The following is a 72,089-nucleotide window of genomic DNA, read 5'->3' as shown; positions in this document are numbered from 1 at the left end:
ATTACAGGTCTAAGGGCACGCATAGCTGCCAATGGCTCTTAAAGAGTTAAGGTTGTGTTTAAAAATAGTGACTTTTGGGGATTCCTTTAAGTCGAAGCACACTATCTGATTAATTGATATTGAAGTATCAAATATAAAGAAACCATACACGTTCTACCAGAAACAGAATGAAATCTTCATAATAGGTATACAGTACTTTCAGATACCGTGCTATGTCAATATGGAATCCTCTGGCCATAAATGTAATGTCATAACATTTTGAATCGGTTTTAACAAATTTAAAACGTGTAATCAGCGATGTGTTATAGTTTTATGTCTACGATTCTAACAACGTTCACATTGTTTGGTTTGTTTTATCAATAATTATAATGAATAAGATTCCTACTTAACCAGTCTCATCTTCTTATGACTTTTCTAGGCCCTATATGCAATCATGTTTGCTGACCGAATTACTAATGCTTTCACACAGCAACAATTGCCATCCCATTTCGCGTACTTTGTCATTATTATAATAAGTAATTTTTTTTATAAATCATACGCATTCATGTTGATTTTACTACTATGGAAAAAAATGTATTTGAAACTTGGAAATGAATAAATGAACAAATTGACGTATATGAAAAGATTACCGGTACCTCATGCGCTCGTAATCAGTATATTCTATGGGACACGCCGTATATCTCCCCGCTCTCTTAGGCATAATGCTTATTCCTTGTTTGGTTTATTTTTACGCCATTAATCATTATCCCTGGCCCATAACATCATCACCTCTTCAACCACAATTGATCTATATAAATAACACCCCATTACCATGTATAACTACAGTGAAAATCAATTCAAATGATGAAAAAAAGCAACAGAAAATTATATATACTAAAAAGATTGAAAGCTTACAATGAATCGTGTCTACCAGAATGTGATTTGTCAACAGTGTATACAAGGTATGTAACACCAGTCCGAGAGTATCGTGTACTAGTATATCTTTTCGCTGCTTCTCTTACTTTGAAACAGATAAACGTTATTGAAACTGTCCAGAAAAGGGCATGCAAGATAGTATTAGGAACCAAGCATGTATCATATGACATGGCTCTAAATACCTTAAATTTGACATCACTTTAAAGTCGAAGAGAAGAAATTTCGCTTTAGAATTAGAAAAAATTGTTACCTCCACTGAAAACAAACGCTTTCAATTTATGACATATCAGTAAACATAAGGTGAGTTCATGTACCCCCCCCCCCAAAAAAAAAAAATCAGACCTGCCTTCTTCCAAGTCTGACAAGATTATTAAACAAATAACATAGTAAATAAATCTGCAATTTGTTTGATAATTGTGCAATATTGTGTTATTTATAGTTTTTTTGTCTCACCTGCATAGCAGAGTGAGACTATAGGCGCCGCTTTTCCGACGGCGGCGGCGGCGGCGTCAACACCAAATCTTAACCTGAGGTTAAGTTTTTGAAATGACAGCATAACTTAGAAAGTATATGGACCTAGTTCATGAAACTTGGCCATAAGGTTAATCAAGTATTACTGAACATCCTGCCTTAGTTTCATGTCACATGACCAAGGTCAAAGGTCATTTAGGGTCACTGAACTTAGACCATGTTGGGGGAATCAACATCAAAATCTTAACCTAAGGTTAAGTTTTTGAAATGTCATCATCACTTAGAAAATATATGGACCTAGTTCATGAAGCTTATACATAAGGTTAATCAAGTATCACTGAACATCCTGCATGAGTTTCACGTCACATGACCAAGGTCAAAGGTCATTTAGGGTCAATGAACTTTGGCCGAATTGGGGGTATTTGTTGAATTACCATCATAACTTTGAATGTTTATGAATCTGATTCATGAAACTTGGACATAATAGTAATCAAGTATTACTGAACATCCTGTGCAAGTTTCAGGTCACATGGTCAAGGTCAAAGGTAATTTAGGGTCAGTGAACTTTGGCCGAATTGGGGTATTTGTTGAATTACAGCCATAACTTTGAAAGTGTGTTGGTCTAGTTCATAAAACTTGGACATAAGAGTAATCAAGTATCACTGAACATCCTGTGCACATTTGAGGTCACATGACCAAGGTCAAAGGTCAATGAACTTTGGCCATAATGGGGGTATCTGTTGAATTACCATCATAACTTTGATAGTTGATGGATCTGACTCTTGAAACTTGGACATAAGCCTAATCAAGTATCATTGAATATCCTGTACGAGTTTCAGGTCACATGATCATGGTCAAAGGTCATGTAAGGTCAAAGAACTTTGGCCACGTTGGGGGTATTTGTTGAATTGCCATCATATGTCTATAAGTGTATTGGTCTAGTTCATAAATAAGAGTAACCAAGTATCACTGAACATCTTGTGCGAGTTAAAGTAGTTTTCAAAATCAGCACTGCTGCTATATTGAATCGCGTGATGCAGGTGAGACGGCCAGAGGCATTCCACTTGTTTAAATCCATATGTGATTTCAATTGTATATATTTATTTACGTCTTGACTAAATTTATATATTAGCATTGTGTAAACATGTACAATTCAGTCTGTGACTGCCAGTTACACACTAAAAAATTCGGGTTCAATTTTACACCCATAGGGTGCACAGGCTTGTCCCTATACGAGTGCCCCTAGGGGTGCACACATATACCCCAAAAAGGGGTGTACAGTGTGCACCCTTATTTGGGGTGTCCAACTGCACCTTAGATGGCGTACACGTCTACCCCTTAGGGTGCATGATGTACCCTCACCTAAAATAACCAACAAGATTGTATGGATTTCCCGTCCTTTCACTTTCTGTATCAATTTCTTTTTAGTTATCTTAGTTGGGACTCGAACTCACCTCGTTTTATCTGCAGTCAAGTTTCTTCCTGCTATGCCAGCGAGAATGCTGCATCTGAGCAATTCCATCAATTCTCCATGTATAATCTGGAAATGCGAAATTACTAGCCGTAGAAATAGTTGAAAACGTGATAGATATCCGACGAACGGGGCTATCAGATCACTTGTGATCAGATAGATAATTCATCTATCGTAATGCACATACTATTGACAATCAAATTCACATTTATAAAGCTTTGTACATGAAATAGGAGACCGTCTTCAAATTAATATAATGATTCATTAACAACAATTTGAACTTTTTCAACAAATATCAAAAGGATGTCCAGGATATATATAGAATTAAGGCGATTGAAATGAAAAAAAAAATCATACACTGCAGTTCTATTTCCATCTTTCATGCAGATCACTAATTGCATAGCACAGATGATCGATAATGTAACTGTGGATCCTATGTTACCAAAATTTCTGAAAAAAATTATAAGATATAATAATAATGATAATACAATGACGTGTATAAATTCATGTGCTTTATTTCAAAGAAAGCAAATTTTCAGTTAAGGATACATAGCGTCAAATAATATCAATTATGAACCGTATGGAGTAATCGAATTTGGGGGTTATAGATTTGGCTTCATTAAAGACGTATATCTATTTTGGTGTCCCCGCAATGTTTGTGGGAGGTGACTGTTAACAAAACTTTGTGAGCAGATGTTTAGCGCTTGTAGAAGTCACTGAAGAGAAGATTTTATTGAATCCTCCTGGCTGTAATGTTGGCGTGTGGTGTGGACAAGATAGGTCTTAATTTCTTATATCGATTTTCAGTTGGAAGAGGTAAAGATATTCGACGAGCCATTGACGGAAACGGCCGGTCCATCAAAGGTATGTGTAAATATCATGTCAACTATACATTGGGTAAAATTTCCACCAGCATGAGAGTAATAATGTGTGCAACTAGTTTTGGGCAGTAATGCGGGAAGCATATTGTCAAGCAAGGTTAAAAACAAAAGTGGCAATTATTTTATAATGGTCAAAATTGTCATCACACTTGGTAAATAGAAATGCCCAATGTCGGTTGGACCGGGGGGGGGGGGGCACTCAGTATATAATGTATAGTGGGTATGTGCCGCGGAGGGGACCCCCATTTGTACACTCAAATTTCCGTTCCAAGGCATAGCATTTTTGTCTTATTGAGATAAAGAACAAAGAAAGCCGCTCCAAAGCATAGCATTTTCTTCTTATCGAGGAAAAAAAAGGAAATCCCCTCCAAAGCTTTGCATATTTTCCGTTACACCGTTTCGGCCGTATTGATCTGCTACAATGAGCCGCAATATTATTTTGGTGAAAATCGGCCGCAAAGCGCTGTCCGACCTTCGCCCCTACGCTAGCGCACCCGGCGCCCGTGCCGCCGGGCTAGCTGCATGCACGTATGCCCGTTCCATTTGGATGAATACGCACTCACGCGCAGGCGACCCGTTCCAAAGACACCCGTTTTCACAAACATTTGTAGTTCCGACGTCCGTTCCGAGGACCCTCCTTTCTACAATTTGCCCGCTCCAAGCCCCCGTTTATTGTCTCGCTCGCGGCACAGACCTACTACTTTTTTTTTTTTTTTTTTTTTTTTTTTGGGGGGGGGGGGGGTTGGACACATAATTACCGTCACGGAGCACTTTTACCCAATAATTTTTTTTTTAGAATGTACATTCTTTGCAATCCAGGATGAATGTGGATAGGACGAATCTATGGAAAGTTTGATTTCCGGTTTGTTGATGGAATCTCAATTATGCTGGTGCGGGTTATCTTGAGAAGCAAAGAGTGCATGATTATGAACCAAAAATAAGATCTATTAATACATCGTGTTATACATACTATTCGATTGGATTTGTTGTCTATTATGGCAACAATCATTTATCATTTCATAGGTCGTGCTTGAATTAAAAGTTTACATGATAAAATGGTTTTCGTAAATGCCAATTTAGTTAGATCATGGCCATAGTGAACTAAAGAGTTTGAAATATTCAATTCAACTTTATTTCATTCATAAAAACACATAAATATACATAGTAATAAACAAAATATCAATATAAGAATGTGGAGACAGCTTAGAAGAACCAAGTCTTATACAGTGCTGCCACCAAAATGTAAGCACAAATATCTAAAAATGAACATTTTAACATAATAACTAGAAAATAAGGATGATAAATACAAGTACAAGCTATTAATATTCCAAGACAAACCCTGCACGATACTTGAACAAACAAAGCCTGATAATGTTATAAGTAATATTTTTTTATATAATTGTTTGAAAGAATTGAGTGATACTCTTAATTTAATGTCATCAGGTAATGCATTCCAAATTTTAGGACCCTTAAAGAATATAGAATTGATACCAATATTGTTCTCTCAAATGGCAAGTGAAAATCTAATTGCTTTCGCATATTATACAAGTAAAAATCAGAATTCAATTTGAAAAATGTTGAAAGACTAGATGGTATAATTTTATTAAAAACTAAAAACGTGAAAATTGCAATATTAAAATCATTCATATCAAAAATATTCAATAACTTCAATTCTTTAAAAATTTGTTTAGAATGGGCAAGATAATTGGCATGAAAAACTCTACTTATGGCTTTCTTTTGTAAGAAAAATAATCTCATCATTGAATAATTTCTAGAGTTGGCCCATACAATATTGCAATAGTTTAAATAAGTTGAAATTATAGCATTGTAAATCATCAATAAAATTTTGCGTGGAAAATGCCTCAACCTATAAAGTACGCCAATGCATTTTGAAACTTTGTTACAAACTTGATTGATGTGCTCATGCCATAACAGTTTATTATCCACAATCACCCCAAAAAAATTGATAGATGTAGCAACATTTATTTTAGTACCATTCATTTCAATAATAATGTTATTGTAATTAATTTTCTTATTGGTGAATATCGTACAATGAGTTTTATTTACATTTAAAATCAATTTATTTACAACAACAATAAACAAGTCGAGATGTTCTGCATATACATTTGATAATTCTAAGAGAGATAGGAGACAATCACGTTTATGTTCAGACTGATTAATGGCAGTAATATATAGGCCACACATAGACACCGAAATAAATTACATATGAACTAGCGTAGGGTTCCATTCAACGGTAACTACCATGGCAACTAGCAGCATACATTATCCAATCAATATCGAGCATTCCATTGAAGTTACCATTTGATGGTATATTTATAGTAATCGTAAATTTTTATGCAACAGTCTAACGTATTGTCAGTATTTTCCTCACATCACTGATACATAAATTTTATTTTTTTTCAGGTTAAAAAGCGGAAAAGAATAAAGGCATCAGTCCATTCACAAAAAGAAATGTCTGATTCATCCCAGGTTTGTGTTCGTAAATTTGTTGATATCATTTCAATCATATATATATTATGTGTGTATTCTTTGATATCAATATAGACCTATGATGATATGACACAATACGGGTTGGGTTAGAATTTATACATGTAAACCAGGCTATACATGGTATCACCAATAGGGAGAATATGTGATCACAGTATAAGCACAATATTCGATTAATTGATATTGAGATGTTATTAAAAGAAACCATACACGTTATACCAGAAACAGAATTAAATCTCCACAATGAGGTATACATTACTTTCTATCAGATACCATACTATGTCTATATGGAGTCTTCAGACAAAAAAAATAAAATGTAATAATATTTATAAATCTATCTAAAAGAACGTTTAACACATGTTATCAACAATGTGCTATTGTTTTATGTCTATGAATCTAACAACGTTCAACCTGTTTGCTTTGTTTTATCAATAGTTATAATAAATAAGATTCCTTCTTAATCAGTCTCATTCTAGGCCTTATATGCAATTATGGTTGCTGACTAAATTACTAATGCTTTCAAACAGCAACGATTGCCATTCCATTTCCCGTACCTTGTCATTTTTGGATTAAGTGATATTTTTATTGATCATTCGCAATCACGTTGATTTTACTACTATGGAAAGAATGAAATGTATTTGAACTTGGAATTGAATAAAATGAATAAATTGACGTTTATGGAAGATTCACGGTACTTCATGCGCTCATAATTACTATATTCTATGGCCCGTATTCTGAAGTCAGGTTTAACATATGAACCCAAAATTGGATCTATAAACCCATTATGTTATACATACTGTTCATTTGTATCTGTATAGTCTATTATGGCACCAATCATTTATCATTTCATTGGTCGTGCTTGAATCAAAAGTTTACATGATAAAATGGTTTTCGTAAATGCCAATTTAGTTTGATCATGTCCATAGTGAACTAAAGAGTTTGAAATATTTAATTATATTTATAAAAGAATAAACAAGTCGAGATGTTCTGTATATACATTTGACAATTCTAAGAGAGATAGGAGACAATCATGTTTATGTTCAGACTGATTAATGGTAGTGATACTTAGGCCACACATAGACACCAAAATCAATTACATAGAAACTAGTGTATATGGTTCAATCCCACGGTAACTACCATGGCAACTAGCAGCATAAATCATCCAATTAATATCGAGCATTCCAGTGAAGTTACCATTTGATGGTACATTTATAGTAATCGTAAATTTTTATGCAATGGTCCTACGTATTGTCAGTATTTTCTTCACATCACTGATATATAATTTTTTTTTTTCAGGTTAAAAAGCGGAAAAGACTAAATGCATCAGTCCATTCACAAAAAGAAATGTCTGGTTCATCCCAGGTTTGTGTTTGTTAAATATTTCATGTAAGTTTAATCATAGATATTTTAAGTGTGTATTCTTTGACATCAATATAGACCTATGATGATATGACATACACTTATACGGGTTGGGTTAGAACTTATACATGTGGTTGGATCACCAGCACCATTCATGCAGGAGCTGTAAACCAGACTATACATTTGAATTAGGAGAATATGATCACAGTATAAGTACAATATTTGATTAATTGATATTGAAATACTAAATATAAAGAAACCATACACGTTATACCAGAAACAGAATGAAATCTTCGCAATGAGGTAAACAGTAGGGGAAGGCGGGGTAAGTTGAGCCACCACCTCCAGGCTAATAATGAATGAGTCAGACATTGTGGTGGTGTCATGTATTGATGACCCATTACGTAACCATTTACCCCACCACATAGTTTTCGACTTTGAAACTAAAAGTACTTTTTTTAGAGGGAAAAATACAAATTTCAGCCAAAAAAAGTAAAAAAGGGTGTAAAATAGATCAGTTTTTCATTATCCACACACGTCTTTAAATATAATAAAGAAATAAGAACAATATTGTTAGTCCGGGTATGGATCTTCATTCTTGTCATAGTCTTTTACATGATGGATGCATAAGAAATGTGTGAATGTGAAAATATCGCATTAAGTTCGGACTGGGGTACTTTGAGCCAGCCAACATGGGGCAAGTTGTGCCATGGTAATTTGTATGGTAATGTACAGTGCGTATAGAAAAAACCGGACAGATTTGAAAAGTCTATAATATTTTTGTTTCAAATTATGATGTCTATATTTTGGTGTCAAAAGGTGCTATGAAGTCTTATCTTTCAAATGCCATTAAAATAATTTAGTTTCGTTCATGCTTGAGCGAACACGGAATGTTTTTGTCTGGGGATAAAAAGGAGGCTTGCGCCAAAATGGCATAAAATTATAATATGACTGTTAGACTTCTTGCTAATCAGCAGACTTCCTCTTAACCTTTTCATTATCTTTGCCATAATTTTTGAATTATGCGGACAAATTCCAAATATTTCCAAATATACTCATCTGCTTGAATAGTTCTGTTGTAGTTCCTTTTTAACATGTTCTCTTTTATCTTTGAATAATCCTTCTTTAGGCAAGAACAATTTTTTTTTTAAACCGAAGTATGGGAGAGCGTGTTTTTTTTTCTTCTTCAAATCCCTTGATTGTGTGCTAGAAATGTTATGGTTCCTCTGAACAGTGGCATACTGATGGGTGGGGGCTTGGGGTGCTCCCCCTCCCCGAAAAATAAACTTTCAAAAAATCACGACCAAGAAAAAAAAGTGAGAAGGAAAATAACAAAACATAGAAAGCAAAATATGATATCATTTTCTGAATATTATGTCAAAATCACAAAATGTTATATGTTAATAAAAAAGTGGAAATTTTTGCTTGATGGCTTCACAACAATTTAATACATTTTACCCCATCTGCCCTATCTTGCTTCTTCAAAATTGACTCAATACACCATTGCCGTTGAAAGACATGAATCCTTTCCTGTTTGTCCTGTCAAGCACATAAACTTGGTGAAGGATTCCATAACCCCTGGAAAATAGGATTCATGTCTTTTATAGGTACCATAACATAATTTGCTTCACATAACAAAAGGATTTGAATAATTACAAATTCTCCCAGTTAATAATGCAAATCTTCTTACTTGGGTTGACAAAAAAGTCTTTTTTTCTTACTTATGAAGGAAAATTCAAAGGTCAAAGAAGTTTAAATGAAAAACAAAATAATTCAGGTAAATAATTTAATTTGTAAATGAAATTTGACAGCATAATTCGAAAATCATGGCAAAGGCAACGAAAAGATTAAGAGGAAGTCTGCTGATTAGCCAAAAGTCTAATCTTCAAATTTCTCATTTCTGCCATTTTGGCGCAAGCCTCTTTTTAAACCCCCAACAAAAACGTTCCATGTTCGCTCAAGCATGAACAAAATTTATTTTTTTTAAATGGCATTTCAAAGATAACATCTCAGAGCATCTATTAACATCAAAATATAGATATACTAATTTGAAACAAATTTTTGTATAGACTTTTCAAAACTGTCCCGTTTTTTTTATACACACTGTATAATATAAAAAGAAACAAACCTTGAAAAGCCATTGATATGCAGGCAGAAAGGTGCAAATTCACATGACAGTTCTTTTACTTTTAGAGGATGTTAGTATTTATAGAGAATTAGCAAGTGAAAAGACTTGAAATAAGAAATTGACATGCTGGTTCTTCCCGCATACATTTTGTACATAGTTTCTGTGGCTCAACTTACCCCAAAACGGTGGAACAACTTTAATACCCCACAGATGGGGCAAGTTGAGCCATTTGACATCAGTTTTTTTTTCAAAAGTGACAGTGACTTTCAGTGTGGGGGTAAAAAGTTATACATGTATATAGGTGAAAATATTTCAGAAGAATTAAATTTTAAGGCAAGGTACTTATTTCTTCAAGATCATTAATCATATCAATTTTAACATGATAAATAAAAAAAAAAGTGTCACAACTTACCCTACCTCCACCTACTTTCTTACTGATGCCATACTATGTAAATGTTGAATTCCCTGGCAATATATAAAATGTAATAATATTAATGAATCTATTTAAAGGAAAGTTGACACATGTAATCAACTATGTGTTATGGTTTCATTTCTAAGATTCTAACAACATTCACACTGTTTTCTTTGTTTTATCTATGATCATGATGAATAAGATTATTTTTTAACCAGTCTCATTTTTTCATGACTTTTATATGCCTTATATGGAATCATGGTTGCTGACTTAATTACTAATATTTTCACACAGGAACGATTATCATTCCATTTTCCGTACTTTGTAATTAAGGGAATAAGTGATATATATTTTTTTTTTAATCATACGCATTCACGTTGATTTTAGTACTATGGAAAGAATGAAATGTATTTGAACTTGGAATTGAATAAAATGAACAAATGTACGTTTATGGAAGATTCACGGTTCGTCATGCGCTCATAATTACTATATTCTAACGCCCGTATTCTGAAGTCAGGTTTAACTTAGACCGCGGTATAATTATGTGCTAAAATTTTGGAGGGCTAACAAATCATAAATTATGTTTATGTTGTCTTTTTCTTGTGTTATTTTAGCGCAACGTTGCGTAAAATTTACAATTTTGTTACCCAACCAACATGCATTTTTCCATTTTCCCCAAAACCATGAATACTGGTTGAACCTTTTTTTAGAATGTAATTATTAAATGTATTGTATGTAGCTTAAAACAAAATGTTCATGTCAAGTGAATTAATTTTATTACTGAAATCAAATTCACATTTATACAGCTTTGTACATGAAATAGGAGACCGTCTTCAAATTAATATAATGATTCATTAACAACAATTTGAACTTTTTCAACAAATATCAAAAGGATGTCCAGGATATATATAGAATTAAGGCGATTGAAATAAAAAAAATCATACACTGCAATTCTATTTCCATCTTTCATGCAGATCACTAATTGCATAGCACAGATGATCGATGATGTAACTGTGGATCCTATGTTACCAAAATTACTGAAAAAATTATAAGATATAATAATAATAATAATACAATGACGTGTATAAATTCATGTGCTTTAGTTCAAAGAAAGCAAATTTTCAGTTAAGGATACATAGCGTCAAATAATATTAATTATGAACCATATGGAGTAATCGAATTTGGGGGTTATAGATTTGGCTTCAGTAAAGACGTATATCTATTTTGGTGTCCCCGCAATGCTTGTGGGTGGTGACTGTTAACAAAACTTTGTGAGCAGATGTTTAGCGCTTCTAGAAGTCACTGAGGAGAAGATTTTATTTAATCCTCCTGGCTGTAATGTTGGCGTGTGGTGTGGACAAGATAGGTCTTAATTTCTTATCTATTTTCAGTTGGAAGAGGTAAAGATATCCGATGAGCCATTGACGGAAATGGCCGGTCCATCAAAGGTATGTGTAAATATCATGTCAACTATACATTGGGTAAAATTTCCACCAGCATAAGAGTAATAATGTGTGCAACTAGTTTTGGGCAGGAATGCCGGAAGCATATTGTCAAGCAAGGTTAAAAACAAAAGTGGCAATTATTTTAGAATGGTCAAAATTGTCATCACACTGGGTAAATAGAAATACCCAATGTCAGTTGGACCCGGGGGGGGGGGGGCACTCAGTATAAAATGCATAGTGGGTATGTGCCGCGGAGGGGACCCCCATTTTTACACTCAAATTTCCGTTCCAAGGCATAGCATTTTTGTCTTATAGAGAAAAAGAACAAAGAAAGCCGCTCCAAAGCATAGCATTTTCTTCTTATCGAGGAAAAAAAGGAAATCCGCTCCAAAGCTTTGCATATTTTCCGTTACGCCGTTTCGGCCGTATTGATCTGCTACAATGAGCCGCAATATTATTTTGGTGAAAAGCGGCCGCAAAGCGCTGTCCGACCATCGCCTCTGCGCTAGCGCACCCGGCGCCCGTGCCGCCGGGCTAGCTGCATGCACGTATGCCCGTTCCATTTGGATGCACTCACGCGCAGGCGACCCGTTCCAAGGACACCTGTTTTCACAAACATTTGTAGTTCCGACGCCCGTTCCAAGGACCCTCCTTTCTACAATTTGCCCGCTCCAAGGCCCACGTTTATTGTCTCGCCCGCGGCACAGACCTACTCCTTTTTTTTTTTTTTTTTTTTTTTTTGGGGGGGGGGGGGTTGGACACATAATTACCGTCACGGGGCATTTTTACCCAATATTTTTTTTTAGAACGTACATTCTTTGCAATCCAGGATGAATGTGGATAGGACGAATCTATGGAAAGTTTGATTTCCGGTTTGTTGATGGAATCTCAATTATGCTGGTGCGGGTTATCTTGAGAAGCAAAGAGTGCATGATTATGAACCCAAAATAAGATCTATTAATACATCGTGTTATACATACTATGCGATTGGATTTGTTGTCTATTATGGCAACAATCATTTATCATTTCATAGGTCGTGCTTGAATTGAAAGTTTACATGATAAAATGGTTTTCGTAAATGCCAATTTAGTTAGATCATGGCCATATTGAACTAAAGAGTTTGAAATATTCAATTATATTTATAAAAGAATAGACAAGTCAAGATGTTCTGCATACACATTTGACAATTCTAAGAGAGATATATAGACAATCATGATTATGTTCAGACTGATTAATGGTAGTGATACATAGGCCACTCATAGACACCAAAATCAATTATATAGGAACTAGCGTAGGGTTCCATTCAACGGTAACTACCATGGCAACTAGCAGCATACATTATCCAATCAATATCGAGCATTCCATTGAAGTTACCATTTGATGGTATATTTATAGTAATCGTAAATTTTTATGCAATGGTCCTACGTATTGTCAGTATTTTCTTCACATCACTGATATATAATTTTTTTTTCAGGTTAAAAAGCGGAAAAGACTAAAGGCATCAGTCCATTCACACAAAAAAATGTCTGGTTCATCCCAGGTTTGTGTTCGTAAATTTGTTGATATCATTTCAATCATGTATATATATTATGTGTGTATTCTTTGATATCAATATAGACCTATGATGATATGACACAATACGGGTTGGGTTAGAATTTATACATGTTGTTGGACCACCAGCACCATTCATGCAGTAGCTGTAAACCAGGCTATAAATGCTATCACCAATAGGGGGAATATGTGATCACAGTATAAGCACAATATTTGATTAATTGATATTGAAATGTTATTAAAAGAAACCATACACGTTATACCAGAAACAGAATGAAATCTCCACAATGAGGTATACAGTACTTTCTATCAGATACCATACTATGTCAATATGGAGTCTTCATGCAAAACAAAAAAAAATGTAATAATATTTATAAATCTATTTTAAAAGAAAGTTTAACACATGCCATTGTTATCAACAATGTGCTATGGTTTTATGTCTATGAATCTAACAAAGTTCACATTGTTTGCTTTCTTTTATCAATAGTTATAATAAATAAGATTCCTTAATCAGTCTGCAATTATGGTTGCTGACTAAATTACTAATGCTTTCAAACAGCAACGATTGCCATTCCATTTTCCGTACCTTGTCATTTTTGGAATAAGTGATATTTTTTATTGATCATTCGCAATCACGTTGATTTTACTACTATGGAAAGAATGAAATGTATTTGAACTTGGAATTGAATAAAATGAACAAATTGACGTTTATGGAAGATTCACGGTACTTCATGCGCTCATAATTACTATATTCTATGGCCCGTATTCTGAAGTCAGGTTTAACTTATGAACCCAAAATTAGATCTATAAACCCATTTTGTTATACATACTATTCATTTGTATCTGTATAGTCTATTTAATATGGCACCAATCATTTATCATTTCATAGGTCGTGCTTGAATTAAAATTTTACATGATAAAATGGTTTTCGTAAATGCCAATTTAGTTTGATCATGTCCATATGAACTAGAAATTTTGAAATATTTAATTATGTAACAAAATAAACAACACAAGGTTCTGCATCTACATTTGACAATTCTAAGAGAGATAGACAATCATGTTTATGATCAGACTGATTAATGGCAGTAATATATAGGCCACGCATAGACACCAACATAAATTACATAGGAACTAGTGTACACAGCAAAAACTGTGTTGTTAACCGGTGTACATAGAGGACCACACCAGTTATTTTACACTGGTGTTAAATTGGTGGTGTTATTTTTACACCTATAGGTGTTATTACAACACCTATGATTGTTACATATACACTCTTTGGTGTTATGTTCAATCTCTAGGGTGTTATTTTAACACCTCAGGGTGTGGTCCTCTATTAACACAAATTGGTGTCAGTTTTAACACCACAGTTTTTACAGTGCAGGGTTCCATCCAACGGTAACTACCATGGCAACTAACAGTATACATTATCCAATCAAAATCCAGTATCACATTCAAGTTATTGGATGTAACATATCGTAGTAGTAACTTTTTATGCAGGGGCCAAAGGTATTGTTAGTACTTCATTCACATCAATGATATGTAAAATATTTTATTTTCAGGTTAAAGAGACGATGGGACAAAGGACATCAGTTCACCAACAGAAAGAAATGTCTGGTTCATCCCAGGTTTGTGTTTGTTAATTTGTTTATATAGTTTCAGTCACAGATGTATTATGCCGTCGGCGGTCATCCGAACCGTCGTATCAGTCAATTTTGTTTTAAAAAAAAATTGATTTTGAGATTTTTGCAGAAAACTAAAATACAAGTCCTCTTCAATTCATAACTAAATTTATAGGCAGAAATTTATTTTATTTCCTGAGATATGAGAGGATTTTCACGGCGTTGCCATACAATTTTTAATCCCACTGGAAACGTGTACTGAGACAGAGCGATACATTGTTTTGACTGACCGCGATTTCAATGCGCGCGGTCAACTAAACTGTCGTATCGGCCATCTGCACTGCATTGACTTTGCACGTGAAAAGCGATACGACGTTTTGACTGACCGCGCGCATTGAAATCGTGGTCAGGGTTGTTGAATACCCTATGGCGTTTTTGTACAGGGGAAATCTAAACCGCTCAAACCGAAATTACAATCATGTAGCTCTTTTGCGATATTTTCTCTGGTCCTTGCTTTTGTGTAAAAATAATGCTACCATTGTCAAGCAATTGTCTTGGTCTTTCAAACCATGTATTTTTCTAGCGATGAATATGCTGTAAGGCTAGGGAACTAAGTTGTAAAATTATAGTAAACTTTGAAGTCGATTTTCTCTGAAATGGGTTTGCACCGTCGTATGTGGGATACGACGGTTCGGAAGACCGCCGACGATGTGTGTATTATTTGATATCAATATAGGCCTGTGATGACATGACATACACAGGTTGTGTTAGAACTTGCAGATGGTTGAATCACCAGAACCATTCATGCAGGAGCTGTAAACCAGACTATACATTTAAATAAGGAGAATATATGATTTTATGATTTTATTCATTTTCCGTTCACAAAGAACAACAAAATCAAACTAACAATACATAGTCATATTTAAAGTACAATATGAATCGGAATAAAGCATTAGAATTAGAAGGTATAAACAATGAGAACTAATGCGAACGAAAGTAACTTTGACTAATAACTATACAAAACAGACAGAACGGAGGGGCTTGCCAAGAAAAACAAAGCTTGTATGGGAGGCAAGCCCCTAAAAGTTAGTTTCATCACGTAAAGGCAACATTACAAAACTATAGTATAAAATAGTGACGGAAGATAGTTTTAAAGGAGGCTATACAAAATATCGAAGGTAACAACGAAATAGTGACCCAAATTAGAATAAATGATCATAGTAATAATAAAAAAAATTATAATATGGTTACAATAATTGTGATAATGAGGGAGGAACAGAGAGGCAAATGAAGGGAGAGAGGAGGGGTGCAGGTACAATTAGAGGTGCGAAGAGGAGCATGACAGGATGCGGTAATAGGTCGGTAGGCAAGTTGTATCATGGGAGTTTTAGTTATATGGTAGATTGACTTGTTTATGTAAAGCAATGGCAAATTAGCATCATTTTAAGGAATTGTTTAGAAATAGTGATGTTTGGGGATTCCTTTAAGTCGAAGCACACTATTTGATTAATTGATATTGAAGTATCACTATAAAGAAACCATACACGTTCTACCAGAAACAGAATGAAATCTTCATAATAGGTATACAGTACTTTCAGATACCGTGCTATGTCAATATGGAATCCTCTGGCCATAAATGTAATGTAATAACATTTTGAATCGGTTTTAACAAAGTTTAACACGTGTAATCAGCGATGTGTTATAGTTTTATGTCTACGATTCTAACAACGCTCACATTGTTTGGTTTGTTTTATCAATAATTATAATGAATAAGATTCCTACTTAACCAGTCTCATCTTCTTATGACTTTTCTAGGCCATATATGCAATCATGTTTGCTGACCGAATTACTAATGCTTTCACACAGCAACAATCGCCATCCCATTTCCCGTACTTTGCCATTATTATAATAAGTGATTTTTTTTATAAATCATACGCATTCATGTTGATTTTACTACTATGGAAAAAAATGTATTTGAAACTTGGAAATGAATAAATGAACAAATTGACGTATATGAAAAGATTACCGGTACCTCATGCGCTCGTAATCAGTATATTCTATGGGACACGCCGTATATCTCCCCGCTCTCTTAGGCATAATGCTTATTCCTTGTTTGGTTTATTTTTACGCCATTAATCATTATCCCTGGCCCATAACATCATCACCTCTTCAACCACAATTGATCTATATAAATAACACCCCATTACCATGTATAACTACAGTGAAAATCAATTCAAATGATGAAAAAAAGCAACAGAAAATTATATATACTAAAAAGATTGAAAGCTTACAATGAATCGTGTCTACCAGAATGTGATTTGTCAACAGTGTATACAAGGTATGTAACACCAGTCCGAGAGTATCGTGTACTAGTATATCTTTTCGCTGCTTCTCTTACTTTGAAACAGATAAACGTTATTGAAACTGTCCAGAAAAGGGCATGCAAGATAGTATTAGGAACCAAGCATGTATCATATGACATGGCTCTAAATACCTTAAATTTGACATCACTTTAAAGTCGAAGAGAAGAAATTTCGCTTTAGAATTAGAAAAAATTGTTACCTCCACTGAAAACAAACGCTTTCAATTTATGACATATCAGTAAACATAAGGTGAGTTCATGTACCCCCCCCCCCAAAAAAAAAAAATCAGACCTGCCTTCTTCCAAGTCTGACAAGATTATTAAACAAATAACATGGTAAATAAGTCTGCAATTTGTTTGATAAGTGTGCAATATTGTGTTATTTATATTTTTTAAAACCCATATGTGATTTGAATTGTATATATTTATTTACGTCTTGACTAAATTTATATATTAGCATTGTGTAAACATGTACAATTCAGTCTGTGACTGCCAGTTACACACTAAGAAATTCGGGTTCAATTTTACATCCATAGGGTGCACAGGCTTATCCCTATACGAGTGCACCTAGGGGTGCACACATACACCCCAAAAAGGGGTGTACAGTGTGCACCCTTATTTGGGGTGTCCAACTGCACCTTAGATGGCGTACACGTCTACCCCTTAGGGTGCATGATGTACCCTCACCTAAAATAACGAACAATATTGTATAGATTTCCCGTCCTTTCACTTTCTGTATCAATTTCTTTTTAGTTACCTTAGTTGGGACTCGAACTCACCTCGTTATATCTGCAGTCAAGTTACTTCCTGCTATGCCAGCGAGAATGCTGCATCTGAGCAATTCCATCAATTCTCAATGTATAATCTGGAAATGCGAAATTAAAAGCCGTAGAAATAGTTGAAAACGTGATAGATATCCGACGAACGGGGCTATCAGATCACTTGTGATCAAATAGATAATTCCTCTATCGTGATGCACATACTCTTGACAATCGCACATGAATCCATACACCAAGCATATAAAAACCATAATATTAGAATAAATAAAAATAAACTCAATAAAGACTTAGGTTTAAAATATAACTGACTTGTTTTTCCCTTTGTGTAAAATTATCATAAAAAATCAATTCTAAATCCATATTTTTCCATTCCGGCTCCAACACCCCACTCCTCAGGGCTCGGTGCGCCATAAGTGGATCGCGCGCCGCTATTTGAGAATCCCTGATCTATACCATACGTCTATCATCGAGACTGATGGGGTGCGCGTATAACGTACATGGGTGTCCAACAGACACGGAATCTCGCATAAGACCTAACTTGTACCTCAATGGTATTAAAGGGTGTACCCACGTATCGTACACCCCATTTGAACCGGGATTTCTTAGTGTGTATATATTAAATGTATTGATTACTATGATTTTGTACCAAATTAGGAATTCTCAATAATTTTCACATAAAGCATATTTGCAATTTGATTTTCAGGTCAAAGAGCTGACAGAAGGAAACCTAAGAGGACAGTCACCTATACAATTCAAATTGGTACGTTAAATATTTGTGATACTTAATTGCATTTCTCTTTATTCAAACCATGAAAAAACAATTAACGTCTTCGGGGTAAAAAATATATTGGGTGAATTATCAAATGATAAATGTGTAGATTTTATCATTGTTGACAGCGATTTTTATAAATCTCATATTTAACACACAAGACTATGGGGAAAGTACACAGCAAAAACTGTGGTGTTAACCGGTGTACATAGAGGACCACACCAGTTGTTTTACACCGGGGTTAAATTGGTGGTGTTAGTTTTACACCCATAGGTGTTATTACAATACCTTTAGTTGTTACATTTACACTCTTTGGTGTTATGTTCAATCTCTATGGTGTAATTTTAACACCTCAGGGTGTGGTCCTCTATTAACACCAACTGGTGTCAGTTTTAACACCACAGTTTTTACAGTGTAGTCTGCGACATGAACAGGGCACAGTGGGCATCAGGACACATTGCTGGAGCGCCCACTTCACCGACAAAACAAAATGCTTACTCACTTGTGATCATAGAGATAATGCATCTATCGTGATGCACATACTATTGACAATCGCACATGAATCCATACACCAAGCATATAAAAACCATAACGTTAGAGTAAATAAATATAAAATCAATAAAGACTTAAGTTTAAAATATAACTGACTTGTTTTTCCCTTTGTGTAAAATTATCATCAAACATCAATTCTACATACATATTTTTTACATTCCGGCTCCCACACGCCACTCCTCAAGGCTCGGTGAGCCACAAGTGGATCGCGCGCCGCTTTTTGAGAATCCCTGATCTATGCCATACGTCCATCATCGAGACTGATGGGGTGCGCGTAAATAGTACATGGGTGTACAACAGACACGGAATCTCGCATATAAGAGCTAACTTGCACATCTATGGTATTAAAGGGTGTACCCACGTATCTTACATCCCATTTGAACCGGGATTTCTTAGAGTGTACATATTGAACGTATTGATTACTATGATTTTGTACCAAATCAGGAATTACCACTAATTTTCACATAAAGCATATTTGCAATTTTTGATTTTCAGGTCAAAGAGCTGACAGAAGTAAACATACGAGACGAGGCACCGATAGAATTAAAGTTTGTACGTTAGATATTACTGATACTATAATTACATTTCTCTTAATTCAAACCATGAAAACGCATTAACGCCTTCGGGGTAAAAACATCTAAAGGATATTGGGTGAGTTATCAAATGCTGTTTAGATTTTGTCATTGTTGACAGCGTTTTTTTTTAAATCTCATATTTATCACACAAGACTATGGGGAAAGTACACAGCAAAAACTGTGGTGTTAACCGGTGTACATAGAGGACCACACCAGTTGTTTTACACCGGTGTTAAATTGGTGGTGTTAGTTTTACACCCATAGGTGTTATTACAATACCTTTAGTTGTTACATTTACACTCTTTGGTGTTATGTTCAATCTCTAGGGTGTAATTTTAACACCTCAGGGTGTGGTCCTCTATTAACACCAACTGGTGTCAGTTTTAACACCACAGTTTTTAAAGTGTAGTCTGTGACCTGAACAGGGCACAGTAGGCATCAGGACACATTGCTGGAGCGCCCACTTCACCGACAAAAAAAATGCTTACTATTTGCAAAATATCCATATAAAATCACGATGCACATCTGCATGAAAACATCACTACTGGATCTGTCCATTCCCACGGAAGACCAGTAATTTGTCCCTGGTGGATTTTATGCGAACTTTGCGAATTAGTGGCCCAGGAAACCCAGTGAGCACTGTGAATGCAACGTAACCAAGTTTGCTCGTAGTCTGAGTTTCAGCCCTTGTAGCGCGAAAAATGCAGAAAAACATCATGTCACATTTTTTGAAGCATATTGGGTGAGGTACCAAAAGATAAAGGTTCGGATGGTTTCATTATTAAAGTTATTATTTTTTTTTTCTCCAAATCTTCTTTTAATACGCAAGTCAATGGGAAAATAGTTAGTAGTTTGTACGTGGCCTGAACCGGACGCGAAATTATTTTTCCCACCGAGTTCTGGACCAACATATGAATATTCATGACTTGCGTCTTCGGATTAAGAGTACGCATGCGCGTGGACTTCGCCTCGACGCGAGCCGGTCGTAAGCATTCACATTGCTAAGAATGAATTAGCATCGTCAAATTACCGGTACCCTTACATAGTTACATAGGCCTTATAGGCTTAGATCTATATATATATATATATATATATATCCATTTCTTAAACACTTATCAAACTAGCTGCCATAAATGGCAAGACATGTGCTAGGCTAGGGCTAGCTTAGGCTAGCGCATTAACTTTACCTCAAATCTGGACCTGTCTAATGCCTAATACTAATAGTAATAGCCGACTAATGCCATGGTTAACTTCGAACCGGTAAATTCCGAACTTTACGTTTGATTTTATTTACCATGGTTTAATATGTCTTGTCCGTATACAGAACCAGTCCTAGATCTAAAAAAAGATATCTTAGTTCTAGTCTAGTCTCTAGATCTAGACTCTGATCTACGCTGTATCAGCATGGAACAACTAGTGTACCAAGGGGGGGGGGGGGCAAACTGCCCCCTGACGATTTACAACTTATCCAGGGGACGTGCCCCCCCCCCCCTTTGAGAAGCCAAATTAATAATCTGCAGTGGCGTAGCTAGGATTTTTTTCCTGGGGGGGGGGGGGCACTCGGGAGTCCTTGCATTTTCAGGAGGGGGGCACCGGCCATTTTTTCCGGTGTGTGTGTATGTGTCACAAGGGCGGATCGGACTTTCGCAAATAGGGGACGGGGCCCGAAATTATCTTCACCTATATTTTCCCCGAGCAGTCATTTCTTAGTTTTATTTTTATAAAACAACATAAACATGAAATAATCTCGTAAGCCTTATAAAAAGTGTGAGCGCGAAGCGTAAGCGATTTTTTTAAAATAAATATTATGGGCAATGGTATGTGTGGTCGTGAACAAGATTCGTATGTAATTAGATGGTTACTGCAAACGCCAAGTACGAACAGAAATTTGTATTAACTGTTCTAGCATTATCGAAAAGGGACCTGTTAAGGACTACTTTCAGTTACCCACGAAGACGGTATATATTTCAAGTAATGCGAGCGCGAAGCGCGAGCAATTTTTGACATTCTGACCTAACAAATTTTGTATTAATAAATGGGATAGGTATGAAACTAAACAATTGGTGCGAGCGCGAAGCGCAATAGGAAGAAAATTTAGATTTTAGACCTAAAAGCAGGACACTCTATTCATTTTTGTAATCATAAATAGGATATAGTTAATTGGGTATCATTAATAATGCGATCGTGAAGCGTGAGCAGACAATTATTGATATTCTGATGTGAAACTGGATAATTTAAGTACATTTTAAATAAAGAACATGCAGGCTATCGCGCATGTTTTAGATTTAGACCTAGAATCTGGGCATTCTGAATACATTTGTCTAATGGAACATTATGGAATACACGTAGACATTATGAACTTGGCAAATCAAACAATGTGACCACGCAGCGTGAGCTTAAAATGCTGATATGTAGACCATAAAACGGACATTTAACAGAGCACTTAAATTTGTAATTAAATGAAAAAAAAAATATGAAAGCTCGAACGAAGTGCGAGCTAAAATATGTTTTGTATATTGACTTCAAAACTTGCTCCATATCAGCCTATTGAGCAAGATATGAATCTCATCGAACAGGCAATTCTGGCGCGAAGTGCAAGCAAAATTTTTTATATAGTAACATGAAAGATTCTTTTTTCAAGTCTTCCCCTCACATTATTTCATTCCCTCGCCTTCCAACCCTTATTTTCCTTTCTTTTTTTTTTTTCTTCTGTCTTTATTCTCCATTTCCTTTTTCTTTTCTTCTTTCTCCCCCCCTTTTTTTTTTTTTTGCTCTGCAAATTTTTTTTCGGGGGGGGGGGCACGTGCCTCCCCCCCGTAGCTACGCCACTGCTGCACTGGCGTACCTAGGATTTTCCAAAAGGGGGGCACATTTTTGGAGGATATTTCGTCCGTGAAAAAATGTGACAAGCCCCCCCCCAAAAAAAAAAAAAAATAAATAAAAAAAAAAATATTCACGTTCAAAAGAGGGGGCATACGTCTTTTTCATTGCATTTTTACATTACAAATTATTCATTTGGCTTCTCAAAGGGGGGGGGGCACGTCTCCTGAATCAGTTGTAACTCGTCAGAGGGGCAGTCTGTCTCCCCCCCCCCCCCCCCGTTTGGTACACTAGTGGTTCCATGCTGATACATCGACTAGACTCGAACTAAGATAAAAAATAATTTTAGATCTAGGACTGGTTTTGTATACGGACTAGACAAACCATGGCAAATAAGCTAACATCTGTTAAACGTAAAGTTTATTAAACGTAAACCTTATTAAACGTAAAGTTCGGTATTAACCAGTTCGAAGTTAACCATGGCATTACTCGGCTATTCAGTGTTGTAGTCAAGGCTCAAACCTCCAAGGCCAAGGCCAAGGCTTCAATACCAAAGGCCAAGGCCAAGGCATGGAAACCCAAGGCCAATGAAGGCCTGACAACCGCAAGGCCAAGGCATTTCAAACTACTGCGCTAGCCTAAGCGAGCCCTAGCCTAGCACATGTCTTGCCATTAATGGCAGCTAGTTTGATAAATTGGATATATATATATATAGATCTAAGCCTATAAGGCCTATGTAACTATGTAAGGGTACCGGTAATTTGACGATGCCAATTCATTCTGAGCAACGTGAATGCTTACGACCGGCACTGGTCGCGTCGAGGCGAAGTCCACGCGCATGCGTACTCTTAATCCGAAGACGCAAGTCATGAATATTCATATGTTGGTCCAGAACTCGGTGGGAAAAATAATTTCGCGAACCGGACGCGCGTTTCCGTTTTACACCCTGGCGAAGGCATTTTCCGTAAAAATAGCTAAAAAGCGACTAGTGAAGAGTCTATACACGTCGCTGGTTAGATATGCACATAACACTGCACCGCATGCAGTCTACACAGCCACTGATAATAGCACAGGGTTCAGTGGCTACACGGCCACGGCACTTAATGTACCGTACAGAGAGCAGTCATATGAATTAAATCCGAACATATTTTGCAGTTTGTATCCCGATACACAAGGAGGTGAAAAACCTACAATTCGGGCAATAGCCAAAATTAATTTAGTAAGCAGTAATAATAATGATAAGACAAGAATAATAACAATAGTACAAAACGAAGGAGGATATACAGCACCATACAAGTCCAGTTGTTTTAAATTGTTTCAAAATGATTCTAAGCGATGAATTAAAATATACTTCTTCTGATACGACTATACTTTACTACTACTTCTACTACTACGACTAATTATAACAATGATGATAATAGACTACTACTACTACTACTACTACTACTACTACTAATACTACTACTACTACTACTCCTACTACTACTACTACTACTATAAACTACTACTACTATACTATTTCTATACTACTAATTCTGTTCATAAAAACAATGGCGATAACAATAATAATAATAATAATAGTGATAATAATAATAGTAATCATGATAATATTGACAAACTATGTAATTAATAATTAATAACAGTTTAAAATGATGCTAATGATAATAAAGTATACTACTACTACTACTATACTACTAATCATGATAAAAATATGATAACAATAATAATAATAATAATAATTATGATAATAATAATAATAATAATAATAACAATATTAAATAATAATAATAATATCGATAATATATAACTACATTAACTACTATATTGTACTATTACTACTACTACTACCACCACGACGACTACTAATAATACTAATTAAATAATACTACTAAAATAACTAATTATAATTATAATATGAAAACCAAGTAAAAACTACTTGTAGCAATTTATAATCAACAAAATCATAAAAAGTGTTGTCCAGTTAGTTTCCCCTTAAAGATATCGTCCAGGCTGAAAATATTTCTATTTTAATAAGTAGAGTAAAATTCACAGAGCAATATGCTGAAAATTTTATCAAAATCGGATAACAAATAATGAAGATCCAGTTTCATCAATATCTGATAGCTGTTCTATGTTGTCGCGATAATGAGAACTGGTAACAAATGGACAGACAAACGGTGCACAAACAGATGGAAAACATGATGCTTCCAGCAACTTCACTGTGGTAAAAAATCCAATCACTGTTATTGCAGTAACATTTACGGTAAGACAGACCCTGGACCTATTACAGACAGACATTATTATGGAACACCTGATACCATGTTTATCAGGTGTTCCTGATAAAAAGCACTGCTTTTTAGTGGATCCCTTCTTTTTCTCAGAATTTTGATTTATAATGGTTATGATATTTTGCTTATATATAATACTCTGTTTTGTTTTACTTTTACTTATAGATAAATATCATATATTGTACATGCCTCAATTTATTTTGCCTGTATGGTAAGTTCATTGTTACTATTTTGACCACATGCATTACTTTATTCTGTTGAAAATTAAATAAAATAAATTGAATTAAATTAATGGTGTAGACTGGAGGCATAAAAAGAAAATAGATTCTTAAATTTATATATTTTTCATATTCACTGTTTTGATAAGTTTTGTCATTTTTTTAGGACTATCACTATACCTGCATGCCCCCGAATCTTCAAACTACAGTACTTTACATCAAACAAAGATTAAAAAAAAAAATGAATTCATAAGAATTTCTTGCCAACAACTGAAAACGTAAATTTTATTCGAACACATATTCATCAAACTTGTAAGAATCTTAATCTTACATTACTAATGCATCAACAAACATTGTCTTACTTATACCCTATAATAATGATTGCTTTTCTTTCATCTAAACATAAACAAAGGTCTATTTTACACCCTACTCATATAATAATGCAGTGTCATACCAACAATGGTGACGTAATATGTTATTCTTCTTCCATGACAGTGAGAGGGCAAATTACCAGCAATTCGGCAAAGGCAAATGATCAAGGCAAACGTTCGTGTTGAACATGCATTTGTACATGTTCTGCATATTTCTTCGGTGCGGACTTTTACATCGCGCGCCCAGCTGATAATGTACACAAACGTAGACTCTTCACTAGTCGCTTTTTAGCTATTTTTGCGGAGATTGCCTTCGCCAGGGTGTAAAACGGAAACGCGCGTACCGGGCACCATCGGCATGAGGGCACAATACAATGCTAGAGCGCCTATTTCATCGATAAAGCAAGAACACGAGGCAGTGGGTTTAATCTTTAACTGAATTATACCAAAATGGAATGATACCTTGACTTTTTAAGCTTGGCGCTCAGAATCTTAAGTTCAATGGTAGAACAGTGTTGTCAATTAGGTGGCTACCAATGCAAAACATAATGTCCTTATTAAGTTAAAATTAATTTCCGAAGTCAGATAACTTGGTGGATGGGCTTCATGTCTGTGAGCTTTGCCCATCAAGGGCGTTCTGTTCAATATTGCCTTTTGTGTTAGATAGAAACATGGAGGGAGGGTTTTGTTCCTTTTTTAAGAATCCTGTAGGGCCTATATTTCATAAAGTTTGGGTAGGATATTATTTAAAGAGTAAGATTTTGTGTGAGTGATTTAAACTTTATATTATCTATTTCAACAGCCAAGCGAGTTGAATGACGCCCTTTCCGACACACAGAGACTACTTGTTTTTGATCATTATAGATGGTATAGGTATAATCGACATAGAAACATCGATCGTTACCAAAAGCTGGAACCTTATACTAGTAAGTGGATTAACATCGGACTGGATTCAAAGTAAACACACACAAAAAGTTATTATAAAGTATCATAATAATACAGCCTAACCATGTATGTTGTGCAAATTAATCCTTCTATACGGAAAATAATTATGGATTTTGACGTCGTTTTCTATGGCATTTTATTATCTTATGTATGGATACGCACACAAGGTCATATGGTAATAAGTATACATTAGCTTCATTATCATAAACCTCCCATGGGTTGTGATTTTAAGTCAAGCGCTGGAAATTGAATCCGGTGGAAAATGAAATACCATTCCACTATTTGGTGAAACACTCGAAAGTGACTTTGTATTTTTATCATGCGGATCGGAAATATAGTACAAACAATATATCAAGAGCAGTGGCGTACCTAGGATTTCTTAAAGAGGGGGGGGGGGGCAGATTCGTCCGCCAAAAAAATTGACAAGCAAAAAAGAAAGGTCTTCCACCACAAATAAAGGATTTCGTACCAGAAAAAAAAATTGACAAGCAAACCCCCCCCAAAAAAAAAAAAATTAAAAAAAAATTATTCAATTACAAAAGAGCGGGCCACTTGTGGCTCGTCAGGGATCAGTTGTGACTCGTCGGGGGGGGGGGGGGGGGGCAGTCAGCCCCCGTAGGTACGCTAATGATTAAGAGGCACTTTCAGGAGAAATGATATATAAGGATCGTTTGTTGAATTATGTAACCCTTTGCAGCTGACTTATAAGAACATGTTCCAGTCATGCGTAAAAAATACATAACTTACGAACCCCTTAGTGAAACATTCTGCTGCTGGAAGGAAGTGAAAGTTAGCTGTTGAGCAGAGCTGTTATATTTCATTGAAACATTTTTCGGTCAATTTTATAGTAACCTGTTTACCCGTCTGTGTGATGATATCAATACCAGAAACTAACGCATTAGTCTAGGATAGAAGAGGCATACCCTTGTTTTTTCATATACACAATATTTTTTATGGTTTCTTGTCAATTCAACGGTGGTGATTACGAATCTGAATGATGCCACTCGTGTAACCTTGAGCATTATCCGCAAATTGGCAAAATCCAATATGGCCGCCAAAATAGGCATATTACCCATGAAAATCATAAAATTGCCATCAAATTTGCTATAAAATGTCTGTAATTGTGTTGCAGGAGTGAAATACTCTCTGAAAACAAACAATTTTTTGGACAAAATATTTATATCTTGATATTCAAAATGGCCTCAACAGACCTCTGTATACCCTATTATGTACAATATGAATTGGGAAAATTATTTTTTCACAAAAATGATCACTAAACTGCAAGTAAATGTGATCTATGGACGAAGTAATATATGAAAATCATCAATGCTAACATGATATATCATTTATTATGTCATGTATGGGAACATTGTTATATTTGATATTCAAAATAGCTGCCACTGGTCCAAATAGTATTATTTTCTATGGCAAAGGGGCCAACAAAAATCGCAAAAGTGTGCACTAAAATGCATATTATTTAGAGAAACTAGTGGAATACTGACTAAAAACACAATTGCTAATGAAATATATTATTCAATATGTCATGTATGTGATAAATGCCGTATTTTAATATTCAAAATGGCCGCCAGAGGCCCTAACAGTATTCTGTACAATGAGAAAGGGTACCAAAGAAATCACAATAGTGAGCACTGAAATGCATTTATTTGTGATGAATAAATGGGATAATGTCTAAAAGAAACACAATTTTTAACGAAATATATCATTCAGGTTTAAAGTTTGTGTTCAATACTGTATTTTTCAAATTGGCCGCCATAGACATTAATTGTATTATGTACAATGCGAAGTTGGAAATAAATTTTCACACGAGTGATCACCGTAAATGCACGTAATTGTGATCTATGAGTAAAATATTGTCTGATAGCATAATTTCTAGCAAGATATATCAGTTCTTCTGCCAGGTAGGTGATAAATACTGTATTTTGAAAGTCAAAATGGCCGCTACAGGCCCCAACAGTAGTATGTACAATGTGATTGGGGACAAATGATTTTTACAGATTCTGGCTTTGCTTGACTAAATAGTGTTGTATGAGTGAAATATTGTCTGAAAACTAACGAAATATATCATATCATCTAAAATTAAGGTGATAACTGATATAGTTTAAAATTCAAAATGGCTGCCATGTGCCCTTTTGTGAAAATTATCTGTACTCATTCAAATTGTAAATAATACAATGAGGGTCCATGGCGGCCATTTTCTATATCATAATGCAGCATTTATCACCTTTAATGTACCAGATATGATATACCTCGTTAGAAACCATGGCTTAGGCAATATTTCACTCTTACATCACAATTATATGCAATACTTTTATAGTCGAGCAAAGCCAAATTCTGTCAAAATTATATGTCCCAAATTAAAATGTATATAATACTTTTAAACCTTTGCCAGCCATTTTGAACTTCAAATTACGGCATTTATTACCTCCATGACCAATATGTGATGTATTTATATAAAAAAAATCATTTTTAAGACAATATTTTTACTAATACCTAATAATAATAATAATAATAGATGCTTATATAGCGCATAATATTCTACAGAATCTCTATGCGCTTTACAAAAGAGGTAATTAAGTCTAATACAGGTATACTTAGAATAAAATACATAAATACTAAATGAAAAAATAACAAAACATTGTAACATACCGCTCCTAAACAAAATAATCTACCATGAGAACAAGTACGTTTTTAAAGATTTGAGAAAGGTGGAAGTACATTAGATGGCCCTCAGATTATTAGGCAGTTTATTCCACAGTACAGGTGCCGCTGACTGAAAGGCACGATCCCCAAACGAACATGTTTTAGACGTTGGTACAGTTAACAAATTCTGGCGAGAAGAGCGGAGATTTCTTTGTGGGACATATTCAGTAATCAGATTATACAGGTACAATGGGGACTTAGTAACTAATGTTTTAAGACATATTGCTATTATCTTGAAAACAATTCTCTTCTGTACAGGCAACCAATGCAAGCACGACAACAAGGGCGTAACAGGATCTTTACCTTTAGCACGCATAATAAGTCTGGCTGCGCTGTTTTGCACTATTTGTATCTTTCTTATATCTTTTTTCAGGCAGGCCATATAAAAGTGAATTGCAAAATTCAATTCTGGAAGAAACAAAAGCGTGAATGAACATTTCAGTGGTCTTTTTACACAAGTAATTCCGAATTTTTGCAATTCTTCTCAATGAACACATTGCAGATTGTGTCATAATCCTAACATGTTCTTTTAATTGAAGGTGTTGATCCATGTGAACGCCAATGTTGCGTGCTTTGGTTGTCTCATGTATATCCACCCCATCTACTTCAATACAAGCTGGTGTTAAAGCAGGATTAAACATAGATAAAAAATGAATCACTTCAGTCTTCTGTGGGTTGATTTTCAAACTATTTCTTCGGGCCCAAGAAAGAACTTCAGCGAGACAGACATTAATCCTGCTTGTAGCATTCTGCAGATCATGTGGTTTGAATGCTAAATACATGTGAGTGTCGTCAGCATATAGCATTGTTTCCAGGCCATGGGACTTGATAATTGCTGATATTGGAGAGCTGTATAGCGTGTAGAGCAATGGACCAATTATCGATCCCTGAGGCACCCCGCATATATCAGTGATTGGTTTGGAAACAGCTTCCTTCACCTTTACAACATGTGTACGTTGTGAGAGGTAGGATGATATCCACTTCCGTACAGACCCATCGATAACCATACAACTGTTTCAAGCGATTTATCAAAATGTCATGGTTAATCAGATCAAATGCAGCACTAAAATCTAAGAGCACCAGCAGAACTTCATTTCTATCATCGAGAGAGACCAATATGTCATTCTGGACCCTGAGCAGAGCAGTTTCAACACTGTTGTGTGGCTTATAAGCTGCCTGAAAGTGGTTGTGCAGATCGTTTTCGAACAGGTATTCCTGGAGTTGTTTGACAACAGCTTTCTCAATTAATTTTCCCACGAAGCCAAGATTAAAAATTGGACGATAGTTAGACAGATCATCGGCCGAAACATTGGATTTATTGATGAGTGGTGTCACGACTGCTCTTTTTAATGAAGAAGGAAAGACTCCGGTTTCAAGACTAGTGTTAATAATCTTCTTCATCAATGGTAGTAGTACTAGGGCACACTTCTTGGTAATAGTAGTAGGCATGGGATCAAGAGGGGAGGTTGCAGATGATGACGACTTAATCAGTTTCAAAACATCAGCTTCATTGAGAGTTTCTAATTTAGACAGTGAAAATGGCATGTTTCCTTGTGCTCAATACAGCCATGATCACCTGACTGTGCCTTATCCACTTCAAGCAACAGATTAGAGATCTTCTGATGGAAATAGTCAGCAAATTCATTTGCTAATGATTCTGCACAAGTATGGGGTGGCAGAACGTTTGGTTTTACGGTAGTTAGCTTCTCCACAGTCTGAAATAATTTACGTGAATCGCAAGAGTCTATCTTATCACGGAAGTATGATGATTTCACGACTGCTAATTTATCGTAGTAACGTTTACACTCAGTCCTGTAAATCTGTCGATCAATCTCAGTTTTAGACTTGAGCATTCGCCGCTCACAGCGACGTCGCTCCTGCTTTGCAACCCGAAGAGAATCATTGTAGTAGGGAGCGTTTGGGCGAAGAATGATATATCTATCTTTCACTGGTGCATGTTGATTCAATACATCCTCCAGAGACATGTTATACAGGTCAACTAACAAATCGATACCATCTGGATCGTTCCCCTCAAGCCTCTTTGACAGATCCCGCTGGAGTAGATTGAAGTTGATATTTTTCATGTTGCGTGAGAGAAGATGTTTCCTAACCTCTTGAGGCCGACCTAGGCGAAGATTACATGTAACCGCTGCATGATCTGAAGGCAGATGACTGTGTTTCTCTAGACCTGAGATATGATCACCTGCATCAGATATAACAAGGTCTAATGTATGGCCTGACAAATGGGTGGGGAAAGACACATGGTTCTGGAGGTTGAAAATGCCTAAGACATCTTTTAACGCCAAACTGTCCGGATTGTCTTTAACATCCATATGGAAATTCAAGTCTCCTACCAAAAGTATCTTTTGTGAAGTTACTTGTAGACTTTCAAGTAAGGAAGTAAACTCATCTAGGAAAACGGCTGGTCTGCTTCCCGTCCTCTTCCGGCTGTATGGAGGGCGGTATATGACCAGTAGGCGAATGACATGAGATGGCGAGTTAGGGGACGTAATACAAATGTCCATGTATTCAAAGGAATTCACTTGGTAGCACTGATGAAGCTTAAGATCAAAGCCCCGATGAGCAAGGATGCCAGCGCCACCGCCAGAGGTCCTAGAGCGTGGGACGTGATGGAATACATAGTTAGGAAGAGTCGCACCTATATTTGCAAGAGCACAATCATCACGTGAGGAATCAGTCAACCAAGTCTCTGTTAGAGCAAGAATATCTATCTTCTCACTAATCACAAAATCGCATATTGCCGTAGCACGTCCTCTCGCCTTCATCGATCTGGCATTCCAAACAGCCAGTTTCACAAATTGCCTATCCTTGTAATCTAAGGAATTTTTTGAAAGAGTCCTAGTTGTAGACATCCTTTGTTTATCTTTAGTTTGTTTATTCCTTTTGAACCATGTGTGTTCCTTTACCAAAGACCCATGTGGTGCATCAATATGGGCTAACTTTACCTGTGGTCGCTTTCTGATTCCCCCACGCTTACCCCGATGTGACAAATCCCCAAACCTTTCACATTCTTCCAGGTAGATTCAGGAAGTTTCTTGTTTGCAAGAGGGCTGTATTTTAAGTCCAAGAGTTCGCTAACAGTGTAAGTTAATCTTTTACCACTCATAGTGGTGGTTGGGCCAGGGTTCATCTCAATATCTCCACAAACCAAGAGCTGAGATCGGAACATGGCTGTTGAATTAGAATAGTAGTAAATTCCATGTCCGACATACTTCAGGTGTCAAAGTTCCATCATTGGTTTATACCTCTGGCCACCATTTCTATGTGCACATGAAGCACATAATGGTTCAAACGAAGTGTCAAAATTTGCAAAGGTCAATAACAAAACAAGATGGATAATCCCTATCCCCTCCATTGTATCTCTAATGCTGCTATTCAGGATCACTGGGCAGTCTTTTGGTGTATGCTCACCCAACAGAACCAGGACAAAAGCTTAATCTTCAGATTGATCCTTTGCAGCAGTACATGGAAAGGTGGTACATGGAGTTCAATATGTCTACCCATGTACTTTAAAACAAGAAGATGGTCGAAATATTCCAAGGCTAGAAACACTCAAATATAATGAAATTCTGGCATAAAATTTGTCCAGCTGCTTCCAGAAACACTATATAACAAGATACTAGTAGATAATTTGTAGATATGAAATAATAACACGTATATGACTTACTATTCTTACTCTTGTGAAAATTAATTTCTCCAATCGCATTGTACATAATGTATATTTGGCCTATGGCGGCCATTTTGAATGTCAAAATACAGCATTTATCACATAAATTGCATTCATATTTCGTTGAAAATTATGTTTTTTGCCAGTATTCCCTCGCTTATCTTAATAGTAGTAATATGCATTTTAGTACTCAACCTTGTGATTTTCTATTGTCCCCATTAACATTATACATAGTACTGTCAGGGCATTTGGTGGCTTTTGAATATTAAAATGCTTCATTTATTACATACATGACATAACAAATGATACATTTCCTTAGCAGTCATGTTTTCAACCCTTATTTCACTAAAAATCACAATGACTTGCATTTAGTGCTTACATTTGTGAAATTTAGTTGTCCCCATTCATATTGTACATAATATAGAATACAGGGGTCTATGGCGGCCATTTTGAAATTCTAGAAAATATATTTTTGTGAAATCTTTTTTTTTTTCAGAGTATTTCAATCCTGCAATACAAATACATACATTATATAACCTATGTGTGGTCAATTGTATGATTTTCATGGGTAATTTGCATATTTTGGCGGCCATATTGGATTTTGCCAATTTGCGGAAAATGCTCAAGGTTACACGAGTGGCATCACTCAGATTCGTAATCAGCACCCTCGAATTGACAAGAAACTGGCAATAAATATTGTAAATATGAAAAAACAAGGTTTGGTAAATTTCCTATGGGCCTATCCTGGACTACATTAACATATTTCTTCATTTAAATCATTTAAGTCCTAGCTCAAATGAGATACTCATGATAAATCCTATTTCATGAATTTATTTTCAGCCGAGGTCTCTGTTATAAGATATGGAAAAGAAGATCATCGGCGTATATCTTGGAATATCGATGACGATGAAGCTTGGATAGTATTTAAAGATGAATTACCACTACATCTTCCAGAAATGTTCTCTGCACTGGCTCCATTGTGTCATAAAGTGGAACATATTACCACTGGCTTTAAAGGTTATCTGGATAGTCATACGCATGGATCACAACCTTTCATTCCAATGAGATCTGTCATCGCCGTTTGCCTTTACCAAATCTTGTCTAATCTCCATGACTCATTACAGACCATCAGTAGGTGTTTTCCAAATGCAAAGAGTCTTGTGCTGGATTGCGAATTGGCATTATTTGAATCCGCTTCCAGACACCACTCTGGCATCCCGCTGTCTTCACTGAGAAGATTGGAATTACGTATCCTACGTTACCGCGATACTCTTGACAACCTCTTTCTCTTGCTTTCTTCTTTCTGTCAAAACATTGAATTCCTCACCGTCACAAGCTATAGAACTCTCAAATGGGAGAAGTCAAGGACAGCCATTACAGAATGTAAATTACCTAATCTGACTGATATCCATCTTGAATCTCGTTGGTCTGACGAGCACTATGCACTCCAAATGATAACAGACTTACTACACTTAGGTCGTACGATGAGTCCTAGTTTGAAATTTGTCAAAGTAAAAAGTGTAGAGCTAGGAGATGTAGTTATGAAGAGTGTTGAATGGTCCCGAACATCATCGGATTGCGGGTTGCAGATTCAAGGTGCGTCAGCTGAACAGCTACTACTCCCAGAAGAGTTACCAAGATACGCATTGCGAAAGTCAGCGGCTGTATCCATAATCGAGTTAGTCGATATTGCAACTAGTGAATTTAAAGAGGTTACTGTCCTTACACTCGTCAGTTGCAAGATTGATTTCGGTCAGTCTGAAAGTAAGTCCCTGCAAAGCCCGAAGGAACTTGGTACACTGCGGGAAATCAGGTTCGTTGGTTCAGAAAGCCCACTTTCCGAATCTGACAGGAACAAGCTTTCGGAGTTGTATCCTAATGTCAAAGTGACTGAAAAACAGGAGAGTCGGGAATCATCTGAAGAATCTCAGGAGGGTGCAGGGATACCTTCCAAGTTGGACAAAGCCTCCTCTCAATCCCTCAAGACCTCTGCCATAGGTGGATTGATATTGATTGTTATTCATCATGATTACCAGATAAATAGTGATTCAAATTTACCTTTTTGGAAATCATTAATATTTACAAGGTTTTATAAAATGTATAGAAAAGAGTTAAATCTTACAATAGGCATAATGGGGTTATTGGGAATTTACTTCTGCACACAGTGAATTTTTTGCAAGAGTTTCTTCATGCAAATTACGCATATTTATTGAGATAGGCTAAACTATTTCCCGTGCGCAATCTGATATTTCCTCATAAATACCATGATTCCGACGTTTCGTTAATATCTTCCCTTGTCTAAATAGATGATTAATTGTTGAAAGACAGGTAGATATAATTATTTATTACGTGCACTTAACGCATATCGGAAATAAACGAAATTCATAATCAATATTTAAAGGAAAGTAGTGTTCCTTTAAACTAACAGTTTATTATACACAGATTAACTTGCTGAGGAAAGGGTTGAATTTGATGAAGTTACAAGCTCACACAACCCTGAAAGTGGAGAAGAAGAATCAGGTTCTGTAGGAGTAGAGTAATCAGGAAATATTTTTGTGTGGTACACAAAAAAGTGAAACACTGAAAACTTCATCAAAATCGGATGTAAAATAAAAAGAAGTTATGACATTTTAAAGTTTTGCTTAATTTCACAAAACAGTTATACGCACATCCTGGTCGGTATGCAAATGAAGAGACTAATTACGTCATCCACTCACAATTTCTTTTGTATTATATTACATGAAATATGAAATATTCTAATTTTCTCCTCATTGCCAAGTGAAACAACGCTTGATTGCTTCATGAACATGAAGAACTAGCATTGCTTAAAACTATATGATTCAGTCAAGTTGGTCCTCATTGTGAAATGTGTATAAAATGAAATATTGTATAATTCAAACAATAAAAAAAATAAAGAAATAGTGAGTGACGTACATCATTGATCGTCTCATTTGCATGTCACTGAGTTGTGCATATCACTGTTTTGTGAAAGAAATAAGTGAAACTTTTTAAAAACATAACTTTCTGATTTTACATCCGATTTTGATGACATTTTCAGTGTTATTTTTTTTTATTTTCTCTATTTATTCAAATCAACATTTTTCTGTGGTTGACTTGACCTTTAAAAGTTGCCAAGTTGGAAATTTTTTTGTTCAAATACTATATTCCTCTTATCATTTACAACGGATATTTCAGAATGTCCCCCAGTCATGTCAGTGTTGAGCGACAATAATTTATCAGAATTTTGAAGTTAAAGTTTTGCAATAAAAATATAAATAAATATAAATATTTTTGATAATTTTCAGTACTTGATGAAGGAGATGTCGAAACAACCAAGAAGGTGTGCTGCAAGAGAATTGGAGCTGATGGTGGTAGACTGCGGCTAGAGTCCTTTGGGATTGAACTTGATATACCTCCTGGTGCAATCGACAGCAAAGAGCCACAAGAAATCTCTCTTCATGTCTTGACCGATACTCCTAATCTTGGTGACACCAAAGACGAGATGTCAGTCTGCTTTGGTGTACAGTGTCTAGCTCCTGATGACTTAGTCCTTAGGTTACCGGTGACTTACACAATACCTCATTGCGCTGTTGTAACATGGTACTCGAGTTTAACATGTTTAAAGGCAGTCTTGTACTCAGGAGAGGGGGAATACTCACCTCGTAAGAACTTTAACGTGCACGGCATACCTTATTGTTTTATATGTGTTTTATGGAGGGTTAAAATCTGTCACCCAGATGTTCAGATAATTACCTACATCCTTCGGAAAAATTGTCACATGAGTAGTTCTTGTCTGATCTGCATCCTGTAAAAGGAACAATACATGACCTTAGATCTCGTCATGTCGACATCATTTATGAGAGATGATTAAATGCTATGATCTTATGTCTTGTCATGAGTACATCTTGAGATACCTGCTAGTGCAAGTCTACATCTTTTAAAAGAAATGATCTGATGCCATCATCTTCGATATCGTCTTCAATTCTTTGAGGATATAATAGCATGCCAAGTTAATGAATCGAAGATTTTCTTATCTGATCATCTCTTCTCCCCCAGTATGTAGACATGAAGAGTTTGATCATGGTATGTGACCATATCTTCTACAGGATGTAGACACGGATTGATACGAGTTCATGTCATGCGATCATCTATCCTGCTGGATGCAGGGGCGTAACAGGGGTTGGTGGCCGGGGGGGGGGGGGGGCAAGAGCAAAAAAAGAAATTCCCGGTCGACATAGTCTGAACAGGATTTGTTATGATTGTGTTCGAGCATTAGGACGAAGCTCAATGCGTGATAAGTACAAAAAAGAGGGGACACAACAACACGCTTAAGCCCCGAGCGAGCGAAGCAAGCGATAAAAAAATCACCCTTTCATGATAATCTAACTTAGAGATTGATTTTTACATGGTATTCAGAAAATAACATCATATCTTTCATCTTCCTTCTCTTTTCTTTCCTCTCATCTTTTTTTTGGTTGTAGAACTTTTTTTTTTTTTTTTTTTTTTTTTGGGGGGGGGCAGCAGTGCGTTGCGGATCGCGTCCGGGGAAGTGCCGGCACCAGGATTTTTAACCTAGGGGGAGGCAAAAATAACATGGGGGGAGCAACACACGAAAGTTTTGCCTATTTCACAAAATCGAGCGAGAAGCATGAGCTTTTTTTCAATATAGGCCCTACTGATTTGAAAAGAGACCTGTTGATGCCTTGCTGTTTGCATTTGGTCATGAAGGTGATATCTTATCAAAGGAATAATGCGAGCGCGAAGCGCGAGCTGAGAATTTTTGATATCCTGAGATAATGACTTGACGTTCTATGCACTTTTTGTTATCATGAACTAGATGGCTATCTAACTAAAAAAATTGATGCAAGCGTGTAGCGCAAGCTGAAAATTTTGATTTATGAAAATTATGAATACGCAGGATGTGTATCTCGCTAAAACGAATAATTCTAATCGCGAGAAGCATATTGACTTGAACACTGGACTTTTAAGCATCATGTGAACAGATAATTTACTTATCTCAGTCAACAGTTACTGCGATTGAGCGCGTAGCGCGAGCGAAATTTTTGAGTTTTATGTTATGACCCGAAAGATTAATGTTGACAAAAATTGTTGGGAGCTAACAGTAAATGGATAAGAAAGTTTTACAATTTATAAAACGAAAAAGTTTTGATCGAGCACTTTGCAGCATTAGCAGGATGCTTATGACAACATTTATTATACATTTTTTTTTCAAAGTTTCCGGGGGGGGGTAGGGGGCAAGTTGGGGCATACTAACTGGGGCAAATGCCTCCCGTGCCTCCCTCTTGGTTGTGTCACTGGTCCGGGCGGAGCACTCGGAACCTCGTGATATTTTTTTAACATTGCAGATGGCCACTTTTTTATCAAGCCGCGGGTACATACACATAACTTCAACGCAGTTGCGAATAAACGAAGTATTTTGAGGCAGCACGACATAGCAAATGTGGCAAATGATTTGAAAATGAAATTCTCATTATTTGATACTAGCCTTGGAAATTTAGTAAAAGTAAACATTGAAAAGCTTTTTATGGTAAATCTATCCAGCGTAAAGCTGTACTGAGGCTAGGACATAGGGGATATAACTGGCCTTGGCTAAAAAAAATTGTGTACTGATTGCGACCACTATTCCATAAAATTTAGCAAGTTTATAATAGACGCCATCCACCTATCTTCTCGTTATTTATAGTTTTCAATCCTAGGCAGCCCGGTCGTTTTATTATATTATTTTCTTTTTATTTTAATGTCCCTTTTCTTCATTTTGATTTTCCAATTTAGCTTTTGGCTCTACCTTCATTTTCCGTTTCTTTTGCCTTTTTAAAATGTTTTCCCGTGTCATTGAGTCATATCTTTTAATTTTATATCACTCTCTTGCTAATCATGCTAATGTAGGATATTTTGTACTTTCTCTCCTTTTCTTCTTTCCTTCCTTTTCCCGCTTACCTTCCATTTTTCCTATTTGTGTTCTTTCATTTTGTCACGGCTTTTCATTTCCCTTTTCCCTTTCCATTTCCTTAACCCCCTTTTCTTTTTCCCCCTTTCTTTCCTTTTTTCTTTCTTTCTTTCTTTCTTTCTTTCTTTCTTTCTTTCTTTCTTTCTTTCTTTCTTTCTTTCTTTCTTTCTTTCTTTCTTTCTTTCTTTCTTTCTTTCTTTCTTTCTCCTTTCCCGTTTTTGTTTTATTTTCCCGGTGAAATCTGCCAGGGGGTGGGGAGCTTGCCCCCCCCCCCGCCTGTTATGCCATTGGCTGGATGTTGACATGACAAGATCCAAGATCATGTCATGTGAGCGTGTAGACATGTTGAGATAATAATCCGAATATCTGGGTGGCACTTTTAAGCTTCCGTATACAATTAAATTCAATAATTACAATACTTTGTGCGTGTGAAAAAAACAAAAAATATCAGTAACTGCTGCGAACATATTGTGTGACGCGTAAATTGAATTTCTTAACTTTAAACCCTAAAAGTTCATTTTGATAAGTTAGTCTTAATAAAATCGGAAATAGTGAAAAATGTTGGTAAGGGTTTAATAAAATCTATCAAAGAATAAGACAATAATGTTTAAAATGTTAAATTTATGACGTCATATCCAAGCAGTTTATCATGTAATATAAATCCCATAGCTCATTAATTCAATGGAAATGATAGGCATACACATATTTTAAGTAAAATATGATAAATGAATATATATATTTTTATAGATAAGGGGCTGTGAAATGATGTTTCTGATGAAAAAGCCACCTCAAAAAAATATATGTAAATAAAAAAAATCTGAGAAAATAGCGCTTTTGGGAATTCATATCACACGACGTAAATGGGGGAGCTTTTAGTCTGTGACGTCACAAAAAGGAAAGGTTTAATGTTATTCTTTGATGGATTTTTTATCAAACCCACACTAACTTTCAATCGACATTTTCTTTATTTTTTCTGCTTTTATCAAAACCAACTTACTATCAGGATGAACTTACCCTATAAGCGATTTCTTGTCCTTAATTCGCTTTCGCAAATATTATTTCCTTTCATCATATATTCCTTAACCGTTTCATTCTTTTCCAATGCAGATGCAGTTGTTAAAGAACGAAAAGTACTGTCAAGGTCTGGAATACCCAGCTGTAATATCATGAAGGACGTACTCGAACTCAAGATTGATCATTTTTCGTGGGCGAAGATTATGATCTGGATCAAGAGCTTATTCTTCCGCGGAAAGAGGATGTGCTTTTTGCCATTTAAACAGATGAACCTGCCCCTAGCTAAGACACCTGTTATATTACATGCACATATATTTGACGATGTGAAGGGGAACAAGGTTCATTCTATTCACCTTCTTCTTGAAGGCCAAGTCAACCCCCGAAAAGAATTGATTTTAACAAAATAAATAAAAAGAACCAAAGAAGCATAACACTGAAAACTTTTATCAAAATCGGATATGAAATATTAAAGGAAGTTATGGCATTGAAAAGTTTGTCTTATTTTTGACAAAACAGATAAATGCGCAACTCAGTGATATGCAAATGAGAGAGTTGATGATGTCCCTCACTATTTTATTTTTTTATTGTTTGAATTGTATATTATTTCAAATTTTACAGATTCTACAAGGACCATTACAAGGACAAGGACTGTTTAAACCACAAAATTTGGAAACAATGACAATAAATATGTTCAGGCAGGAATAAATCTTTGGTTCACATGACAATAGGAAGACAATTAAAATATTTTCTTAAAATTGAATACAAAATACATAGTGAGTGGATGGTGTCATTAGGCTCCCCATTTGCATACATACCAGGACGTTAATGTAACTTTATTGCGAATTTTTCCAACACCTGAATATGTCCTAACTTTTTTAATTCAACATCCGATTTTATGAAATGTTCAATTGTTTGATTTTTTATACAAAATGGGGTTGACTAGTCCTTTAACAGAAATTCAAAACCCTTTCGCTGATCAAGGCTTAGGCTAATCAGTCGGGTCGCGTGCGTGTGCAAAATCACTCGGGTTTTCGACTTTTGGCGATTTTTAGGATTTCGATTTTTTTCTAACGGTGTCTTCAATCGGACAAAACGCTGGGAAAATAAAATGAAATTGAAATTCGGTTGTCGTTTTAAGCCGGCAAGTGCCTTAAATAACATGTACTAGACTACTTTAACAAGCGAATCTTGACTACTGTTTCAACATAATCACATTCCACATATTCAACCTGTTTCTGTTTAATTTTGTGTACACTCCGTATCGTTATCTCCCATTAACTCCAAAATGTACTTTTCTCTCCGCACACTCGATTTTGATCGTGAGCTACTGAACTGAAGTTATTGGTCACAAGCACACGAACTTCTAAGGTCTACGGTATTCTCTTCTTCTAGAGGAATAAAACAATCGTTCGGGTATGATTCTCGCGCGCCAAAATTGCAAATCAGAGAGAATCATCAGACCAATATTCCAGTACATCATAATTCGTATACTTCGTTTCCAGTCTTAATACAGGTCTTATAATAGTCCGTACTCTTCCTCCAGAGAAATAAAAATCGCTGGCACTGTAAAAATTCGCATGACGAAAATGCAAATTATAATACCGTACTGAAAACTAGTCTAGATTAAACTCGGATTGGAAACATACAGCAAACAGAAGACACGGCTTCAGAGAGTGACGGGTAATACAAAAATCCTCAATATTATTTGTTATTCATGTTTTACATTGCATTGTCTATGCTCTCGCTCTCAAATTGATTCATGGGTGGAGCAGCCAGCACTGTAACGTTGGATCTTCCTCGGATCGACTAACGTTAGCTTGCTCCATGCTATCGATGCACTTCGTGTCCAACCGCGGCCGGGTCCCGCCATGGGGCCAGGCATGTCCGCATATGGGAATTTCAATTTCATTTTATTTTCCCAGCGTGTTTGTCCAATTGAGGACACCGTTAGAAAAAGAAATCGTATCGAAATCCAAAACAATCGACAAAAATCCAAAACCCGAGTTATTTCGCAACGCACGCGGCCCGACTGATTAGCCAAAGCCCTGATCAATGTCTTCAATTCGCTGTAACGAACCAGTTTAATATTAGGACTTATGTGTACTTCGACAACGACTTTTAAATTAAAGCTCGCTTTAAAATGAGTTGTCGGCCCAACGGATAGGTATTTCCCCGTACCTTCTAACTGCTAGTTTTAGACAGTACATTTTAATTCATACCACATCCTGTTGATTTATTTGAATATTCAGTTTTATCCTAGTCCGTTAATTGAGGGTAATAAATTTCTCTAATGCCCACAACCTATTGATTACATTTAGTGTAATGACGTTAACACATTTGGGATAGGGGAACAAACATTCGGTCGCATTCCAAAAGTCTGGTATGCAAAAAGAGTGGTGGATGTACAATTTTCCACACGGTGCCATGGATAAATTGTTGCAACATAACAGAATGTTGACAAATTTATTGAGTAAGATCTCATTTTGAAGCTAGAAACTATAGGCTAAGTATATTATTATAAATTATATCGATACGTACGGAGCCTTTAAAGTGCCATCGACTTGACGACTTGGCGAGATGCTTTATCATGTCGACATAATGACCTTATTATTTCGACATGGCGAAATACGTTATCCCACCAAGTCGACTTGTAAAAAGTTAAATGTCAACATGGCGAGATATTATATCTTGACAAGTTGACTTATAAAAAATTATAAGTCAACTTAACAAGATATTTGGAGTCTCGCCTGGCCTCGGACACTTGATATCTCGCCATGTTGACATAATAAGGTTATTATGTCGACATGGCAAGATAAAGTATCTCGCCAAGTCGTCAAGTCGATGGCACTTTAAAGGCTCCGTAAATTCAATATTTTTATATTTTTAGGCATGTTAAAAGCAGGGAACAACTAAATGTTATATAAATGTGACAATTTTGAAAATATGCAGGAATGAAATACATGTGTATGTCAGCTCTGATCTCCAACCTAATCAGTTAGTAACTGTAGAAATTTTGTTATTTATCTGATTTGTAAATTTAAATGTTAGTACAAAAGTTGTGCATCATTGCAACACACATTTCAATCCATGATGTAGTCATCTTTCCAAGCATATTAACAGTGACAGGCATTATTGGGGCAGAAATTTGAAATGAAATATTAATTAATTAGTGTAATCAATATGCATACAATAACATATAACTATTCGATTTTTGTTACAGATCTAATTATTGGTGTTACAATATTAAAACTGCAAAATACTAGGGTGATCTAATCTTGCATTAACTTTTGAAACCACTTTATGTGCAGCAGGTCCAATTTGAGAAAAACACATTTCAAAATATACATTTACATTGAAGTCTGTGTAATAATTAGCTGTCAATTATTCATTTTCAGGAAAAATAAAGGAAATTGAGACTTCATTTTTTTGTCATTATTTACAGAATGGTAATACCTATTACATCAAAAACTATTGTTGGGATCAGTTTTAAACTCTTCGGCAAATTGAACCACCTTATAACATGCAACCATTCAAAATTTCTAACGGTACTTCGTAACTGCAAAATATATATATTTTCATCAATTCATAATTTTTTGTCGCTTATCACTTTAGCACATTTTGAAAATGCTCATTAACCAAGAGCATTAGACCAAAATAGGCTTTAGAAATGAAATTTCAGGTGAGCTGATTTTTTTTTCAGGATAGGTCCTGGAATATGTTTAAAATAACATACTATAAGTGCTCATGTATCCTCATTGGGGGTGTTCCGTATTCCAAGATGGCTTCCAAAATGGCCGCCATTCATGAAAATTGGTAAGTCAAAAAACAATGGTTTCCAAAAATTAATAAATGGCTGCTGATACGTAAAACCCCCCTAAAACTTTTTATAATATCAACCTAGAAAATACGACTCTGGTATCTAAAAATGGTTTAAAGGGCCAAATAATTCTTAAGGACAAGTTAAAGGACAGTCAGTGGTCCAGTAGGTCAAAAAAATCAACATGGATTCACACAGTGACTCTTGTTATTCATCGTGCTTCAACATCAATTTCACCATCGCTATCATTGTGAACTTTAATTAAAGAATCTTCGCCAACCAACGTGGATTTTATCTGAATTCAATACAGGACTATCATAGCTTTGGATTATAATCATAACTGACATTCAAGAGATGTAAGATCATCATTATTTTTGTATTTTTTAGTGTATTCATTAAATTTTTCCTGTATTAAAAGAAAAGGAAATCAAATTTAAAACTAAATTTTAATTGTTATTTGTTGCAGTATCGTAACAGGCTCTAGTCTACTTCAGTTCCGAAAACTGTTCTCCCAGCGAGCCCTGCTATTATTAATACCCGGCTAAGCTAGGCTACCTATTCGGTGGACAGAGCTTTTTGAGGAATTACTTCCTGCTGGTACCCATTTACCTCACCTGGGTCGAGTGCAGCACAATGTGGATGAATTCCTTACAGAAGGAAATTACGCCATGGTTGGAATTTGAACCCACGACCCTCTTTTTCAAAGTTCGGAGACTAATCCACTGGGCCACGACGCTTCTCGTCCCTTGAAGATGACTTGGCGCTGATCAATTATAACAGATTCCAATAATGAAGAAAACTCGGTCACAAAGATGTCATATGAATTTCTGTTTCTTGACAATGAGGGGGCCTATATATGGCCAGCGTCCTAAACGCAACCGAAGATAAGATGCGAACATAAATGTCCATAATAATGCTTAAAAGACGTCAATTTCTCTGAGGTGACTTCAGCGATTCCCAAAGATTAACGATAGACTATACATATCCCACCTCTACGATAATAGCGATGTTAATGTACGACATTTAAGTCTGGGAAAGTAGTTGTGATATCACTGTTATCATGTGCGTCGCCTCTTAACTAAGACTGTGTTACAATAAGGAGGTCTGACTTTTAAAATATCAAATCACAGATCATCGTTGTCTTATTGTTCATGGATCGGGCATTCAAGCGTGACTATTTTTTTAATTCTTTTTCTTTATCAATTGTTTTAAAATAGTTATTAAAAAAACCTCAATATTAAGATGAATTTGAAAGTGGAATTAAAAACTGATAGAATGCCATGACACCAGGACGGGGGGGGGGGGGGAGCAGGGGTCTTTTTGGGGGGTGGTGTTTTTAATGCACATGGCTTCCTTTAAAATCTTATTTTTCTACTCTGGCTTGGTAGATTCGTTTTTGTACACCACTTCACACCGAGAGGTCAAAGCAGTATCTGCCTATTTTAAAACCTGCCAAGCTCATCTGCTAATCACGATACTTGGAATATTCATAGCATTTATTTTACGACAACCGAGTAGGAGGAGGGATCTACTAAACGCGTGTGAAATGCGTACATCATGTACATCACGTGATTAAAAAAACATTTCACCTACTAGTAAATTTTCTTTCCAATACCCTACCACTATACAAGTAGTAGTTCTGTGGTCCTAGTGATAATCCAAACGTAAATCTTTGTATTTGATATCCTTGCCAAATTCTCTATTGGCTCTGTTTAGATACTGGACACTATAAAATACACTTTTTAATTCCGTGTTTGAAACTTACTTCGAATATATTTTTGATGGTGGTATTAATTGTCAATAACAGATGTAAGAAGATCTTGAATCTACTTATCATGATCATGATGTTGTATGAATATACCCGATATTGCCTTTCATGTCATGTTAGTGATATATTCACCATATATATATTCTGTTTCTGTGTTTCTTTGGTAGCAAGAGGTGGAAGAGAAGGAAAAGATACAAGGCCTCATTCCTGCTCATATCTATTTACCTGTCCTCGTACAGAAGGCAGAAGTTGATCTTGAAATGAGATGTTATGTGAAGAAAAAGCTAATTGGAGACATTGCTGTAAGTTTAGTAATAAGTTAAAATATTTTGATTACTAATTGTGTTTCTGAGGTGGGGGTTCGAACATTTGTTGTAATGCGTGGTAATGTTTTATTCTGTATCATTTTTTAAATAAAAATTCAAACTTAACAATATATCAAAATTTAGCTTTCGATTTCTGCCCAACTCAAGTTTCAATTTACAAAATTAAGATACTATCATTTCGCGTACATCAGTTATAAGGATATTGTTATATAAAAGTGTAAGATATCACCGTTTTACTGTATTTTTTTTTAAAAGCCCATATAAAATTAGGAGCCCTTCTTTTTTTGGCTGCTGAACATCTACATTATCTAGGGCCAGTTCAATATAAAAAATGTTTATCGTCTGTAAGTTTTGCCCGGTAGTTAAAATATACATGAGACTGCACATACACGTTCCAACTTTGGACCCTTATGATTAATGACTGTGTGTATGTGTGTTTGTTATTTAGCTAAATTACATTTTAAAAAAATGACAAGGATATCAGGGGGGAGGGGGGCTGATACAACGCACTCCCCACTAAACTAAACAGCGGGGTTGCATCCCACATGCCCCTGCCGAAAAAAAGAACATTGTTTGGATGGCATTAAAAAAAAATCCTTACATAAGGTGTCCGTGTGTATGTGTGATGAGCATGGAATAAATCTCAATAAGCATGATAACGCTTCTTTCGCGAAAAGTTTTTTAATATTTCTTCGCTCGCTAAGCTCGCTCACTAAGCTTTTTCGCAATACCTAACACAAGGATGTTTAGCAAGAGAACAATAAAAACACTGGTGTAAGAATACGGTTACAGGACAGGGTAGTCACCCCCACTCACCCCTCTCTAAATTCTTTTAGCGCACCTTGAGGTCATCTTGATGATCACCAAACTCGTTAAAATGTAACAAAACCAGATTTTTATTTTATTTTTATATGCTCCTTGCTAATATTCTTCAAAGGACAAGTCTACCCCAACAAAAGTCCATTTGAATAAAAAGAGAAAAACCGACAAGCATAACACTGAAAATTTCATCAAAAAGGGAAAAAATGGTTCAGTAAAGTTGGTCCTCAATGTCAAATCAGTAAAAGTTTGTGTAAGTCAAATAAAAAAAAAATAGTAAATGACGGACATCGTCGAAACTATTATTTGCAGGTCACTGAGTTGTGCATATTTTTTTTTTTTTTTTTTTTAACCAATACGCAAAATTTTAGAATATCATAACTTTTTTATTTTACATCTGATTTTAAAGAAGTTGCTTTTTTCTTTTTTGATTCAAAACTTTTTTTTTTTCTTCGGTGGACTTGAACTTTAAAAAGACTACACGCTAAACACAAAAACAAAAATCGTAATAATCTCAGAAATGACAATACTATTCTCTACAGGTCGTATCATTCGACAACCTTACGAATTTGACCAGGATTTGTGTGGGCTTTGAATTGGATCTTGGTAATCATTCTGATATTGTTGCAGTATCAATTACAGCAGGACAAACCAAGAAACTGGAGGTCAAATGTTTATTCCAGTTAGACTTTCCCATTCCTCAGAAATTAGAAAAGGATTCGCCACTAGATTCAGGTAACAGCTGCAAATATGAGCAAACATTATTAATTTCCAAGCACATCCTTTTCCCCAAGACAATCACTGACTATGATACAGCCATAATAATAATGAAAAATTATTATATAAATGAGAATGTTAAAAATGGAAAGCATGTCTAAGTCAACGATATCATGTTTTGTGTAATCTTGGATGTAGGTGAATTAGTTAGTTGATTTCATCCGGAATGTAATGTGAAGTTTCAAATAGATTTATTTCAATTTCAACTTCAAAATCATGAGCAAGATTGAACATACTTTATATATAATCGTCATGTATACTAAATTTTCACTTACAAACCATTGCTTTTAGCCCTATTTAAATGTGATAAAGTAAATAATAGCTTTAAATAGCCACTTTTGCATTCATGGCTTGCAAGGAAAATGTTATCATAATGAGCAAAAATGGAAAATTCACCTTTGTTATATTCTAACTTATATAAATGTATTTTAATGAATAATTAACCTTTGGAAATGAAATGTTGGATTGAATTGAACTACGTGTACAGTACAATGAAATAAAGGATGTCATAATTACTTTTGCCGTGTTTTTTGTAGCAATAGAGCACAGTGCATCAAGCTCACAGACGCAGCAGACATCAATTCAAAGAAGAGAGGGGACCATAGAGTAAGTTACGATCATTTAATATACTTCTAATAGTTTAATCATTGCTGATTCTGATTGCACAGCATGTTGAGATATCCAAATTGTACCACCAGTACTACTAAGAAGGGGGAATGTTATGCTCTTTGTGTTCTTGTAAATTAAAATGAAAAGGGAAGCAATCAAAGTAATTCATAGCTTACGGAAGAGCCTTAATTTTATGTACTACTTTCCAGTTTAGATGGCAACAATAAAAACACCAGCAAGACCCGTTAAAACATTTTCGGAGTTAAAAATTTGAAGATTGCATGACGCAATTGAAGAAAAAGTTCACTCAGACAAGAAAGATGATTTTAAATAAGAAGAGACAATCTCACAAGCATAGAGCAAACAATTTCATTAAAAAGTGTAAAATAAGAAAGTTAGGACAATACATACAATTGCCTAATTTCACAAAATAGTTATAATGCTCACACTGGTCGGTATGTAAATTAGGAAACTGCTCACTATTTCTCTTGTATTTCATTATAGGAGAAAAATATTTCTTACACCCCACCCCCCCCCCCGTTCTCACGTGAAACAGTATTTTGTCCTCCCTGGGCATGTGGTATACCATTGTTTTAACATTTTATGGTTCAGTCAAGTTGGTTCTTATTGTGAAAACCTTAGAAATTGAAATATTGTACAATTCACATAATACAAAAAAAACAGTGAATTAGCGATATCATCAACTCTCATTTGCATGTCACTGATTTGTGCATATTACTCTTTTGTGAAAAATAAGCGAAACGTGAAAATTACATCACTTTCTCATTTCACAGGTGTTTCTGGTTAGATTTATATCGTTATGCTTGTTTTTAATTTTCTCTAAATGCCCTAACAACGAACAAACTGAAGTTTTTCGACATGATCTCATAGGAGTGAAATCGCATGAATGACTAAAAAGTTAGAGCAAAAAAAAATAGAACAGAAAGAGAAAAAAGACGCTAAGCGGCGAGCTGTGATTGACTGTCAAGGTACACAATTTAGGCTTAGTACCAGCCATGAATTGAAATGGGGGAACCTTGAGCATGTGCAAGTGAATAAAACTCCTTGCTCAATTGTTCTTCTCTACTGACTCAAATCAACATTTTTTTCGGATTGATTTGACTTTTAAGAAGTGAAATGGAGGGGATCAGGACAACTACGCCCAGGACAATTAACCCCAGGGACAACTACCCCCGAACAAATACTCCCCGAGAACAATCCCCCCCGGACAATTACCCCCTGAGGACAATTACACCCCAAGGACAATTAACCCCGGACAATTACCCCCCGGACAATTACCCCCCGGACAATAACCCCCGGACAACTACACCAGGACAATTACCCCCGGACAACTACCTACCGGAAAATTACCCCCGAGGACAATTAACCCCCGGACAATTACTCCCAAGGACAATTACCCCCTTGACAATAACCCCCAGAAAATCCCCCTTCTCTCCAGCATCAATGTTAGAATTAACCGGGGCCCATTGTAATATTTAGTCGGTGGTACAATCATCATCACACCAACACATGCTCAATCACCATCACACCCTCACATGCTCCATCATCATCACACCCTCACATGCTCAATCATCATCACACCCTCACATGCTCAATCATCATCACACCCTCACGTGCTCAATCATTATCACACCGACACATGCTCCATCATCATCACACCCTCACATGCTCAATCATCATCACACCCTCACGTGCTCAATCACCATCACACCCTCACGTGCTCAATCATTATCACACCGACACATGCTCGATCATTATCACACCCTCACGTGCTCAATCATCATCACACCAACACATGCTCGATCATTATCACACCCTCACGTGCTCAATCATAATCACACCAACACATGTTCGATCATTATCACACCCTCACGTGCTCAATCATCATCACACCCTCACATGCTCCATCATCATCACACCCACACATGTTCAATCATCATCACACACTCAATTATCATCACACCCACACATGCTCAATCATTATCACACCGACACACGCTCAATCATCACCACACCCTCACGTGCTCAATCATCATCACATCATCACATGCTCAATCATCATCACACCCTCACATGCTCAATCATTATCACACCCTCACATGCTCAATCATCATCACACCCTACACATGCTCAACCATCATCACACCCACACATGCTCAATGATCATCACACCTACACATGCTCAATGATCATCACACCATACACATGCTCAATCATCATCACACACTACACATGCTCAATCATCATCACACCCACACACGCTCAATCATCATCACGCCCTCACATGCTCAATCATCATCACACACTACACATGCTCAATCATCATCACACCCACACATGCTCAATCATCATCACACCCTCACATGCTCAATCATCATCACACCCTCACATGCTCAGTCATCATCACACCCACACACGCTCAATCATCATCATCACACCCACACATGCTCAATCTTCATCACATCCACACACGCGTTCAATCATCATCACACCTACACAGGCTCAATCATCATCACACCCTCATATGCTCCATCATCATCACACCCTCACATGCTCAATCATCATCACACCCTCACATGCTCAATCATCATCACACACTACACAGGCTCAATCATCATCACATCATCACATGCTCAATCATAATCACACCCTCGCATGCTCAATCATCATCACACACTACACATGCTCAATCACCATTACACCCACACATGCTCAATCATCATCACACCCCCACATGCTCAATCATCATCACACCCTCACATGCTCAATCACCATTACACCCACACAAGCTCAATCATCATCACACACTACACATGCTCAATCACCATTACACCCACACATGCTCAATCATCATCACACCCTACACATGCTCAATCATCATCACACCCTCACATGCGCAATCATCATCACAACCACACTTGCTCAATCATCATCACACCCTCACATGCTCAATCATCATCACACCCACACTTGCTCAATCATTATCACACCCTCACATGCTCAATCATCATCATACCCACACATGCTCAATCACCATCACACCCACACTTCACTAACACCGCACACACGTTCAATCATCATCACACCTCACACTCGCTCTATGGCATCATACCCACACACCATTAACACCTCACACTCGCTCTATCGCATCATACCCACACACCATTAACACCGCACACACGTTCAATCATCATCACACCTCACACTCGCTCTATCACCATCACACCCACACACCATTAACACCGCACACACGTTCAATCATCATCACACCTCACACTTGCTCTATCACCATTACACCCACACACCATTAACACTGCACTAACGTTCAATCATCATTACACCTCACACTCGCTCTATCGCATCATACCCACACACGATTAACATCGCACTCACGTTCAATAATCATCACACCTCACACTCGCTCTATCACCAACACACTCACACACCATTAACACCGCACACACGTTCAATCATCATCACACCTCACACTCGCTCTATCGCATCATACCAACACACCATTAACACCTCACACACGTTCAATCATCATTACACCTCACACTCGCTCTATAACCATTACACCCACACACCATTAACACCGCACACACGTTCAATCATCATCACACCCACACTTGCTCAATCATCATCTCACCCTCACATGCTCAATCATCATCACACCCACACTTGCTCAATCATTATCACACCCTAACATGCTCAATCATCATCATACCCACACATGCTCAATCATCATCACACCCACACATGCTCAATCATCATGACACCCACACTTCATTAACACCGCACACACGTTCAATTATCATCACACCGCACACTCGCTCTATCGCATCATACGCACACACCATTAACACCTAACACATGTTCAATCATCATCACACCTCACACTCGCTCTATGGCATCATACCCACACACCATTAACACCGCACACACGTTCAATCATCATCACACCTCACACTCGCTCTATCAAATCATACCCACACACCATTATCACCTCACACGTTCAATCAAAAACACACCTCACACTCACTCTATCGCATCATACTCACACACCATTAACACCTAACATACGTTAAATCATCATCACACCTCACACTCGCTCTATCACCATTACACCCACACATGCTCAATCATCATCACACCCACACTTGCTCAATCATCATCACACCCTCACATGCTCAATCATCATTACACCCTCACATGCTCAATCATCATCACACACTACACATGCTCAATCATCATCACACCCACACACGCTCAATCATCATCACACCCACACATGCTCAATCATCATCACACCCACACTTGCTCAATCATTATCACACCGACACACGCTCAATCATCATCACACCCTCACTTGCTCAATCATCATCACACCCTCACATGCTCAATCATCATCACACCCACACTTGCTCAATCATTATCACACCCTAACATGCTCAATCATCATCACACCTCACACTCGCTCTATCACCATCACACCCACACACCATTAACACCGCACAAACGTTCAATCATCATTACACCTCACACTCGCTCTATCGCATCACACCCACACACCATTAACACCTAACACATGTTCAATCATCATCACACCTCACACTCGCTCTATCGCATCACACCGCACACCATTAACACTGCACACACGTTCAATCATCATCACACCTCACACTCGCTCTACAGCATCATACCCACACACCATTAACACCGCACACACGTTCAATCATCATCACACCTCACACTCGCTCTATCACCATTACACCCACACACCATTAACACTGCACACACGTTCAATCATCATTACACCTCACACTCGCTCTATCGCATCATACCCACACACCATTAACACCGCACTCACGTTCAATCATCATCACACCTCACACTCGCTCTATCACCATTACACCCACATACCATTAACACCGCACAAACGTTCAATCATCATTACACCTCACACTCGCTCTATCGCATCACACCCACACACCCACACACCATTAACACCTAACACATGTTCAATCATCATCACACCTCACACTCGCTCTATCGCATCACACCGCACACCATTAACACTGCACACACGTTCAATCATCATCACACCTCACACTCGCTCTACAGCATCATACCCACACACCATTAACACCCCACTCACGTTCAATCATCATCACACCTCACTCTCGCTCTATCACCATTACACCCACACACCATTAACACTGCACACACGTTCAATCATCATTACACCTCACACTCGCTCTATCGCATCATACCCACACACCATTAACACCGCACTCACGTTCAATCATCATCACACCTCACACTCGCTCTATCACCATTACACCCACACACCATTAACACTGCACACACGTTCAATCATCATTACACCTCATACTCGCGCTATCGCATCACACCCACACACCATTAACACCTCACACACGTTCAATCATCATTACACCCCCACTCCATTAACACCTCATACACGTTTAATAATCATTACAGCTCACATTCGCTCTCACACCCACACACCATTAACACCTCACACACGTTCAATCATCATCACACCTCACACTCGCTCTATTGCATCACACCCGCGCACCATTAACACCTCACGCACGTTCAATCATCATCAATATAAACAAAATAGATAGAATCACTTTTTGTAGATTCCGCTGTGGAAATCATCGGCTTCCTATTGTCTGAGGAAGATATGAAAATCGTAAAAGAAACATGAGGCTTTGTAGATTATGCAGCCTTCAATCAATTGATGAATTCCACTATCCAGTATTTTTTTTTGCTAAAGAAAAAGAGTTTCATCTTAAAACATATCATTAATTGTGAAAAAACAGACATCCGTATCATGCTTCGTTCTAAATACGTGACTGTATGTCATGCTCGAAATTCAATATTTTGAGCTGTTAATGAATAGTAGTATAACAGCCAATGATATGCTGATGCCATTACTTGCCTTCTGTTCGACATAATATGTAGGCTATGTTAATTATACGTTTAAAAGCTGTTTTTTAAGCTTATTTATTAATTTATTTATTAAACAATATTTCAATAGGGTGCCCTTTCAGCAAAAGCTGGTATCAAAAGGGGCCCTAAAAGCATAAAAACAAGACATGTATAATGAAAATACATTACTCTTTGGGGATAGGAGAACCATTCAAGTTTTTTAAATAACTGATCAGACGGGGTGAGGACGTTTGCTTTGAGTATTATTCTGGCAGCACGTTTCTGAAGTTTTATTATTTGATTTGTTTGTGTGATAAATCTTAAACCCCATACCTCACAACAATAGTCAATTTGACTTTGGATTAAACAGTTATAGATTAGTTTTGCCATGGTTACATCAATGAATGGATTAGCTCTTTTCAGTATGGCGAGAGCAGCACATACTTTTTTACTAACGTGTTCTACATGATCATGCCAAAGAAGTGTATCGTCTATTATGACACCTAAACACTTAGTGGAGTGAACCTTATTTATAAATTTACCATCAAACGTGATAGAAATATCTTAATCTGAATTATTATATTTGTTCATTCTTTGTCTTGATCCCAGAATCATCATATTTGTCTTTTCAACATTGAGAATTAACTTATTTAATTTTAACCATTGGTTTAAAGCATTTACATCTTCTTGTAAAGCCAATTTCATACAATCTATATCGGATCCTGGTAAAAATAATGTTGTGTCGTCGGCATACATTGTAACTTGACCATTCTTTATTACATTCGGCAGGTCGTTAATTAGTACAAGAAAGAGTAGCGGACCTAATATGGATCCTTGTGGTACTTCGATAGACACACTTTCTTTCTCAGAAATAGATTTGTTATATTGAACACATTGCAATCTCATGTTGAGATACGAGTTAAACCATCTAAGTGTTTTATCGGAACAGCAAATACGCTGGAGCTTATTTAGCAGTACATTCGTGTTAACAGAGTCAAACGCACGTCTAAGATCAATAAAAACAGCGCACACAAGCTGACCATTGTCTATTGCTTTAGACCAGTGATCCGTCATTGAAGCTAAAGCGGCTGCGGTTGAGTGACCCGGTCGGAAACCGAATTGTACTTTACTCAAGATTGACTTTTTGGTGAGATAATCGTAAAATTGTTGATGGGCAAGTCTTTCAATTATTTTGCTTATCGTGGGGAGAATTGAAATTGGGCGATAGTTACTTAAATTTGAAGTGTCACCTTTTTTATAAATGGGTAAGACTTTTGCGCATTTCCATTCATCATGGTAGGTGCTCTCCAAAAAGGATTGATTCATGAAATTTGTAATGTAAGGTAGAACAGTTTGAATTGAAATATTTAACGGTTTCGCTCCGATGCCATCCAAACCGCACGCTTTAGATTTTTTTAACAAATTGAAAACCTCCTTTACCGTATCTTCATTTACGGGTGAGAAATTAAACGTATCTTCTGGTGGTATTGAATTACACGCTATGTTATCATTCTGGTTATTACAGTGTATATCATTACTAGTTGTATTTATATTGATAACATAATTATTAAAAGCACAAGCAATTTCCATTTCGTCTTCAACCATCTCGCCTTCTATATTAAACTGGTTTGGTAATTTCTGTTGACTTTTTGGAATTAGGTTTCTGAGACATTTCCACATATTTTTGGGATTATTTCTGTTCAATTTGATTTCATTCGTAATGTACGAACGCTTTTCATTTCTTTTTCATCAATGTATTAACTTCGTTACTTACTTTTTTGAATTCAGTCCAAGTACTCTCCGTTTTTGTTTTAATTGCTTTGACATGAAGGAGATCCCTTTTTGTCATAATTATTCTGATGTCAGATGTTATCCATTGCAGGCTTTCATTACGTACTCTTATCAACTTGATAGGTGCAATTTTATCTATGATGTTTTGGTATAATTCTTTCCAGGCATTCCAACTGCAATTCACAGTCGTTGGATCTAAACAATCATCAAAGTTTACATTAAGAAATTCTTCATTAAAATTGTTTGGGGTAACATTTTTGAAAGACCGTATTTGTAATGTTCTCCCAGCTTTTCTGACCTTGGTATGCTTGCATCTTATAGCAAATACCATAAAGTGATCACTTATAGAGGTGATGACTGTACCTTTACATAATATATTAACAGGGTTTGTAGTAAATATCTGATCAATTATTGTGCTAGACGTATTTGTAACTCGGGTCGGTAAGTTTATTATCTGTTTTAGATTGTATGGATCCATGACCCTTTTAATTTTATTTCTTAAGCTGTTTCTAGCATTAATTGAGTAATCACAGTTTGTGTCGCCAAGAATAAACACTTCTCGATTGTTGTTCACTGGGGAACAATGCAATCTTTCTAATATTATTATTTATTTATTATTTCCGTTTTATTTCAGCAGGGTAGCCCTTTCAGTTACAAAACTGCTCTACAAAGGGGCCTGGCACAATAAAAAACAAATACATATAAATAACAACTTTACACACAAAAAACTCAAAACTTAATACTTAATACTTAACTACAAAAATTTACTCAAGTAAAATCACAATTAAATTGAAATTAAAAAGCTTAAATAACATACAAGCAGAGTTTTTATAATATAAAATAACACTACTTTAATATTTATATTAAATCAAAGTTAATACTGCTTTTTAAAATTCGGAGTTAAGAGTTAAAATTCTAGATTGTTTCTTAAATATTGGAAAAGATGTTACAGTTTGCATACTCTGGGGTAAACTGTTCCAGAGATTTGAACCATAAAAATGTACAGATTTCTTGTAATGCTCTGTTCGAGGTGTTTTGATTTTTAATGGGCAAGAATGTGCATATCGAGTTTGAAAGTTAATATCACGATAAATAATAATTTCCTTTAAATATGTTGGAACTAAATCATTAATTAATTTAAACATGATAAGGTAGGTATGATACTGTTGTCTTTGTACAATAGTTTGCCAGTTTAATTGGGTGCGATGAACATTGAAAGGTATTGAAAAATCAGCATTAAAAATCAAACGAGCATACTTGTTGTGGAGTTGTTGTATTTTCTTTATATTGCACTTATTAGTTCTGCTCCAAATAACGATACCGTAATCAATATGTGGCAATATTAATGCATTATATAACATGAGTGATATATTTTGTGGAACATTGTGCTTTATCTGTCTGATACAACCAATTATTCTTGAAATCTTCGTAAATACTTTTTCAATATGTTTGTTCCATGAAAAACAATCATGAAGAACAACACCTAAATATTTAAATTCATGTACCTGCTCGACAATTTTTTTTTTAAATTTTATAATCAAATTAGCATTTTTAACTTTCCTTTTTGACCCAATCAACATACTTTTGCATTTCTTTAAATTCAATTCTAAGTTATTTGATTTCTACCCAGTTACATATCTTGGTAAATTCTTTTTGGAGTAATTTAGATACTGTATTAATATTTCGGTCTTTACAAAAAACAGCAGCATCATCTGCATATAAACATAATTTTGTATTTGTTAAATACGGTAAACTGCACATATCATTTATAAATATAGAAAAAAGAAGAGGTCCCAATATAGACCCCAGATGAATCCCCAACTGGATATTTTGTAAATCTGACAGTATGCCTTGAAAGGAAACGCACTGCTGTCGATCAGAAAAGTAATTTTTAAACCAGTTTAATTCGCTATCCTTAAAACCATATCTAAATAATTTATGCAATAAAATAGTGTGTGATACAGAGTCAAACGCCCGTTTGAAATCCAAAAATCAACACCCTGTTACAAAACCACCGTCAATATTTTTCAAAACATATTCATTCAAATCTAACAAAACAGTCGTCGTTGAGTGCAGTGGGCGAAAATCTGACTGGCAATGACTTAATAATTGATTTGAAGTAAAATAATTGTACACTTGTTCGTGTATTGCCTTTTCCAAAATTTTCATCAAATGACATATGACTGAAATGGGTCTATAATTGTTAATATTATCCTTTTTTCCATTTTTAAAAACTGGGGTTACCTTTGCTTTTCTCCAGTCAATAGGTATAGTTCCAGAGTTAAGCGATAAATTGAAAAGGTAGGTTAATGGTTTTAAAATAAACGGCGTTGCAATCTTCAACAGATACGGGTGTAGGTTGTCAAGACCACACGATTTACGACTGTCAAGTTTTAACAACTCCCTTTGAACAAATTCACGTGTAACACTGGCAAACATAAATGATTTATTTGTAAACGGTTTCGAATGCGATGAACTATTTAAAGGGTTCTCAACACTCGAGTAAAGAAGCGATTAAATTCATAATACGTCAGAGAGTTTGCCAAAGAATTCGACTCCCGTAGATGGCGGCCTGTATAAGCCAATTACATACACGTCTTTTTGGAACTGTAAGTGTACCTGCAGACAAATTATTTCTAATTGCTATCTTCAAATTCAATACGTCTGGTTTATCTATGACGATTTGATATGTAAACTACAATGCCACCACCAGAGCGGGTTCGGTCATTTTGTTCAACACCAAACCCTTCTAGGGATATTTCATCATTACATATAGTTTGATCACAAAATGACTCATTTATAAATAGAAAATCAATATAATTTATGGCATCTGAAGGTAAATACCTGAGGTTGTCTATTTTGTTGATTAGGCCACGAATATTTAGTGACACAAAAACCAATCCCTTTTTAAATCGTGGGATTTTGCCATCAGATAATTGAATGCAACTATCTTTAGTTAATATTTTGTCAGTTTCAAAATTATCGTTCACATAAAAATTAGTGTCATGGAATGGTAGTAAACGAAATAAACAGCATGTACAATTACAGTTTTCAATACAATCGTTTGAACTTGCACTTAAAGTTTGTTGACCTATGTTGTTATTATTAACGGCTAGGTCTTCCTTGCCGGCAACTCAATAATTTGTCACATAAGAACAGAATTTTGATTTGTGGCCGTAGTTGAGGCACTTGAAACATTGCAGTCTGCTTGGGTATCGACATACTTTTTGTGTATGATTCTTTTCTCCGCAGTTGTAGCATCCGGTGTACTCATGAGGTGTAAGGAAAGTATAATCTGGGTGATGAGAACTGTCTATCTGTATCTCATTCGATAATGGCTGATAGTTATGATAAGGTACACGGTTGGTACTCGGAGTTTCATGAACATATGGATGGGAAATATCATCATCACTTCCGGAGTGGCCCAATGAGGCAGCCCAACGTGGACCGTAATAAGGGTTTTCATACCGACGATGATATCCAGTTCTTCCATCTGGTAGGGGGAAATCCTCGTGATACGTAATTGTGTCATCATATTTCACATTCTGTTGCGAGCGTTGACGTTGAACATGGCGTTGAACATGATGGAGATCCTGAAGCGGTTCCGGACTTGGATCATCTCGGTGGGTGATTCCTTTCAGATGGGAGATGAAGTTCCTTGCAAGGATGCGGACCCCGATGTCATTAAGATGCACTCCATCAGGACCGATGTGCAAGCTCGGATCAACATTCCTGTTGTCAATGAACTTCCAGTCATGCTACTTCGAAATTATTTCCAAGAGGTCATTGACCTTATTGGCGGTAGTTTGGAGGACACTTTGACGTCTCTGGATTATACTGCTAATCGTAATTCGAGTAACCGTTTGACAACATTCGAGTACATGTATAGCTGCACTTTCGATTTTAGTTGCGATTTCTGAAGCATCATTCTGATAAAGATTATTGGTGCCAATGCGGAATATAACTTCACTCACATTACTATAATTGGCCAATCTCACCGCATCATCGCTAATGTCATCAACACGAGCTCCTGGAAGAGTTTTGCAAATAATTCGTTGAGATCGCGACAATTTTGTTGGTTATATACGACGAAGCATGGAGTCACCAACCAAGAGGCTATCGGCATGTGTCATTTTGTAGTCATGGAAACGAGAAGTTTGGGATTTGCGATAGTCAAGTAGTTGCTCCTCTAATCCGCTTTGCGAAAATACGTGATTGGGTATGAGTTCTACAGATTCCTTTGTTGTATTTCGTTCAGGCACATCATCTTTTTAAGAAATCTCCGCTTCGATGTCGTCATTTGGGTGAGCTTCTTTGTTCGGAGAAGGTAGACAAAGAGGGGAGTCATGAACATTGACCTTCTTTACTTCGTTGTAGAATAACGATACGAAATGGCGTCCAATTTCAATATTCAAGTTTGGGTATACCTTAGTCAAATGGTTCAGAATAGTAGATTCCTCTACTTCATCAGATATGGTGAACAAAATCGAATCATATGATATTTGGAGACAAAAGTTTATACTTGCAACAGTTATGTTCTTTGGGAGTTTTTAGGCGAATGATGATGTTCCTGGTACTCCTTTATGCTTGTTGCTGTATATAGTCCCCGGCGCCATTTATACTCAACATTACTAGTATGAGTTCAAACGAACGAAAGATGTTTCTTGAAAAAAACGTCACAATACTGAAGAAACACACTAAAAGATCAACGAATAGTAATTATCAGTGTACTATATATCACATGGATCCTAATGATGCACTCCAATGATAGCAAAAATGTGAAATTCAAAGGTCATTTCAGAGGTAGAAGTGTCATAGCCTGTTCACCCAGATGCGCCCTCATCACAATTAAAACCAAAACGGAGAGTACTTGGACTGAATTAAAAAAAGTAAGAAACGAAGTTAATACATTGATAAGAAATGAAAAGCGTTCGTACATTATGAATGAAATCAAATTGAACAGTAATAATCCCAAAAATATGTGGAAATGTCTCAGAAACCTAATTCCAAAAAGTCAACAGAAATTACCAAACCAGTTTAATATAGAAGGCGAGATGGTTGAAGACGAAATGGAAATTGCTTGTGCTTTTAATAATTTTTTTATCAATATAAATACAACTAGTAATGATATACACTGTAATAACCAGAATGATAACATAGCGTGTAATTCAATACCACCAGAAGATACGTTTAATTTCTCACCCGTAAATGAAGATACGGTAAAGAAGGTTTCAATTTGTTAAAAGAATCTAAAGCGTGCGGTTTGGATGGCATCGGAGCGAAACCGTTAAAGATTTCAATTCAAACTGTTCTACCTTACATTACAAATTTCATGAATCAATCCTTTTTGGAGAGCACCTACCCTGATGAATGGAAATGCGCAAAAGTCTTACCCATTTATAAAAAAAAGGTGATACTTCAAATTTAAGTAACTATCGCCCAATTTCAATTCTCCCCACGATAAGCAAAATAATAAAAATACTTGCCCATCAACAATTCTACGATTATCTCACCAAAAAGTCAATCTTGAGTAAAGTACAATTCGGTTTCCGACCGGGTCACTCAACTGCAGCCGCTTTAGCTTCAATGACGGATCACTGGTCTAAAGCAATAGACAATGGTCAGCTTGTGTGCGCTGTTTTTATTGATCTTAGACGCGCGTTTGACTCTGTTAACACGAATGTACTGCTAAATAAGCTCCAGCGTATTGGCTATTCCGATAAAACACTTAGATGGTTTAACTCGTATCTCAACATGAGATTGCCATGTGTTCAATATAACAAATCTATTTCTGAGAAAGAAAGTGTGTCTATCGAAGTACCACAAGGATCCATATTAGGTCCGCTACTCTTTCTAGTACTTATTAACGACCTGCCGAATGTAATAAAGAATGGTCAAGTTACAATGTATGCCGACGACACAACATTATTTTTATCAGGATCCGATATAGATTGTATGAAATTGGCTTTACAAGAAGATGTAAATGCTTTAAACCAATGGATAAAATTAAATAAGTTAATTCTCAATGTTGAAAAGACAAATATGATGATTCTGGGATCAAGACAAAGAATGAACAAATATAATAATTCAGATTAAGATATTTCTATCACGTTTGATGGTAAAGTAATAAAAAGGTTCACTCCACAAAGTGTTTAGGTGTCATAATAGACGATAAACTTCTTTGGCATGATCATGTAGAACACGTTAGTAAAAAAGTATGTGCTGCTCTCGCCATACTGAAAAGGGCTAATCCATTCATTGATGTTACCACTGCAAAACTAATCTATAACTGTTTAATCTAAAGTCAAATTGACTATTGTTGTGAGGTATGGGATTTAAGATTCATCACACAAACAAATCAAATAATAAAACTTCAGAAACGTGCTGCCAGAATAATACTCAAAGCAAACGTCCTCACCCCGTCTGATCAGTTATTTAAAAAACTTGAATGGTTCTCCTATCCCCAAAGAGTAATGTATTTTCGATGTATATTTATATTTAAGAGCTTAAATAATTTATCTTCCGACTTTCTTAATGAAAATTTGAAATTAGTATCCGAAAAACATAACGTAAATACAAGATCCGCCTCCAATCTACAGCTCGATGTCCCAAAATGCAATACTGAATACTATAAATGCTCATTCATTATTTCCTCAATATCAATGTTCAATTCCTTACCCCTTCATTTAAAAACCCTATCCACCCTCTCTAGTTTTAAAAAAGAACTCAAATCATATATAATGTCCAGCAAATGTTAAAATGTCAATGATTCCTGTGCCACAAATATTTTAATAACTAAATTTTGCATGCCTTTCTGTGTTCTAATATGTATGATTTATATAATGTTTTTACCTTGTTTTACCTTGTATGTTTTACCACTTGTATATACATGTCTTGTCTTTATGCTTTTATGGCCCCTTTTGATACCAGCATTTGCTGAAAGGGCACCCTTTTGAAATATTGTTTAATAAATAAATAAATGTGTTTGATTATTGATTTTAATGTAATAAATACCTCTGATGAGGACTAAAAAATAATGTACGTAGGACCGGTTTTGGAAAATAAAAGCTTAGGCGATGTATAATTCCGATATTATTCGCTACCTTTTTTTCAATTCCATGTTTGTGATGTGACCAACTTAAATTACTGTCAATGATAACACCAATAAATCTAGTATTTTCAACTCTTGGAATAATTTGATTATTAAGCCTAACTTCTTCATGATTAAAATCTATATGCGTTGTAGAGTTACGGAATATAATGTAATTGCATTTTTTGTAATTGATTGTGAGTTTATTTGCACTGAACCATTCACAGACATTACTCAATTCGGTATTAACAGTTTCACACAACTTTTTTTTTATTTGACAAAAATTCATTCGACAAAATTTCATTTGACAAATTCGACACAATTTCATTTGACCTACACATTTGGCGTACCATACGTGCGATGTCAAAATATATTCGTCAAAATTTCATTCCACACAAAAAAAAATTAATTCGACCAAAATTCATTCGACACATTCGACAATTTTTTTTTAGACAATGTTTCATGTGATAATTTTATATTTGGCAAAATTCAATTCGAAAAAAAGTATTCAGAGCAAAATACATTTTATTCGACTAAAATTAATTCGATGAAATATCAATTCATTCGGCAAAATTTCACTTTACTACAAAATTTTGTTCGACAAATCCTCATGCAGCTGGGCCACCGATCGCGATACCGGCCGATAGTACTAGTACAGCCCACTGACCTAGAAATACATATTTTCAGTTCAGTGGTGCAGCCCGGGCTAGCGTACGCCGTAGGGACCGGGACGTCGGACGGGACGCGTCAGGCAGCTAGCAGCAGGACAGTAGAGAGCTGGAGCCGCCGCGCCGGAAGCACCGGCAGGAAGTTGGTTGGATGTTCGATATTCAAACTATGAGGTTGGTTTGATATTCGGGTTCGATATTCAAACGCGTGTGAAGTTAGACCAATACTCGATATTCGATATTAAAAAAATCAATGGTTTTGAAAGCTAACTAGGGGATTTAACAGGTGGAGCACGTATCGGGCAACCATACAAACAATGGCTTGCCCCCAGGGCTTGCCCTAGTACAAGGACGTTTAGGGGACAAACGTCACTAAAAAAGGGCATGATTTTTTTTTTCGACGGCCCCCGGGGATATCCCTACGGCCTAGCCAATGTAACCACGTATTCTAACTCGTAGAACTCGACTCGGGCAACTAAATAATCACTAGCTGGACCCGGTGCATGCACATTTAGGGGGCTCAAATTAACAAAATTAAAGGGAATAAAGGGCTATTTAGAGCATTTTTTAATTAAAAAAAGGATTTTTCCAAGGGGCCCCCAGGGATATCCAGACGCTCTAGCCAGGGTAACCACGTATCCTAAATTGTAGAACTCGACTCGGAAAACCGGATAAACACTAGCTTGAACAGGTGCATGCACATTTAGGGGGCTCAAATTAAACAATTAAAGGAATAATTTGCTATTTCAAGCATTTTCTTATTAAAAAAGCCTTTCTTTTCAAGGGGGCCCCCAGGGTTATCCCGGCGGCCTAGCCGAGGTAACCACGTATCCTAACTTGTATAGAACTGGACTCGGGCAACCAGATAAACACTAGCTTGACCCGGCGCATGCACATTTAGGGAGCAACTCGGTAAACATCTCATGAGCACATCCTATTGATCTATTATACTCAGTCTAATTCCTCCTCCACTAAAATAGTTCCGAAAGCTTAGTGGTATATGTATTTTTCTTTTATTCGCACAAAATATGTTCAGTGGTTGCCCATTCTTTGTTTATAGAATAAGTCTTATCAGCTTACAAAAAAAAATGAGAATGGGTTGGGTCGAATGAATATCTTTAGCCGTCTGTTGTAGATCGTCATTTCTTGAAAAAAAAAGATGGGGGCGTATATCGATAGAAAACGTATTGTCAAAACATATAATATGAGTACAAAGCTCCTCTAATCTTCGAATGATTCTTAGGAGACATTTTCTTTTGCATGTGTAGCCTTCAATTCAATTAATCAACAAGAAGTTATACCCCTACAAAATAAACGTTACATGAACTAAAATGTCTCTTTTAGACGATATCGCGTGACTAATTCCAAAGCTATTGATTGATTGATTGATTGATCGGCTAAATTTCCAAAGCGACTACAACATAATTAGAATTTAATTTCAAAATCATTTTAAAAGGCCAAACATTTCTGAATCGCTTCGCTCGCTGGCGACTTTTAATTTTTTTCCACATTTGCTATGTTGTGCTGCCTCAACATATTTCGTTTATTATCCGCAACTGCGTTGAACTTAATATAATATGTGCTGTATTTACCCGCGATTTGATACAAAAAATGGCCATCTGCAATGTATCTGCAATGTTTGAAAATATCACGAATTTCCGGGGGCTCCACCCCAGACCAGTAGCGGCACCAAAGAAGGAGGCCCCAATGAGTTGTCCCCCCCCCCCCGAAATTTTGAAGAAAAAAATGTATAATAAACGTTGTCATAACTCTGATATTTGGAACAACTTTCCAGATTCTGGATATTTGGAACAACTTTCCAGACAACGTTAAGTCATGTTCAACAATATACTAATTTAAAGCCACTATTAAAAACCATCGGATCATATGCATCCGCCTCTTCAGATTAATTATTCAACTGCCCTTTACTCCACCAGCACCTGCACCTGCATTGCACCCACTTGAGCAATGAAGAAAGAAACTGATGTACCATTTTACGAGGCCGCCATCATTTTCAAGCTTAACCGCTCACGATGGTCTCCTGCATTCGTTTAAACTGTTATTTTCTTTTCATTGAATATTGCTTCTTGTTTAAAGGTAAAGTCCACCCCAGAAAATTGTTGATTTGAATCAACAAAGAAAAAGCAAACAAACATAACGCTGCAAATTTCATCGAAATCGGATGTAAAATAAGAAAGTTATGACATTTTTGAATTTCGTTTATTTTTCACAAAACGGTTAAATGCACTACTCAGCGATATGCAAATGAGAGAGTCGATGATGTCCATCACTCACTATTTTTGTTTAATTGTTTGAATAATACAATATTTCAATTTTTACAGATTTGACAATAAGGACCAAGTTAACCTAACCATAAACTATTAAAATAATGGTAATTTCACAAGTTCAGGGAGAAATAAAACTTTGTTTCACTTGACAAGGAGGAGAAAATTAGAATATTTCATATTTCATATAATAAAATACAAAAGAAACAGTGAGTGGGTGACGTCATCAATCTGCCAATTTGCATACCGACCAGGATGTCACATAACTGTTTTGTGAAATCAAGCGAAACTTAAAAATGTCATAACTTTCTTATTTTGCATCCAATTTTGATGAAATTTTCTGTGTTTCGCTTTTTGGATTTTTCTCCCTTTTTTCAGATCAACTTTTTGTTGGGGTGGACTTGTCCTTTAATATTTATTTTTTCATTGCTTTTATTGCTCTGCTATGACTACTGCTTAATTGTTTTGTAAAACTTAATTGTATCACCTAGATTTTATGTTGCATATATATCCTGAGTGCAGAAATAAAATAAAATAAAATCAAATTCTCGAAACTATGTTTTGTTCTTTAAATTTTGAAAATTTTCTCATCCATTCACCGTTAGCATTTAGCTCGCAACAATTTTGGTCACTAATACAAATCTTTGAGGTCATTATGTAATATTCAAAATGTCTGCGAGCGCGTAATTGAGATAAGTAAATTATCTGTTCACATGGGGCTTACAAATCCAATGTTTTTAGAGTTTTCATAATTCCTTTAAGCAAGATACATATCCTGCGTAATAATAATTTTCATAAGTGAAATATTTTCAGCGAATTAGATACCCATTTAGTTCATGATTACGAAAAGTGATTAGGTTACGTCCAGGTATCATCCCCGGATACCTTTCGGCTCGCTCTTCGGGCTCGCATTATTTATTTGGTGAGATATCATCTTCATGGACAAATTAATGCAAACAGCTAGTCCTAGTCACTTTTCAAGTCATTAGGGACTACGTTTGAAATAAAATTAACTCGCGCTTCTCGCTCTGTTTTTTTTTATTGTGTGTCACCCCCCCCCCCCCGGCCCCAAAATGTTATTTTGCCTCCTCCTAGGGTAAAAACCCTGGTGCCGTCATTGCCACGGACCCGATCTGCATAGCACTGCCCATCCCCCAAAAAAGTTCTACAACCGAGAAAAAAAATAACAAAAGGAAAAGGAAAGAAAGATGAAAGATATAATGTCATTTTTTGCATACCATTTTTTTTCTCGCTCGCTCGAGACTTATTATTATGCAAATTTTTGCGGCATGGGCCATGGTGTGCCCGCTCTTTTTGTTCTTATCACGCATTGAGCTTCGCCCTAATCATGCTAATGCTCGAGGCACAATCATAAAAACATCATGTTCATACAATGATATGACCTCTCCGCTCTCCCTTCTCTTTCTCTCCCGTTCCCCCTCCTTTTCTTTCCTATCTCTCCTATTCGTTTCTCTCTCTTCTATTTTGTATTCTCTCTCTCTTTTTTACTCTACCCACTGTCGGCACCAAGGAATGGGGGGAAAAGTCAGGACCGTGGTTCCCCATGCTTGAAATAGCCCTTTATTCCGTTAATTTTGTTATTTTGAGCCCCCTAAAATGTGCATACGCCGGGTCAAGCTAATGTTTATCTGCTTGCCAGATTCAAATTCTACAAGTAATGATACTTGGTTACCCTGGCTAGGGCGTCGGAATATGCATGGGGGCCTCTTGAAAAAAATAAAAAAAAATTTAATAAAAAAAAATGCTCTAAATAGCCCTTTATTCCTTTAATTTTGTTAATTTGAGTCCCCTAAATGTGCATGCGCCGGGTCAAGTTAGTACTTATCTGGTTGCACGAGTCGAGTTCTACAAGTGAGGATACGTGATTACCCTGGCTATGCCGTCGGGATATGGCCCATTGAAAAAAATACTTTTTTAATTAAAAAAATTCTCTAAATAGCAATTTATTCCTTTAATTTTGTTAATTTGAGCCCCCTGAATGTGCATGCGCTGGTTCAAGCTAGTCTTTATCCGGTTTCCCGAGTCGAGTTCTACAATTTAGGATACGTGGTTACCCTGGCTAGACTGTCGGGATATCCCTTGGGGCCCCTTGAAAAAATACTTTTTTTTTATTAAAAATTGTTCTAAATAGCCCTTTATTCCCTTTAATTTTGTTAATTTGAGCCCCCTAAATGTGCATGGGCCGGGTCAGGATAATGCTTATCTGGTTGCCCGAGTCGAGTTCTACAAGTGATGCGTGGCTACCTTGGCTAGGCCGTAGGGATATCTACGGGGGCCCTAAAAAAAATCATGCCCTTTTTTACTAACGTTTGTCCCCTAAACGTCCTCGTACTAGGGCAAGCCAGTGTTTGTATGGTTGCCCGAGACGTGCTGCACCTGTCAAATCCCCTAGTTAGCTTTCAAAACCATTAATTTTTTCGAATATCGAATATTGGTCTAACTTCACACGCGTTTGAATATCGAACCTGAATATCAAACCAACTTCACAGTTTGAACATCGAACATCCAACCAAATTCCTGCCGGTGCTTCCGGCGCGGCGGCTCCAGCTCCCTACTGGCCTGCTGCTAGCTGCCTGACGCGTCCCGTCCGACGTCCCAGTCCCTATGGCGTACGCTAGCCCGGGCTGCACTAGTACTATCGGCCGGTATCGCGATCGGTGGCCCAGCTGCATGGGGATTTGTCGAACAAAGTTTTGTAATAAAGTGAAATTTTGCCGAATTAATTGATATTTCATCGAATTAATTTTAGTCGAATAAAATGTTTTTCGCTTTGAATACTATTTTTTCGAATTAAATTTTTTCAAATATAAAATTATCAAATGAAACATTGTCGATTTTTTTTTTTTTTTTTTTTTGAATGAAATTTTGATGAATATATTTTTGACATCGCACGTATGGTACGCCAAATGTGTAGGTCAAATGAAATTGTGTCGAATGAATTAATTTTTGTCAAATGAAATTGTGTCAAATAAAATTGTGTCGAATATAATTTTGTGAAATATTTTTTTGTCAAATCTATTTTTTATCAAATATAATTTTGTCAAATATATGTTTTGTCGAATATATGTTTTGTCGAATATGTTTTTGTCAAATATATTTTGTGTCAAATATATTATTGTCAAATATATTTTTTTTCAAATATAATTTTGTCAATTATATTTTTTTTCAAATATATTTTGGTCAAATATATGTTTTGTCGAATATATGTGTCAAATATGTTTTTGTCAAATATATTTTGTGTCAAATATATTATTGTCAAATATATTTTTTTTCAAATATAATTTTGTCAAATATATGTTTTGGCGAACACATGTTTTGTCGAATATATTTTTGTCAAATATATTTTTTATCGAATATATTTTTAATTTTTTTTATTTTTTGTCAAATATATTTTGTGTCAAATAGAATTTTGCCGCGTCAAATAGTTTTTTAGTTGGTGTCGAATATAAAAATATTTGATTACCTTCTGGCGTGCCATAGTATACAAAGGAACGAACTTTTCTTTCCAAAAATATTAATGTTTACTTATGTTTTAGAAAAAAAAAGGTTTTTGACCTTAACCACAAAAAAAAAATCAATTTTCCTTTACCAGTTCCTCTCAGGTAGATAGGCCAGGGCATGTACTGACTGATACAATTTTGCGTGAAGTTTCCAATGTAATTGATTGCGCGATTTATCCACCAAGTGAATTTGCTAACGATCTGGGATTCAGTAATGCCGCCGCAACTGCTGCAAAACAAGTGTCAATACAGACTATGGATCCGCCGGGGAGATACATGATGATTCTTGGCAGGTTTGTCTTGGAGAAAGGGCGAGATGCTCAGAAACTCATTGATATATTTACTATGAAGAAAAAGCAGCTCCTCGTAGACATTATAGAAAAAGGTAAGCTGTAAGATTTACAGATGGACTACCCCCCCCCATTCGAATATTATACATTTATCTTAATAAAACATTTGAAGAGGAATTGAAAATCGTGGGTTCCCTTATACTTTAAATATCTTATTGTATATCAGTATTTTGTCCCTTTTCTTAATTTGAAAAAAGGGTATTCTTGATTAATTATAAATCCAGGCTTTTCTTTTTGTATAAAGATTTTTTGTGTGCATGGAGTTAGCTAAGAAAATGTTTATGTAATTAACAGTGTGATCCATCTTGACAGGGCAATGTATTTAGTGCGTCTTTAAAAAAGAAAGACTTTAATTATCATCGTGTCGGAATAAGAAATTAGCAGAAAGACTTAATTATCATCACATTATTTTTTTCCCTTTTGTTCCCCCCATCGCATTTTTAATTAAGCAATTATGTCACTGGCAGAGGGATTCAGATAAGTACCTCAACTGCTAAACATCCTCCAAGCCAGGCGCATAGCTATTTTAGGCGCTTAACTAAGCAACTCAGACGGGTTGTCCTCTATTAATATGTTTTTTTTTTATCTTAGGATATTTTTATGCCCCAGCAGACGAAGTTCGGAGGGGGCATCAAGCAATGCCCCTGTCCGTCCGTGCTTCCGTCCGTCCCCACTTGTTTTCCGCGCAATAACTCGCAAATAATTCAATGGATTTAAATTTTTTGGGGTGTGTAGGTAGATGACACCAAAATACAGGCTAAGTTCGAATTCTGAGTCAGTAGGTCAAAGGTCACAGCTCATTGAATTTGCAAATTGGTTTCCGCATGATGACTTATGAAATATTTAACAGATTTAAAAATGTTTGGTGTGTAGATAGATGATACCAAAATACAGGTTATGTTCCAATTCGGACTCCGCAGGTCAATGGTCTCAACTCATTATACATGCTAGTAGGTTTCCGCACGATTAATTTCAATCATACTGAATAAATTTCTGATCGCGTTAAGCGGGGGCATCTGTGTCCTTTTTACACATCAAATCTAGTCACTCTTTGTTCATAAGAGTATAGAACTACGGTACTATCAGGGGCGGATCCATGATTTTTAACTCGAGTGAAGGTTTTGCACAGCAGACTAGTGAATAATAGTCCACTACGTGAACACACTGTGATAACATTGTGTGACACAGTGTGTTTTTCCAGCTGGGAAATAACGTAATGAATAACGATCGGTTTGACTACAAAATTAAATTTGGTTTATATTTGTTCCCGTACTAAGGTCTGCAGAAGTCTTAGCGGATTAGACAACATCTTGATCCCATAAAGGCCCGACGAGACTGGGAAATTGAAACATCTGAAGACATCAAAGGACAGTGACTTATCATAACACGTATTTAATTACTTGGTGTGGAAGTCTTCAAATGCTTTGATATTGACGACTGTCACAAGCAACCCCCAGGACACTTCCGCAGTCACTCGTACAACAATGCGTTTCTTGCGAACATAATACCAACCACCGAATAAGAACAATTTTGCAAACTTGTAATACAATAAATCATAACCCCTAACTCGAAAATAACTCGGTACAGACAGAAAATGTCTGAAGACTGCTCTGGAACATGATGAAGAATGCAGGTCAAATTCGTTTTGCTGATACATTCATTCATTCAAGTGATTAGAAATGTATTACATGTATGCCGGCCATATATATATATGTATATATATATATATATGCAAACTAAAATACAAAGAATGCATTGAATGGCCTCTGAAAACTAAACATCATTTTGTTATGTACTAGCCGCGTGTGATACAATTATGATTGATTTCCTGTTTATCATCAGACTTGCAAATCTTTTCTTTGAGGGATATCTCTAGACCGTTTTCTAAGCTTTGTCGTAAACCCTTGTCAATCTGATACATCTTACCTTAGAGTAAACATAGGTACTTGTCTTTTCTTGCTTCCTTTGCAGTTTCATGTAATATACTTGTTTTAGCTGTACGTAGGCGTTTTCATCAATGAATTTGATAATATACATTTGATTTTTTTACATGTGTAAGATTTTGCTGAAAATTGAAATAATGTGAATGGCAGCGGTTTATCGGCAAACATACTGAACAAACTAAAAAAAGTTTTTAGCTTACATCCTGTATATCTTGTTAAATATTTGATGTTGCTTTTGTTTATATTCTTCACACTCTCTTGGTTATTTTAAGTTTAACATTTTGTTTCAAATTATGTTTATTGTCTGGTGTTCGTAGATGTTCTGAAGTCGTATATTTTAAATGCAATTTTCGAAAATAGGTTTCGTTCATGCTTGAGCGAACACAAACTGTTTTGGCATGGGATTCGAAAAAGGTTCTTGCGTCAAAATTGCAGAAATTTTGAAATATGATCATCAGATGTTACTTTTGTATATAGCTACCACTTTCTCTTGGTTATCAATCTATTAATGCAAAG

General features: G+C 36.1%; 1 protein-coding gene across 1 annotated transcript; it reads left to right on the top strand.

Moving 5' to 3' along the window:
* Nucleotides 1–14,703: 14,703 nt before the first annotated feature.
* On the top strand, nt 14,704–47,947 carry LOC135155313 (uncharacterized). Its single transcript, XM_064104268.1, has 9 exons — nt 14,704–14,766; nt 18,605–18,661; nt 19,718–19,774; nt 26,297–26,420; nt 36,154–36,510; nt 39,924–40,168; nt 45,583–45,717; nt 47,103–47,295; nt 47,874–47,947. The coding sequence occupies exons 1-9, from the start codon at nt 14,713–14,715 to the stop codon at nt 47,945–47,947; spliced, it is 1,296 nt and encodes a 431-aa protein (XP_063960338.1). The 5' UTR covers nt 14,704–14,712.
* Nucleotides 47,948–72,089: the final 24,142 nt, after the last annotated feature.

This window comes from Lytechinus pictus, chromosome 8 (assembly GCF_037042905.1).
Source record: "Lytechinus pictus isolate F3 Inbred chromosome 8, Lp3.0, whole genome shotgun sequence".
NCBI lineage: Eukaryota > Metazoa > Echinodermata > Echinoidea > Temnopleuroida > Toxopneustidae > Lytechinus > Lytechinus pictus.
This window is presented reverse-complemented; position numbering and strand designations above follow the sequence as displayed.

What these genes read in the sequence shown, in the direction of transcription:
- LOC135155313 (XM_064104268.1), top strand. Translation starts at nt 14,713, where the DNA reads ATGGGACAAAGGACATCAGTTCACCAACAGAAAGAAATGTCTGGTTCA. An exon ending in AAAGCTGGAACCTTATACTA is followed by an intron (nt 26,421 to 36,153) that starts GTAAGTGGATTA and finishes GATAATTTTCAG; the next exon opens with TACTTGATGAAGGAGATGTC. An exon ending in AGAGGGGGAATACTCACCTC is followed by an intron (nt 36,511 to 39,923) that starts GTAAGAACTTTA and finishes TTTCCAATGCAG; the next exon opens with ATGCAGTTGTTAAAGAACGA.